Source organism: Setaria viridis, chromosome 9 (assembly GCF_005286985.2).
Source record: "Setaria viridis chromosome 9, Setaria_viridis_v4.0, whole genome shotgun sequence".
Taxonomy (NCBI): domain Eukaryota; kingdom Viridiplantae; phylum Streptophyta; class Magnoliopsida; order Poales; family Poaceae; genus Setaria; species Setaria viridis.
The window spans coordinates 19780674-19852762 of NC_048271.2; the positions used below are offsets into that span (position 1 = coordinate 19780674).

General features: G+C 44.9%; 5 protein-coding genes and 3 pseudogenes across 5 annotated transcripts; 7 read left to right on the plus strand and 1 right to left on the minus strand.

The window, feature by feature from the left end:
* The first annotated feature begins 7848 nt into the window (after positions 1-7848).
* Positions 7849-8892, plus strand: LOC117840631 (BTB/POZ and MATH domain-containing protein 2-like; annotated as a pseudogene).
* Positions 8893-12431: 3539 nt separating this feature from the next.
* LOC117837037 (BTB/POZ and MATH domain-containing protein 2) lies at positions 12432-14266 on the plus strand. The gene is made up of 2 exons (XM_034716591.2): positions 12432-12646; positions 12933-14266. Exon 2 carries the CDS (start codon positions 12940-12942, stop codon positions 14026-14028), a length of 1089 nt encoding a protein of 362 aa, XP_034572482.1. The 5' UTR covers positions 12432-12646; positions 12933-12939; the 3' UTR covers positions 14029-14266.
* Positions 14267-17920: 3654 nt separating this feature from the next.
* On the plus strand, positions 17921-19080 carry LOC117835455 (BTB/POZ and MATH domain-containing protein 2). Its single transcript, XM_034714798.2, is given in 3 exon segments — positions 17921-18364; positions 18451-18933; positions 18936-19080. Coding segments are annotated over 3 exon segments (1014 nt in total). The 3' UTR covers positions 19023-19080.
* A 1852-nt stretch (positions 19081-20932) lies between these two features.
* Positions 20933-24440, plus strand: LOC117835454 (BTB/POZ and MATH domain-containing protein 2). The gene is made up of 2 exons (XM_034714797.2): positions 20933-20975; positions 23116-24440. Exons 1-2 carry the CDS (start codon positions 20933-20935, stop codon positions 24264-24266), a joined length of 1194 nt encoding a protein of 397 aa, XP_034570688.1. The 3' UTR covers positions 24267-24440.
* Positions 24441-38195: 13755 nt separating this feature from the next.
* LOC117835453 (BTB/POZ and MATH domain-containing protein 1) lies at positions 38196-39248 on the plus strand. The gene has a single exon (XM_034714796.2). It carries the CDS (start codon positions 38196-38198, stop codon positions 39246-39248), a length of 1053 nt encoding a protein of 350 aa, XP_034570687.2.
* A 3544-nt stretch (positions 39249-42792) lies between these two features.
* Positions 42793-43876, plus strand: LOC117835452 (BTB/POZ and MATH domain-containing protein 2). The gene is given in 3 exon segments (XM_072290459.1): positions 42793-42987; positions 42990-43179; positions 43182-43876. Coding segments are annotated over 3 exon segments (1080 nt in total).
* A 23615-nt stretch (positions 43877-67491) lies between these two features.
* Positions 67492-69095, plus strand: LOC140221187 (uncharacterized; annotated as a pseudogene).
* A 2191-nt stretch (positions 69096-71286) lies between these two features.
* Positions 71287-72089, minus strand: part of LOC140221132 (protein FAR1-RELATED SEQUENCE 5-like) — a 1236-nt pseudogene continuing 433 nt past the window's right edge.

A 72089-nucleotide genomic window follows, 5' to 3' on the forward strand; every position in this document is an offset into this window, starting at 1 on the left:
TCGCAGCCCAAACCTCTTATATTGATTACTCTTTGAATTTCTCATGACTCTTTTCTTATCTTGGTCATGCTCTTTGCTTTATCCAGATGGGAAGGCAAAGGGACACTCGTGCTAGTGCAACTTAAAGGAGAACTAAGGCAAGACATGATCCTAATCCTTCTAGAGTTATGAGTGAAGAAAAAGAGGAGGAGGAGGTGTATGAGTAAGAGGAATCTGAGGAAGAAAGGTTTGTGGTTGCTCAGAGGAGGAAAGGGAAAGAAAAAGTGGTTGAAACATCCCGTAGATCCTCCCGCGGCCAAGCACCTAGTGTCATGCCATCCTTTGCAGCTCAACCTATGCTAGTCAAGAGAAATAGGGGCTTAGCTTATCAGATTTATCCTTAAACTCCAGAGCATCTCACTCTCACATTTGACCAAGAACAAAGGACACAATCTCTTTGCCTAACTCTTCGCCCTCCTTCATGCCCTATGGGATATACTCCTAGGTTGGGCAAGGACTACTACAAGATGTCCTTAGCGCTCAAAGAGGAAAGGGGGCATGATCCTTTTAGGTAGGACAAGATGGAGGGGATTGACGCATGCTTTTGGAATGAATTCCACATGAATTTTTATAGTTCCGTTGTGTTGCACAAGAAGAACAAGCCCCCATTGTTGCTATGAGGTATGTGGATTGGCCTTATTATATGAAAGATGATGATGCCACATTCAAGAGGGTGATTAGTGTAGGGAGTTTGGTCTTTATGAGCTTATGGGATTTAGATATAATTGGAATGCTAAAATACTTGGCCAATTTCATAGCTCATACTACTTCCAAGCAAGCACAAACTCTATTCATTGGACCACCATGGATGAGCATTATTGCATTGATTACATGACTTTCTCTCGCCTTTTGGGACTTGGAACAAAGGATGAGAGGCATGATCCTATACATGTTGAGTTCAAAGTCACATTCAAGGATGTTCCATTCATGTTCTACAATTCTATGGGGGCACTTGAGGGGAAGACGAATAATTTGGTGCCACAGTACTATGTGTTTAACCAATTCTTCAGGAGCACAGTTGACCCTAAGGGAGGAGATGCCACCGTGCTTCATTTCTATGCGGGCAATCTTCTTGAACCGCGTGGCTCCCAAAGGAAGACCCTTCTATATCTTTGACTACATATGGAATGAGCTTCACTGCGCCATGACAGATTCTAGGAAGAATCTTCCATATGCTCCATATATTATGTATATGATTGAGAGGGTCACAAATATCATCTTTCCAAAGGATTGTGCTCATGAGCCGCTTCATATTCGTTCTCGTGATGGTGATAGTCCCTGTCCTACAGTCACCTCTTGTCGCTTTGTTGGATCTTCTAGCCAAGCTCCATGCCATGATGATGAGCCTCATGCTTCCTCTCTTCCTAGGCAGTCCTGCAAGCCAAGAGGTTCTATGATCAAGAGGGTGCTTAAGAGCATTTTCACCATGTGCAAGCATATGGCCTAAGAGATAAATGAGAATATGCATGACATCATTGAGCTCAAGGCCTCCCAAGGCCTTCCTGTTGATTCTTATCATAAGCTGCCGGACTTTGATGATCCTTTCATCGAGTGGGATGCCTTGGATGCCATTGAAGCCAATGCTGCTGCTCCTTCTCCTACCCAACCTGCACCTGCTAGCTCTTCTCACCCTCACCGCTCCCACATGCGCTGCACCTGCTGAGGAAGAAGAAAAAGGGCAACGAGGAAGAGAATGATGACGATGATGACGAGGAGGACGACGACTACGACGACGAGGAGTAGCTGTTGTTGTTGTGATGGAGTTCGTTTCCTTTTTGGCACTTGATGCCAAAGGGGGAGTGCATATTTGGATGGGATGGATTTATCTATTAAACTTTATCTTTTATGGTGTGTAACACTATGTGAGCATGAGAACGTGTAATGGGTGTACTTTGAATGCTTAGAACTGTTTTTATTTGTCTAAGAATGATTGTGTGCTAGTGTGAAAAATTTCTGTGATGGATGTTATTTGAGTATAGGAGAATGTACGAAGATTCCGGACATTTCTCCGGAAAAGTCCGTAACCTGCGGAGAATTTTGGAGATTTCTACAGAATCTCCGAACATTCTGACATTTTTCTCTTTGATTATTTGTTGAAGTGTATATTCTATCATATGCATCAAAAAACTTGTTTCACACACTATTTGCACCCCACTATTGCTAGCGACATGTGCATCTCTCATGTTTTCACTTATAATGTGCCAAGTGATATTTAAAGATCCTTTTGGAATTCAAATTCTTGTGGCACACATTAAGGGGGAGCTGCACATGCTCTTGTTTTATCTTTTATGATGATTGATACATTTTACTCTCACTTGTAAGACTTAAACATGTTGTCATCAATCACCAAAAAGGGGGAGATTGAAGAGTATCTTGGCCCCCTACGTGGGTTTCGATGGATTAATGACGTGAGTTAAGTGTCTAATGAAATTTCAAGTGCATAAGTAGGTTTAAAGGAATAATGGACATGGAGCACTTGTGATTGACCCCTCAAAAAGGAAATGAATAGATAAAGGGCATACCATGAAGGCTAAATTTATTTTTGTTTGAATTTGAGTATAGGAATGTCGCACTATTAAGAGGGATACGTAATATGTGATCTTTACATTGAAAAATGTGTTCAAGATGACCTAACTAATCTATGAGAGGCACCTTTGCACCTGCACATCACATGGGGATACTTAGAATGGTGCTAACTTAAGTGCTTCGGATTTTTCCGGAGATTCTTCCGGAATATTCCGAAGTTTACAGAGTTTCCGGAAAGTATTCCGAAAAATTCCAGAAGTCCAGAGATTTTCGGAAATTGTTCCGGTAGAATCCAGGGGTTCCGGAGTTTTCAGAACTTTTTTTGAAAACTCCGGAACTTAACCCCCAACGGCTAGTTTCGGGGTGAAGAGGTATAAATACCCCCTCACCCCCTTCCACAGTCTCTCTCTTGACCTAACATTGACCTAAGTTGTTCAGAAACATTCAAAGCCCCTCTTTACTCCCCTCTTGGCCTTTAGGTGAAGATTTGGTGGGGGATTTAAAGAGGGATTCAAGGGAGAGCAAGAGGGAGTGCTAGTGAGCTGATTTTCCATCTCTTGAGCACCTTATTCTTCATCAAGCCAGTGATTTCGTGTTTGTTACTCTTGGAGCATCAAGCTCCTAGCCGGCTAGGCATTGCCCGTGGAGCATCCAAGGATTGTGACTGCCTACGGGAAGTTTGTATTACCCCCAACGATTGAGAAAGTGACTCTAGCTTGATCTTTGTGGTCGCTAGAGTGAGGAAAGTGGCTTAGGTGTGAAAAGCCCACCCTTCGTGGGTCCTCAACGGAGACGTAGGCTTCAAGGTGTGAAGCTGAACTCTGATAAATAAATTCTTGTGTCTTTTGTGCTTGTTGTTCTTAATTTTGTTCATATTCAAGCATAGAACATATTTCTAGAGTTTGTCCTCGATCTACTTTTCTAGCAAGTTTTCAATTGTTCTATCTTGTGTCAAAGGCTTAGAATATCCTATTGTTTAACCTATATTCAGCGATTTACATTTGAGCAAGGCTTGCATAAGTTCGTAGTTAAAAATCTTATTTCTTCGGAGGATCAGTAGATTTCTCTGGAAATTCCATAAGTTGTGGAATTTTCGCAATCTCCGAAAACTTCAGAAGTCGCTGATAAACTTGTTTGAAGTTGTAAAAAATTTTCAGGTTCGACTATTCACCCCCCGTCTAGTCAACATCCTAGATCCTTTCAATTGCTATCAGAGTTTTGGTCTCCAGGTTAAAGCTTAACCGCTTGGAGTATCGAAATTTCAACGCTGGGTGGTCAAGAGGTGCCTCAAGGAGGTGATGTCACCGATCCAAATGTCACTCTACAACCCGTGCTGCTACAAGGAGCACAAACAAGTGTTCAAGGAGGAGGTACCGGTGAAGCAAGCACAAGTGCAAGGAGACATCAAGAAAGTGAAGATTCCTCTGATGACGACTCCGAGTATGATGATGCAAGATCAAGCCGCTCCGGACGTTGTGGTTCACAAAGGGAGTTTCACCAAATCCCTTTCAATTATGGTTGCTTAAATTTTAACACCTCATTCGGGTCTATCAACTTGGGAAAGCCTCCTCATTTTTATGGGGTAAGCTATTCCAAGTGGAAACACTCGATGAGGGACTATTTGATAGCGGTCAACCCTGCACTTTAGGATAATGTTGAAGTAGGTACAACCTTTCCACGCGGAGATGCTACTCTTACACAAGACCAAGGAATTGATATTCAACGCAACTATCGAGCTTTGCATCTTATCAAGAGCTCATTGTGTGCCGCAGAATTTGATAAGATTGATGGGTTGCAATCCACCAAAAAAGTATGTGACACTCTCTTCATCAACCATCAAGGAACAAGAAGGGTTAGAGAAGGAAGGATAAGAGCCTTGGAAAGTGAACTCAACCGCTTCATCATTACGGAAAATGAGACACCACAAGAGATGTACAATAGGTTGAGCAAGATCATTAACAAGATAATATCTCTTGGAATTGATAAGTGGGGAAGAAGAGAGGTGGTTGACAAGATTCTCTCGGCTTGCATGGCTAGAGATGTTCAACTCCCTATCTTGACTAGGGAGAAGAGAGGGTTCAAGAAATTCACTTCAGCGAATGTGATTGGAAGAATTGAAGAACATCTTATCACCGTCAAGAAATCCAAGCTATCCAAAGAAATGTCCAAGATTCATGAGCATTTGATTGTATACATTATAGTCTTGTATGATGTGCAAGGGATACTTTTGAGCATTTGACTGTATACATTACAGTCTGGTATCGTGTGCAAGGGATACTTTTTGTCAGATGCTGAGGAGCACATGTAAGCTTCGTATGCTGGAAAAACTTCAGGCATCAATCTGTTGTTTGGCTTACAACTAAAGGTAGTTTATTCTCTGTTTGTTGGCATGATGATGAAGACTTAGGCATCTGTTCCCTGATTGAGCAATTGCACTTATGTTTGCAGCATGCATTTCATTTCTTTTTCTATCGGAAGCTTCTTGCATTTCTTGTTTGTGCTTTGCATTATGGGTTCTGATTGTGATAATTGGTAGGCTCTTCCCGCTCTTATTTTCATGGTTTGGTGATTTCCTTAGATTCTGGTAAGAGGGATATGAGGTTGGAACGGATGTTCTTTAGGCCTGAATCTGCTATTTTGTGATGCTGGCAGTGGCAGGTATTTAAAGTGGTCAACTTCTAGAGACCGGATGGAGAGGATCTCCAAATGATCAAGGTGTCACTGAAATCTGTGGTGAAGCCTCCAGCTTGAAAACAAACAATTAAAGTGCTTGGTAAGACCTATCCGAAACTTGGATTGGGGTGATTCATGAACATTTGCCATATAACCTATTTGAACTTATTTCTCTGCTATCAGTTCAGCTAGCTGACGAAGGTAGACAAGTTGCTGGGCTGAGAAGCTGAAATCATGTTCAGTAGTTGATGAATCATTGTTGTCAAGGTGGTGTGAGTTTTGACCCTGAATTATCAACTCATAGCTTTGGAGCTTCCTGGTTGCGCGCTGGAAGCAATTGATAGACGAATGCGCACTCTCATAATTTTTTTTGTTTTGAAATAACACTGGTCATCAATTGATAGACGAGTTGCTTGGTCATCAAGCCATTCAGGTTCGAGTGTTGTTAGGTTTGGCGTTACCTCAAATGGCATTGACATCCCTTTGAGATGTACCACTTTGTCTAATGCCATCTTTGGCATTGCGGTGAAATTTGTAATAGCTGACCGCATTTCTTCATTGCCATGTAGCTGTTTAGAGAAGTGTTTTCTGCATTACTTTGTGTTCAAGTTATTTCGTATCAATTTGTGTGAAGAACTTTCAAATTTGGTGTTGTAGTTAAGCTACAAAATTGTTGATCTAATGTCTGTAGCACATCCTATTTTCTCCCTCACATGTGCGTACATCGCATCTATCAAACTTCAATAGTCACACCATATAACTGATCCATAATTTTTTTTAAATTTATATTCTCCAATTCTCACAGCAACACACTGAGAATTCACCAAATATACCCGTTGTCACGAGTTGCCCACTTATATGCTCATATTGTCTCTACACTATATAGCTATCATTCGCACCACATTGTCATCTGGCCCCGCACCCACCTCCACTACTGGGTAACCTGGATTTGACATAGCTATGATTCGCACCACATTGTCTTCTGGCCCTGCAACTACCTCCACTACTAGGCAACCTGGATTTGACATTGGATTGGATTTGTTTGTTTGAGGTGCAACTTTTGGACCTTATAAAAAGTCAACAATATCTTTTAGAATACGTGTTTTGCTTTCTGGGTTCAAAAAGCTAAGACAAACTTAGAAAACTGAGCTTTTCAATTTTCATATAAACTTAGCTTTTCTAAGACTTCTGGCTATCCAGAAGCTGCACGAAAAATTTACTATTTATTTGAGCTTCCGGCTTTTCACACTGAGAAATCTAGTAGCTAGAATTCGACATTTGACCATCCATTATTCCTCTCAAGGAGACCCCGAGACCCTAAAATAGCTAATCGTTGCATTGCTTTCATGTTGATCACCCGTAAAAATCTTATAAAGAAAGATTTCGCAATGGACCCAGCATCCTATCCACGTTCAATTTGACATTAAACAAATAATCCTACTACGAATCCTTGTGTTTTTTGGCTTAACATTTTGCAAAAAACTAGATTCACCATCATAAACACCTGATCGACATTTCAAATGATTAGATTCAATATTTTCAAAATATAAAATATTTTAAAGGATTAGATTCAATATTTTCTAAAATACAAGCCAACATTTTGAAAAAGCATTAAGATTGTATCAATATTTCGAAATAGTGGATTCAACAATTTTCAAAAACTAAATCAAAATCTTAGAAATATTAGTTTCAACATTTGGCTCACGACGCTAGTTTCTTCTTCCTCGATGAGCAGTGCTAGCTCCACATTCTTTTCCTTCCCCAATACACCACCACATTTGCCTACTTCTTTCCCACCCGTGAGACGCTCGGTGTTATCGAAGATGCTTAGCTTGATGCCGCCCGAGATCCTTCCTCTCAGTGCCGATTTATGCTTTATAGGTGGTGGGCACGTCGCAGCATTTGTATGTGACATGTAGAACTATTGTGGGGACTGGGGAATAATCCCCGATATCGAACTTCCGTAGATGCGATGTATCTGAATACTTAAAGTTGATTATTTAAAATGCAAATAGGATAGATATTTATATCGGACATATTTTATATCAAATCCAAATTCAAGAAAGAAATTACTTTGTGTATCCGCATCCGTATGTCCGTATTTGATTCGTTTTCGTACCTACCGGCAGCAGCGACCACGCGACGCTTTGCATATTCCCAGAAATCGAAGTTATTAGGAAGAAAAAGAAAGAAGGAAGATTCGCAAAAAAAAAAAGAAAGAAAGAAAAAGAAAAGACTAAAACACCCAATCTTGCGGTCTTGCCCCGAAGGCCAATCGTTGAAAAGCCGCAAAACCCTTCCGCAGCCACCGCATCGCTTCCCTGCCCCGCGGCGCCACCCCATCTCGAGCACAGCGCTACCTCGTCCACTCTCGACTGTGGCTCCCACCACGCCGCGCTCCCGACCCATGGCCAGCGACGACAGGCACCGCTCGGTCTCCGCCTCCGCCATCGTCGCCGGCGCCGCGAGCGGCTACCACGAGCTCACGATCAAGGGCTACTCGCGCACCAAGTCCGCCCTACCCAACGGCAAGCACATCTTGTCTCGACCCTTTCGCGTCGCCGGGCACACCTGGGCTATCAGGTACTTCCCCAACGGCGACCGCCCGGAGAGTGCCGATCACATCTCTCTCTACCTCTTCCTCAAGGATCCCGTCGCCGACGGCGTCATGGTGCAGTTCGAATTCAGCTTCATCGACCAGGTCGAGAAGCAAAAGCCATCCTACATCGCCAATCGCACCGCGCGGAGGTTCTTTGTCCCAGCCACCAGTAACAATGGGGTGTGGGGATACAAGGAATTCATCAAGAGCGCGACCCTGGAACAATCGGGTCGTATCAAGGACGACTGCCTCACGGTCAGGTTCGACATTATCGTCCCCAAAGAGCTAACCACGGAGGACGCCCTGGTTCCTGGCGCCCCCTTCGTGGTGGTACCGCCAGCTGACTGGCCGCAGCACTTCCGTGGCCTCCTCCTCGGCGGAAAGGGTGCCGATGTGACGTTTCTTGTCCTGGGAGAGACGTTTGCCGGGCACCGGTGCGTGCTCGCTGCGCGCTCGCCGGTCTTTGATGCACTGCTCTTCGGCCCCATGAAAGAAGGCACCGCCACGGAGAGCTGCATACGGATTGATGATATGCTGCCTCAGGTGTTCCAGAGCTTGCTGCATTTCATTTACACGGTTACACCGACTCGTTGCCAGAGGTGAAAGGGCAAGACGAGGACAGTGCTACGATGGCTCAGCATTTGCTAGAAGCTGCAGACAGGTATGACTTGCAGAGGCTCAAGCTGATCTGTGAGGACAAGCTATGCAAGCACATTTACGTGACAACGGTAGCGACCACACTGGCGTTGGCTGAGCAACACCACTGCCAAGGGCTTAAGGAGGCATGCTTTGAGTTTCTCAAGTCTCGGGGAACGCTGGATGATGTCATGGCAACCAATGGATTCCAGCATCTGGCGAAAAGCTCTCCTTCTGCTCTGTTTCAGTTGATGTCCAAGCTTGCCAAGCGTTGAATTCTTGAAGAGCAAGTGCATTGCGTGATTCTGGGGGGTCAGTAGACCGGAATGTCAATTGCAAGTATCCTGAAAGATTAATTTTGCTATCTAATACTAGTTCTAGTAGTTTTATGCTTAGTCATGTCTGCAAAAAGGATGCGATGTACCTGTGCCTTATCTTTTTTGATCATCACATCGTTTGTGGATAGCTTTTTAATTATGATGCCAAGAACATGCATGCTAATGTGACCAGCAGTTAGTTTACTTCTAATTAAGCCTTCAAATTAACATGGAAGTTCGTTATGAATTTGTAATGCCTTCGATCACCATAGTTTTGCAATTTCGTATCAACATTTTGTTAACATGTTGGATGTGTTTATCTTCATTATAATGTTTTACTTAGGTTTAGATAGAGTATAATTAAACATTAGGGTTACTTACTCAATGAAGTTCTTCACTCGTTTGTATGACTACTATATAGAAGAATGACATTTGCTTCATGCCACCATTAAAAAGTGACAATCTCATATACATGTAAATGGAATTGCTTTGACAACCCTGGCACTTGTTTATGTGTTGATTTGCCCATTTTGTTATAGTATGCTGACAATCCTGTCACTCTGAATTCTCAATAATCTCAAGAATCAACACGTACTTGTCAAGTATATATGCTGATAATTGTCACGTGGCAATTTGAAAATGTCTTGAATTTGTGACTTGTAATCAGATTGTCAGATTTGGATTCAATTTGTCACCACATATTTTCTTTCCCAGCTAAAGCTTGGTTTTGTTTGACCTCTCTGCAAGCACCATGTGTCAATTTTTCGTGTATCTGGCCATGCAAGACGCTGCAATCAGTTTAGTATAGTATGGCATCTTGGTTCCTTCAAACATCTTAGTCGATGGTATAGTTCAAATCCTGAACTAAATAAGAAATAAAGTAAACCAAATCAAGGTAACATATATAATGATATGTCCTTGGTTCAAATGTTTCAGTTGTTGCTGCTGAATTAAAGACATGAATGAACAAGAATATGGTGCTTCAAATTCCAACAGTGTCCAGAAGGACAAATTAGGCATTCGTATGAAACTCAAGTTCTTTCTTTCCTTTTCTTTTGAAATGAAAATTGTCAGGAACTAGTTCTAGTATCCACAAAAGGATTTTGGTTTTTTGTTTGGTTGTTATGCCTTTTGTGGATAGATTTATTTATAATACATGAAATAGGCATGCTTGTGATTCAATTATAAACCACCAAATTAATGGAAAAGTTCATTGTACTAAAGCATTATTTTAATTTGTTATGTTGTGTCTGCAGAGCATTTGGATTAGTTTTTGCAAGGCATACTCAACATATTTGTTAGCTTTGTGGATGTGTTTTTGGTCAGCATAATGTTTTATGCAGGTTCATCAAAAGGTATTGTGGCTAAAGACACATTGGTAAGTCCACTGAAAAAGTACTAGCTCGCTTAACTCTCTGGTTAGACTACAATAAAGAAGACTTAACTGTCTCAACACATTCCTACATTTAAAAATATCAGTCATATACTGGTACATGCTTCGACTGTCCTGGCCCTTGCTTGTGCTTGAGATACAACTAATATTCTCATGCAAATTATTGCATAGCAGCATAATCATACTCAAGGTCCATATTTTCGAGCAAGGTGCATGTACTTGTTTTGCTATATTGGTCATGCAGATAGGCATGTGCCAAATTGAGAATGTTTTTCTTTCTCCTGACTGAACCTGAACAGAGCAATCAGATTTTGATTCAGTTCTTCACCACATATTATCTCCTCCAGCTATACTGCTGTTCAGCACTACTTCAGCTTGGTTTTGTCGACCTCATTCTAAATACCATGTATATTTTTTTCCTCTTATGGTTGGTCATTGAAGATGTCTTTAATCAGCTTAGTGAAGTGTATGTTAAATAAGCACATGGCATAATTTAAATCCTAGATTAAGACACAAACCAGATCGAGTCAGGGTAACATTTAACTATTTGCAGGAATATGAATCTGGGTAATGGAGCATCCATATGTAGCAAAGATAATCATGTTCCCTATTTTTCAAATTTATAATATCTGCATCTGTATTGTTTGCGCTGATTTTCTTGTCACTACTTCATAGTGTTGGACTAAAATGACTCTGAAAATTCTCTAATGAAGTAATTACAAGGAGTGGCATATGTAGGAGATGATATCAAGTCAATTCAACATTGTGGATTTGGTTAATGTCTCTAGCATGACTGCAACCAAGATGAAATCTCTTGATGGCTTCATTTGAACGTGACAATCTCGAGTAATTGTGACTGGAATGGCTTCAACATCAGACAAATTATTGCATGGCACTAGAAAGCTGTATTTTTTTTTTGCGAAAAGATCTCTACCTGAATTGGTTAGATGGCCTTGGTAGCACTCCTCAGGTCGTAGCTGTGGTTGGTTTGGGCCCTCCTACCTAGGGTAGTTGTAGTGGTTGCCACTCATAAGGGTTACGTTCCTGTGTAAGGGTGGGGCAGAGGTTCGGGGTTTTTTCAGCCTGCATGAGAAGGTCTTCTTCTTAGTGAAAAAATCCTGGGGGTTGTCTTACCCCGCCGGTCTATTTTTTAAAAAAATATCTCTTTTTTCAGAGGCTATCCATGGTCCATGTTTTTTTAAGGATCCACGGGTACATTGTTTTGAGTTTGCTGATAGTATAGATTGGCATGAGCCAATTTGTAAAGGTCATGAATTTATGGCTTTTGAGTCATTTTTTCAAGTTTTGACTCAATTCTTGACCACATGTTTTCTTCTCCAGCTATAGCTTTTCAGCTTGTTAAATTTTAATGTGCTGACCTCTTTGTAGAAATCGTGTATCAATTATTGTTCTTTGTATTTGGTCCGTTGCAAGATGTCATGTAATCAGTTTACTGCAGCATGCTGGCATTTAAGCACATGATATTAGTTAAATCCTTGGATAAATAAGACATAGTGAAACAAATCAGGGTACATTTAACTATTGCACGCATGAAAATGAGATAATGTAAATATGTAAGGTTTCCTTCAAAAGTTTCAATTGTCACTGCTTAACAAATTTGGACTGCTTATCACTCGATTGGGGGAGATACGTTTCCTGAGTTTCTGTTACCATGAAAGAGCAGAGCACCATCATCAGCTGCGCATCACATCATGTATGTATTGATATATAGAGAAGATAAGCACGTTCTGTACGATCCATGCCTGCCTAAGCGCAGTTTACCTTGCTGCTCATCTCTGCTTGGTCTTCAAATGAAATTTGGGAAAATTCCATGAAACAGTTGGATGGATTGGCAGGTACAAGGCTTACATTCAACTGGATCCGTCCGGCAACATGGAGTGGAAAGTGGGCAACTTGGACGCATCCCATGGTGTCTATTTTCAATTCAAAATAATACGCGTGCCGTTTCCTGAAAATGTTTTGAATGCTTCACAATAAGTCAGAAAAACTTTTTAACTAAGCTTTCAGCCAGGTGCATTCAAGTTCAATCGAGATAGAAGGACACATCGAAGCTACAAAGTTGATCATCTGAATAAATAGTCTGCATTGCTCACGCAGCAAATCGACGAAACTACAAGAACCAACTAACTAATTCACTGCACAGCCCATGCCCTAACCTACCCCAACTCAGTCAGTTTTCAGACCAAGGCCCATATAGCAAGGAAGCCCGGCCCAGAACAATCTTTGCCGAGAAAGGAAACCAATCCATCCGGCATCCGCGAACCTTTCCCCTCCGCCGCCTTTCCCCAGTCGTCTCCCACTCCACTCTGTCCCAGCGCAAAACCCACTTCGAGAGCAGCAGCAGTGATCAGGCGCCGCCGGGGAGGGGGAAGAAGCAGGGATCAGGCGGCGCCAGCACGTCGCCCTCCGGCCGACCGCGACGAGCCCCGCGTCGTATCTTCTGTAAGTAACGAGCAACCAGACGCCCTCCGCGAGGGGATTCCCCTTTCCTCATCTGTTCTTGTACGTCATCACACCATGTTCTTGCGAATTGCGATATGCGCCAAATGTTGCTAAACGAATGGATTTCGCTGCTTCGTTTACGCCCCCCCAATCCATCGGGACTCTACCTTTGCGATTATACCATGGATTCTCGTGATCTTGTCCCCAAATTCTCTGGATCGTTTTACGGCGCTGCGAGGTGGGAAAAAAGCTCAAATCTTGCGCTCCCCTGAATCCCTGATTGCAGGCTCGCAATGTCGGTCTCGGCCTCCTCCGTCGGCAGCACCGGCGGGCCCCCGCAGCCTTCCTCCCGCTCCTTCATCACCGCCGCCGCGGCCACCGGGAAGCACCAGCTCAAGATCGACAGCTACTCCCTCACCACCGCCGTGCCCCGCGGCGCCCACATCAAGTCCTCCAATTTCCAGGCGGCGGGCTTCAGCTGGTACATCAACTACTTCCCCAACGGCCGCGGCCGCCTGCTCAGCCGCGCCCGCGGCCACGTCTCGCTCCAGCTCGTCCTCGACGGCGCCGCCCCCGCCGGCGCCGTCAAGGCGCAGTTCACGCTCTCCCTGCTAAACCAATCCGGCCAGCCGGCAGAGGACACCGTGCGCAAGAGCCCCGTGCACAAGCTCGCCGGAGGGTGGTGGTTCTACAGGTTCATCAAGAAGGAGGACCTGGAGCGCTCCCACCGTGGGCTCCTCAGGGATGACAGCTTCACGCTCCAGTGCGAGGTCGTCGTCCTCGACAGGTTCCGCGCGGTGAAGACTGCCCCTTTCGTGGAGGTGCCGCCGCCCGACCTGCACCGACACCTCGGGGACCTGCTCTTGACCGGGGAGGCCTCGGACGTCACGCTCCAGGCCGGCGGGGTGAGGTTCAATGCCCACAGGTGCGTGCTCGCGGCACGGTCTCCGGTCTTCAAGGCGGAGCTCCTCGGTTCCATGAAGGAGGGTACCACCAACTGCGCCATACACATCGAGGACATGGAGCCACGGGTGTTCAAGGCCGTGCTGCACTTCGTGTACACCGACACGGTGCCGGAGGTGGACAAGAAGGAAGAAGCCGCCATGTCGCAGCATCTGCTTGAAGCGGCGGACAGGTTCAACCTCCAGAGGCTGAGGCTCTTGTGTGAAGACAAGCTGTGTGGGTGCATTGACACAAGCTCGGTGGTGACCACACTCGTGCTGGCTGAGCAGCACAGTTGTCAGGGGCTCAAGGAGAAATGCTTTGAGTTCCTCAAGTCAACTGGTCTGAATGCGGTCATGACAACCGATGGCTTCAACCATCTGGTAAGTAGCTGCCCAACCGTGCTGGAGGAGCTCATGTCCAAGCTCAGTCTCCAGTGATATGGAAGAACATAGCTTTCACTAGTGGTGGAATGGTAGCTGCAGAAGCATGTTTCAGTACCGTGCATTAACACAAAGAAAGTCTTTTGCATCTTGGTTGTCATCAAGATGAAATGTAGCTCTGTGTTTGCTCTGTTTGGTCCTTGTGTATGCAGGCATTAGTTGTGAACCTGCAATCGGTTCCAAGCAACTGATTCTGCAATACCATGACCGGATGAATCCTTGCTGTTTTTTTTTTTTTTTTGATAACGACATGAATCCTTGCTTGTTGCATGTGTGCTTTTGTAGGACGCCCAGATGCGTGCTTGCATGATTTAGGTAAGCACTCTGCTGAGCTTCACAATTTCTGTGAGCCTTGAAACAAAGTACTAGTACCTAATATTGGTTCGAGTCTTGAGAGCATGGTTGCTGCTACAGATATAGCTGATCCATTTGCAGTTGTTGCTTACTGAAAGCTGATCGATGGAGAGGATTGTTGAGAAATCCCATGCTTCTGTATTTAGTGTCATGGTGCCATATTCACTAACTTTAAACTGTATTGTTCGGGGGAAAACACTAAACTGTCATTGTCGCCTGCTGGAAATGGATGACAGGTAAGACTGAAGGCACTGTGGTTAACTTGTCTCTCGCTGATTAACGTGGCACGCAGAAAACAAGAAGTGATACCATCCCATTCCAAAACACTGGAATGGTCCCGACCTATCCCAAGTTGTCCTTGTACCAAACACATGCTAGAACTCCGCGGTTGGCTTTCAGCCTTGCAAATTTCAGGACATGAGCATGAGGCTTCAGTACTGACAGTTGAAAGTGTTCACAAAGACAGACGAATGTCTTAGCTACAAACAGTAGAGGCGAAAAAATTTACCGGACACCACGGATACACCCAATATTCAGTGAGTATTGGTCAACTATACTATTGAAATTTCGAATGTAATTTGGAGAAAACTCTGTATACATTCAAATTTGACCAAAATTTGTTCAAATCATATACCAGTAGCGACATGATTTTTATAAACAAAGGTGGGTGATAACGCTGAAAAATCACCGAGGTGTACTCTTTATTTTTTTGATGGTCAACGGAGGGGGTGAGAATCCCCCACCTGATTCATTCAACAATGGCTCCAACCGGCCCGGGTGATATATGATGTAGCCTTACATCAAGTTTTCCTAGTCTCCCTTTGGAGATTACATTGCGCTAGTGAAAACAGAACACCATGTTTGGGAGACGTCACGCGAGCTTCATGGTCCATTGAAGTTTACAACATGGTCGTCGCGACCTCCAAATTTACCAAATCAGGCCCATCACCTGAAAACCTTTGAGAGCCTGCTTTCAGTCAGGTTCATTGAAGTTTGGTCTGGTGCTGGGTGTTTAGATTGATTCCAGTTGATGAAGAAGGCCTGCGAAAGATTTCTGCTATTGTCTGACAGCAACCGGAGCGTTCTGTTTCTGCTCTCGTTATCAACACGCTGACGAAGCCTTAGCCGTCTGCCCCTCTGTTCTTCAAATGCAAATTCTATTGAGCAACTCCTCATGATTTATGACCTGCACGTCTTGATTGAGCTTTGTGCTTTCCTTTTGTTATGAGGCATGACTTTGAAGCGGGTGCATTTTACCCTTCAAGCTCCTTATTCAATCCTCATCTGGAGTTAATCACCCCCTGAGTATTGGAATTTAATGAAGATAATATTAGCTCTGCAATTGTATATTGTAGTGCGAGCATGAGTTTATTAGCCATTCAACTTCAGGTATATGTTGACAGGCAGCCATAGCTTAAGGAAGGTCAAATAGCAGATTTTAGAGTGTACTAGTTGAATGCTTGCACATTGGAATAAGATCCAAAAGTTAGAACAAGGTAATAAAGTTGGTGAAGCGTATCACAGTGTGGAAAATGGCTAAAGGTAACATTAAGAAACACCGTCCACAACAACAGGTCCTGGCGATAGAGACAAAATGTGCGAGTGTGCACATGAGACATGACCAGCAAAGCACAAGCTGTTGATGCATCATGACCGATTCCTTTTGTTTCCACTCAAGTCAGCAAAATATCAAAATCTTTGAAGTATGATCTTCATAGCCGGTTGCAGTGACAATGGCTTAAACTTTTACAATGGCAGTGACGTCTCTATAACGCCGCAACAGCTGCCCACTCCCTACACTCTCTGAGCTCTAGCCAGATTTTCTATTTGTTCATGTTCCCATTTGCAACTGCATGAGGAGATCGACAATGCATTGGTGATCGTGGTAGTTTCTTCAAAGTAAGACAGTGAAATTATTAAATAATTTGGATGGTCTATCCCTATGCATCGTTGATTGTCATGGTAAAGTTTAGCCTTATAGGAAGCTGATCCTTTTATTATTAAATAAAAAAGGAACATCTTGTCGTTCAAGAGACACTGAGATTTGAGGCAGGAAAGTGGGTGTTTGGTTGCTTTAGTCTATGGACTAAACTTTAGTCCCTACACTATTTAGTTCCATAGACTAAAGTCCATTAATACAGTTGAATAAAGATCCTTTTACCGCTACAACCCACCGCCTGGTACCCCTGTTCAGGCACCAACTTCTGTAGCTGGGCACCTGCTACACACACATACATAGTCATCATCTCCAATCCAAGCTGCCATCAAAATCAAAAGCTTCCCAGCAATAGCACTCCCTCCCGGCCTACCCTCCCCTCCTCCGCCCACATGGCGCTCGAGGCGCAGGCCTCCCCGTAGCCGCGCTGCTCCTCGCTGCGCGTGCCGGATGCGGCGGCGGATCCTCCAACGCGCGAGGCGGCAGCGGGCGACGAGTGGCCGAACCCGGAGGATCCCCTACCGGCGCCGCCGCTGCCTCGCCGAGCTCCCCTCCTGCGGACCTCTCCACGGCTGTCGTCATCGTGTCGCGGCACCACACCTCGGCTGCCAAGTACCTGCTGCCGCCCACCGCGTCCCGCACCACCAGCGCGGACCCTTTAATCCACTTTAGTCCATCCCATATGGACTAGTGGACTAAACACTTTAGTCCACATTTTAGTCCATCTGTTTTGTACTTTAGGAACTAAAAGTGCCAAAAATGAATGAACTAAACTTTAGTCCTAGGTAAACAAACAAGCTCTTAGCACAATCTCTGCATCGATAGCATTTCCTGGAACCTCTAAACCACCAACCTTTTTCGACTTTGAATTTTGTTGGCAGAATCAATGTTTCTAAGTAATATGACAAGATAGTCAATCTTGAGCTTCAACACATTGGAGGCAGTCTGAATTAGAGAGTTAAGTGGTTCTAGTGGGTGGTGCTTAATTACAACTACAGGATCAAAACTATCCACCTTCTCCAGTAGAAAATGACCACTCATCCCCAAATTTGGCTAAGCCCTACGATCTTACCACATATGAACCAACAACTTGGGCATATATACAAAATAAATCAGAAAAACAAATATTAGACATTTATGCAAAAATTGGGAATTTTCTCATTCTGGTTAACAAAGAGTCGTCAGTACTTGCAATTCGTAGAGGTGGAATGTCTACATCAGATCAAAGAACTGATATGGTGGCAGAGATGTTTACCATTGCTCAATGCTATTGCTCTGAACTGAAGCAAGAAACAGACTTCAATAAATATTTACATATATAAAACATAAGTTTGATTTATTAAAATGTTACCGACCGTAGGGCTGTGCCGAGGCCGGGCTGCATCGAGCCTAAACTACTACTCTACCCCAGCGCCAGCCAACGAGCCTCATTCAACAAATTGAGCGGGCCTGTCCATGAGCGACAAAAATGGTCACTCAAACAAAATCCCCCGAAAAGGCTGCCCCAAACCCTCCCAACGAGATCCTGTCGCCGCTGCTCCCCCTTTTCGTGCCCCGCGGCGGCTGCGCCACGCCCAACTGATCTCCTCCGAGTCGACAATGTCGAGCTCCGCCTCCACCATCGCCGCCGGCGCCACGAGCGGCTACCACGTGCTCAAGATCAAGGGCTACTCATTCATCAAGTCCGCCTTCCCCAACGGCAAGTACATCGAGTCCCGCACCTTCCGCGTGGCCGGCCACACCTGGGCCATCAACTACTACCCCAACGGCATCACCTCGGTCGCCGCCGACTACGTCCCGTTCTACCTCCGCCTCTGTCATCCCGGCGCCGCCGCCGACGTGAGGGTGAAGATGGTGTTCACCTTCATCGACGAGGTGGAGATGCAGGCACCGTCTTACGTCCGCGCGAGGACTCCGAGAAGATTCGTCGCTAACAACACTAGTTGGGGCTATGAAAAGTTCATCAAGAGGGAGAACCTGGAGCGGTCGGAGCGTTTCAAGGGCGACTGCTTCACGGTCCGGTGCGACATCATCGTCGCCCCGGCAAGATCCACGCGGCGGAGGACGACGCCGCAACCTTTCGTCGTCCCACCTCCTCCCCGGTGCCTCCGCCGCCCGACTGGCCGCAGCACTTCCGCGCCCTCCTCCAGAGCGGGCAGGGCGCCGACGTGCGGTTCCGCGTCGGGAGCAGGACGTTCCCCGCGCACCGGTGCGTCCTCGCGGCGCGGTCGCTGGTGTTCAGCGCGGAGCTCTACGGCGGGATGAAGGAGAGCGCCGCGGATCACGTCGTGGAGGTTGACGACGTCGAGGCGGACGTGTTCAGGAGCCTGCTACATTTCATATACACTGACTCGCTGCCGCCGGAGATGGAGGGTCAGGGCGAAGTGGTGGAGGACGATGCCTCCGCCTCAATGGCGCAAGATCTGCTGGTAGCCGCGGACAGGTACGGCATGGAGAGGCTCAAGGTGATCTGTGAAGAAAAGCTATGTTGTCGCATCGACACAAAGGTTGCAGGGACCATACTGGTGCTAGCTGAGCAGCACCACTGCCGTAGGTTGAAGGAGGCCTGCTTTGATTTTCTCGATACGCTGGATGCAGTCGTGGCAACTGATATGGCTTCCAGAATCTTGCCAAAAGCTTCCCCTTTGTCTTGTTCGAGTTAATTGCCAAGCTTCCCGTTGACATGAGCAAACTACGATAGTAGGCATTGCTATATATTGAACTCGAATTCTTTGTTTCTTTCTTATTTTGAAACAAGAATTATCAAACATTAGTTGTAGTCGAAGTTTCTATATCTGTAGTTCTATCCACCAGAAGGATGCAAATTTTGTTTAGAAATGTTTCTGTTTGTGGACAGATTTAATAATTAATGTGATCAGCATTCTTTTTCCACCTGATGTATGCCTCTAAATAAAATGATCTGGAAATTCTCTGTACAGCTGTACTCCATTCTTATTGTGTTGATTGTGTAGGATGCTTCCCAATGTTGCATTGGAATCAGTTTTGCAATGCCTATTGATATTGATACTAATCACACTAGCTAGTAGCTATGTGGATGTGTTTTTTATCAGTATTATGAAATGTTTCATGCTGAGTTTCATTATCCAGTGAAGAAGAGCTTGCTTAGCTTCAAATTTTGGTTATCCACTCCGTTTTCAAAGATATGATGTTTATAACAAGCTAATTAGTTCAAAAGTAAACTAATAGCTTGTCTTAAACATCATATATTTAGAAAAACAGAGGGAGAAATAATAAGAAAAACTTGAACTTTCTTGATGTCTCTATTCTCAAGAACCTAATAAGTCTCGAGAAAGTTACTGCAATCTTCTTATTCGTATCCTAATATAGCTGCATAATGTGGTAGTCAAGTCCACGTTTTTTAAGAATGTGTACATAATTGTTGGAGTATGTTAGTTATTATATATGTAGATTGGTATGTGACAACTTGAGAAGGTAATGACTCATGACTGAGCCACGCAATCAGATTCTTTTTCATTCTTCTGCATATATTACTCCCTCCGTCCCAAATTACTATTCGTTTTGGGTTTTCTATATACATCACTTTTACTATGTATTTTGACATAAGTATATATCTATATGCATATCAAAAGGTATGTATCTAGAAAAGCCAAAATGAATAGTAATTTGGGACGGAGGGAGTATCTTCTATAGTTACTTCTCTTCAACACTATTTTGTTGAGATCTTTGTAAACAACAAGTGTCATTTTTTCTCATCTTGTCGGTCACTGCATGATGTGCTGTAATCAGCTTATTGAAGTATATTTTTAATAAATAAAGGGTATAATTCAAATCCTAGATTCAGAAATACATAAGCTTACTAGCTAAGTGTAATATCTGCCTCAGTATCGTACTTCTTTTCCTTTTTGAAACATGGCACAAATGCAAACGGTCAGATACAAATATGCATAGTCACCTCTATGAATGTAGATCCTAATTAAGATTGACAAAGTCACCACAAATGCTTCACTATCGCCTGATACTCATCCTACAATAATGGAAAGAATAATTAGCTAAAAAAGTGAATGGCAACCTTAGTCCGAGAATTGAACCTAGGTGTACTGATTGCACCACAAGGAACCTAATCAACTAAGGTACGCTTATCTCAAATGTAGCTATCCACCTTGCTTATGAAAACAAATGAAGCAATCAGTGGGCAAATACTTATCACTTGACCCTCAAGTCGAATCTTAAAATTGACCGTCCACATATACCAGTGGATCTCCTCCGAATTTACACAGCTTCTGTTACCCTTACAAACTGTAGTTTCCAATGGGCTTTCATTTTGATGTGTGATCACTCGTAGCACTTGATTTTGGGCCTAGCACGCCCACTCACTTTCCGAGAAGCTTCCCTTCCAAGCTATAATCATGTTTGTGGGATCCACGGAGCGATTCCCTACTACTCTATATATCTCCCTCATTTATGCCTTTCTCATTTATCTTCCTTACAACCTTTTTCCCCACTCTCATTCCTCCCCCGATTCAGATCTGGTCGATCCCGATAGAGCATGGCCGAGGCTTCGAGAGGTGGGAAGCAGAGCCTAAGGGTGGCTTCTGGTGAAGACCATCATGTGGCCACACACATGGTGCCATGGGTGGCGCGATGCAGGAGAACTACCTGTGCACAATTGCCGGTGCATAGCTAAGTAGCGGCAGCGCTCACGAGCAGTGCAAGGCGAAGACTGAAGCTAGAAATAGGGCCCATGTCGATGATCCATAGAGGCATGACGTGGTTGAGCAACATCAGGAGGGAGACTCATCGAGCGTGGTAGCAGCTGTGGTAGGGAGCATGGCTCCCAACGCTAGCGCACTACGCAAGCCGATGCGGGCCGCACGACCTCCATTGCCAGGCAAGATTTGCTTCTTTTTTACTTATTTTTTCTATTTTGAGTTGGAAGAATCGTGTGAATTTTTTAGGAAATATTTAATATTTTTATGCAAAACTTATTCATTATTCATATAACTTTTTAGGGAAACTTTTCTGAAGGAAAAATATTCATGAAAAGTTATTATGAAGAACTTTTCAATGGAATTTTTGTTGCATAACTTTTTCAAAAATTGTTTTTGTGAAATTTCCAAAATCATGTAAGAGAATTTTTTTCTAAATTTTATTTTAAAGTGTTGTATTTTATTATAGATAATCTTCTATTGGAAAAGTTAAAGAAGAGAAAAAAATCTTATGGATGATGGGGACTAGTGAGGACCACTCTGCAGTCATTTTGCTCTTTGAGATCAGCATACGCCTGCAAATCAATGGCAGACCCCGTCTCTTAGTTAGATTGGTGTTATAGCCTGGCTCGCTGCTATCCATAGCATCTACAAGCACTAGAGATGAGGTTATCCTATCTTTAAGGTTTAGTGTGACATATCTATATAATACATAAGTCCTGGATATTATTTAAAAATACAAAAGTGGAAATATAAAGCTAATATCAGCAGTCTTTGTGGGTGTTTGATTCCCTTAAGACTGCCAGGAAAGGTTGGTCATGTGGATCTCACAAATATAGAAAATGTATAATTTAATACTTTTAAAAAAGTCTCAGATCCAAATCCAGCCGAGAACCTCTTGGAAATAGCTAGAGTATAGATATGCATGAGGGCACCAAGGTTTATAAAAGTACTACCCTCAAAAGATAGGGGATGGTTAGGTAGGATTACATTTTATGGTAGGATATTGATTATAATCTAAGACACAATCAAATCATACAACTTGTACATATTTTAGAAGTGTTTTATCTATGTGTTCCAACTTCTAGGAGTGTTTTATTTGCTGCTACACATGGTTTATTGTCCCCTATACCAAATGTGTAGCAAAGATCTTTGTAGAACAATTTCTGGAGGGACAATAAGTAATCAAAGTTTACTAGCAAATGTACACAAAATTGTGGTGACAAGAAACAAATGTAAATACGTAGTTGTTTGAAACGTATTTGGTTAATAATATCTAGCTTATTATCTTGTTGGATATGATGGGTACTTTGATTCCCTATCATTTGTACAATTACTTGGACCAAAATAGCAATATATCATTTAGGACACTAGAGATCAATGTGTCCGATAGAATCTAGATATAAATAATAAAATATTTTGTTATTGTCTCAAATCTCAATATCTTCATAATGTAGCTACTATTCTTATAGATGTCAGGTTTAAAAGCACCTAAATCTTTTGAAATATGAAAATATTTATCATTCTACCAACTACATACCTACATCGATTCTATTAGATATGACTCATGATAAATCTTAGTTGTATTGGTGCTGGTGAGATCCTAGGATGAATCGCAATATTTACCAGCCTGGTATTATCAAAAGGGGCATTGGCTTATAATAATCTTAAGATATAATCTTTAAGATATAAGTGAAAAAGGTAGAACCTTTAATATAGTATCTTAAAATATAGTGTGTTTGAATGGTATGATACAATGAGAAAAAATAGTACTTTTGAATGACTTACTAAAAGCCTTCCAATCTAGTACTAAAAATAGGGTGCATGCAGAGTTCACACTTCCCCGCGCCTACCATCTGTCTCCGATCCTCTAATCTATCTCTAATGGGATTCTTTCCCAGGCCCACATCCATGCTGCTCCTCTCGGTCCCGCGCTAGTCAGCTTCGAGCGTCTATAAAAACCCCCCAAGTGTTCCTTCTATGATCCATCACAGAGAGAGCCCGAGGAACATGTGAAACAAAGCCACAATCTCAGGACATGCATTGCTACTAGCTAGTCTTTGCCGGCTGATTAAGCAAAAGCAGTCCCATCGTGATCTTCCATAGAGAAGCTCCCTTTCAATCCATTCCCACCGCCAGCCGCTACAATGTCGGCGGAGCCGGCGTTCACCACGTCCGCCATCGTCGCCAGCACGGCGTCCGCCTCTCACGTGCTCAAGATCGACGGCTACTCGCGCACCAAGGGCCTCGCCGTCGGCGTCCACCTCCGGTCCTGCTCCTTCCACGTGGGCGGCCACTCCTGGCACCTCGCCTACCTCCCCAACGGCGACTGCGTCGAGCGCTCCGACTACATCTCCATATACCTGGTCCTCGACGGCACCGCCCCCGGCACCGCCGCCGGCGGCCCCGTGCTGGCGCAGTTCTCCATCAGCCTACTCGATCGCGCCGGCAAGCCGGCGCCAACCTACACCAGGACTGGCACGACGAACCAGTTCAGCGCCCCCGGCGCGCACTGGGGCTTCCCCGGCTTCATCCGGAGGGAGGTGCTCGAGAAGTCGAGGCACCTCAACCTCAAGGATGACAGCTTCTGCGTCCGCTGCGACGTCACCGTCGTCACCGAGTTCCGCGCCGAGGACGCCGCCACCATCGCCGCCGAAGCCGCCGCCGTCCCCGTGTTCGTCGGGGTGCCGCCGTCGGACCTATCGCGGCACCTCGGGCACCTCCTGCTCAACGAGCAGGGCGCCGATGTGCGCTTCCGCGTTGACGGCGAGGACTTCCCCGCGCACCGGTGCGTGCTCGCGGTGCGCTCACCGGTGTTCCAGGCCGAGCTCTTCGGCACCATGAAGGAAGCCTCCTCCGAGGCGCCATGCGTGGAGATACATGACATGAGGGCTGATGTGTTCAAGAACCTGCTGCACTTCATGTACACCGACTCGCTGCCGGAGCCTGAAGAGCCGCACGATGAGGAAGCCCTGATGGCTCAGCACCTACTCGTGGCTGCAGACAGGTATGACATGGAGAGGCTCAAGTTGATCTGCGAGGACACTTTGTGCAGGCACATCGAGGTGAGCAATGCAGCAACCACTCTGGCGCTTGCTGAACAGCACCGTTGCCAGGGGCTCAAGGACGCTTGCTTCCAGTTCCTCAAGACTCCTGGGGCACTAAACGCTGTCATGGCAACTGAAGACTTTGACCATCTCGCCGTCAGCTGCCCGTCCCTCATCAAGGAATTGATGTCTAAGCTTGCTGCCCGTTGATCTGGGATCGGATAAGGGGAGATTAAGGGAGTGCCAAAATGGAGATTTCAGCAATGGGAAATGCAGCTATTCACTCCCTGATCAAGTGATGGAAGGAGATGCCGCTCCGTCATATATCTTTAATTTTCTTAATCTTTAGTTATGGTATCCCTAAGTATGTAGGTTAGACTTCTGAAAGCGATAGGGGGAGAATTGCTAGGCAAAATACTTTCAGAAGTTAGTTGTAGTGTTTGCTATGTATGCTGGTAGAATTCAGAGTGTGTGTTCAATGTCAAAAAATGCAAATGTTTTTAGAGGTAAGGAGTATTAGTCCTGCCAGTTACATGTGTACTTCAATCCTCAAATGGACACACTGTATTGCAGCTTTATCTTGCTTCGTTGATGATGTACCCTAGCTAATATATGTATATATGCTCTGATCGGACCGATATTACAAAAATTAATTTGCTCTCCTTTTGGATTATGGTTGCAGGCATTGTGATTCTACAACAGTCTTGACATTGATTGTACCGTTACCCATATTGTTGATGTGCTTGCTGTTCAGGAGAACAGTTCAAATGTTGCTGGAGGTTAGGTATGGTGTTACCATGCTACAGCCTATACAAAGGCAGCTGTGAGATGCAAAATGAGCGTACAATGTGCAGCCATCATCTGGTCCCATAGTCAAGTTTACAAAATAAGCCAAAAAATATCAAAACTTTGGTAGAATGCATGTTCCCCCCATTCCCCAATTCCTGCCCAGCACCATGTTGTTCTCCATCCGGTTGTCAAGGCCCTAGCCTGTGAAAATAAGATAATAAGCGTGGATGAGAAATAAATCCCTTGTACATGACAAAGTGATGAACGTCCAATCTATCAATACTCCTATACTAAAGCTCCAAGATTTGGACCAATTCTAGGGTCTAGGTATTGTTCATGAGACCCACGGCAGGTGTGTATTCATGGGATCCACTGACAGTCGGCCCCACGGGATGTGCCTGTTGTTCAGTAAAACTTAGGATCAGATTTGCATATTATCGCAGGAGTCCATTTTGCTTATTGACATGGTTATGCATAATGCATCTCAGCATCTGCATGTCAAACGAAATTTTATACAGCAGGTGACTGGAATTGCTCCACCAATTTGTCAACTCTTCTTTCTTGAGCTATACCATGATTTTTCTTGAAAGGAAGATCTGCACCACGATTTGCCTTTAGCTACATATTGCTTATAAGTTGAGAGTTCCATTTATCGTATCCACCAGATGTACTTTTGTTTGACTTACAAATTGATTGTGATATTGATTGCAAAATTAAGAAAACAAGCAGCACCTGTGGTAATGCCCATGCGTTGTCTTTTTCCTTTTTGGGATCATTGGTCCAAGCTTTTTAATATTCTTTATCTGTTATTGTTTAGATGAGTTTGATAATTGTAACTTATGCAAAGACTGAATATATCCACCTAGCATATTGACATGGATTCAAATTTTTCTCTGCACAAATATTCAAGGTCATGTGTGTAGAGGTGCTGCAAATTTTGCTGAACTTACACAGAAAAGGCAGCAGTCGTAAGAAAGGATGGAATAGCACATCGTATTGCATCTAGCTTCCAGGAAATATCGACTGTGCGCACACTGCTGGGGAATCCGCCTTTAGTACCGGGATCCAAACCCGCTTTAGTACCGGGGTCCAAACTCCTTTAGTATCGATACCGGTTGTGCAACTAGTGTCGCTATATCGGTACTAAAGAAAGTTCTTTAGTACCGAGTCAAATAACTGGTCCTAGTATTGGTTGTGTACATCAACCGGTACTAAATTAGCTGCCAGGTTGCGCATGACCAAGGGCAATTTAGTATCAGTTGGTGTTACCAACCGGTACTAAGGCCTTTTTCTTTTCTTTTTCTAATTTCCTTTTTGTTAACGCAAAATCTGGAACTCAGGCTTCTGCTTTGAATAACACGGAGGACCTAGGAGATCTGCTTAACTCCAGTGCAGGCTCCAAATCGACTCGCGAAAGTGCAAGGCAAGGTAAATATTAAATTCCTGAGCCGATCGTGGGCGAAACCTTTCGAACTCATGGGTAAGCGTTCTTAGAATAAACATCACAACAGATAGATATTCAATGTAATCATGCGGTGTAAATAATAAAGCATTAATGGTATGTGCCATCGACTATATGAGCTGACGGGTTGAAATAAAGCATTGTAAAATAGCAGCTATAAAAGGAACCCTTACCAACCATGCGCACATCAGATCGATTAACAGATCAAGTCAATATCTTGATAAGTGTAATTGAACTTAGGCAAGGTAACACGAATAAGATGGCATTGACATCAATCTAGAGTAGAACATAGCAAACAAGAACCTGTTGCCTAGCACTTATGAGCTAATTAAGCTAATAAAACCTAATCAATGTCATGACCGTGTAATTGAATTTAGACAAGGTAACACGGTGAGAGGGCATTAACTTCAGGCCATTAACTTAACTAGACAAGCTTGCGGTAGCAAGGCCTTGTACGCGCCCCTGTGGGCTCAATTATGTCATCACACTTCTAAGAGAAACGGATAAGACCTGATTGAAGCATCGGCTCTCAACAGTAGCATGCTGGCATTAAGGGCCTAACGGTTAGCAATACGAGGGGCAAGAGTAAAGATCCAGTGGACCTAGCATATATAAAGCAATAAAAGCATGCAAGATCTAACAACCGAGACGATCAGATAACTGTGAACGTTTAAACAGGGCAAGGGAGCTGATGGAGACAACCTAATCAGATCGAAGCTGTTCGATAACTGTGAGCGCTTGATAGAACTAAGAGATCGATACGATACAACTTAATAAAACCAAACAACTCAATAACTATGAGAAACTATCGAAGACAAGCAAAATATTGGACAAAGCCTAGAAAGTTCTGCTTGCAATCTAAGATAACTCAATAACTATCCATACAACCGAATATCAGAATATAAGACTTAACTTAGAAAGTTCTGATATAAGCCATAATGATCGGGTGACGATAGTTACAAGCTCGCTTGAGATTGAAGCCGATGCAGCCGTGCGCGTAGGAAGGAACTCATCAAAACTACTACTCCTAGGATTTTGGCGGCGTGGTGTTGAAATGTTGTATTGATTGATTGATTATTGATTCTTCTTTACAAAGCTCATGAGCTTATATTTATACCCTCGAGCAAGATAAAATCCTAATCGAATACGGCATGAACTATTACAGCTATTTCTAAAAACTACTAAAGATAAATCTCCACGCTTTCCCTTATTTGGTGGAGTCGATTTTACCTCGGATTGGGCCCACCTGGTCTTCTATCGGCTTCTGAAACCCTGATGAACTGCGGTTAGTCCTGGTCTATGCAACTTCATTAGCAGACCTTTTCTGTCTCCTTCATCGGCTATCAGAACCTTATCCTCAACAGTTGACTCCGGTCAAAAATTGCGGTCAACACATGCCCTCCAATTTTGGAATATGTTATTATGTTCCAAAATTCTCTTCTCTTATCACAAGCTCTGGGCCGATATCTTTCCAAAACTAAAAAGAGTCGTTGCCGCAATCATGATCTCTCCTTTCGAATTCTATGATAGCATTCCCCATTTTTTCAGGATTCACCCTATAAAGATCATTATATAACCGCTCTAGTCCCTTTCATCTTCTTCACCAAGCCGACAGAAGCCTTTCGCCGCCGCAACCAAAAAATCGAATCTTTCCCTTCACGCGCCCGGCAATGATGCCATCACTCCATCGTCATCAAGCTCTAGCCATCAAGATACCCCAGATCAGCAATGGCAACAGTGTCTTCCATTCCACAGGTATCAAGCATCTTTACTATATTTTTTTATCTAGATCCGATCTAGTTACTATGCACCAAACCCTTGCTTCTTTTCGACCCTTGCCCCCCTTAGGAACTTAGGAACAATCTGTTGATCCCTAGAGCTGATATGCGATCAACCTACTTTCTAGGGCCCATGGATAGAGAGGATCCAATAAATTTCATCAACACCGAGACTCTAAGGGTCCCCTTTAAATAGGCCACAATGAGCTTATCCGACTGGAAAGGCACCTTCCGCTCATGGCCTTGCAAAATCCCTAGTTGGAGAAATTGGTACCTTCGTATTCTAGACGAAAAGAAAGCAAATTGGGAGGATTTCCAAATCAGCCACTGTATCACACTCTCTCTAGCTGAGATCGAAAAGAATGAGCCTTTACTAGCAACTACAGCAGATTTTTGGTTTGTTGCTATGAATGCGTTCCTATTCAATCACGGCCCAATGTCTCCGACTCTACTAGATGTGTTTATGCTGACCTGTCTTGATCTCACCAGTCCAATTGACCCCTTCAGCCTAAGGATCAAATCCTCTAACAAGATCAAATCAAAAAATATGAATGGTTGGTCTAGTTATATCTCCTCATATAACAAGGCAACTAGCATAGTCACTAATGAAGAACATGCCCTTTTTCTGAATATGTGGCTGGAAAGATTCGTGTTTTGTGGATCCACTGTCAGCCCAACAGCAAATATGCTGATCTTTGTAGAACAATTATCTCAGAGCAAAAGACTCCCCATTGGAAAATTTTTGCTTGGATTCGTATACCGCCTAATGCACCAGACATCAATCAAACTAAGAGTTGGTGGAGTTATTAGCACCGGCAGCCCATGGTGGTTCATTCAACTTTTGCTCACTGTTCATATAGCCAAAGGCTAAGGAATAAATATCTTTTCATGCACCTTTCCCAATGACTACACCGAAGAAGAAGAAGAATCCCAGCACCGATGTGAATCTTATGGAGAAGCATCATCAAGAATTATAGGCTGTTCACTATCGGCACCAGAAGCATCCCGGTTCTCTAAACTCTTTTACTATGGCTTTGGAGAAAATACCACAACCTGATGTGCATATGCAAATATTGACCAGTTCAAATTCCTGGAAGGCTCTATTTTTTCAAAGTCTTGCCCAAATGAACTGTTTAGATTGGCTTTCAAAACATATGCAGTTCCTTGTGTCCTCCCAACTGGTTTTGCCAATGGCCGATCTCATACACCTTCTTATGAGTTCTTTCATCCATCGGCCTTTGCTCGTCAACTTGGATTTGGTCAAGTCCCAATCAGTCTATTTTTTGTTGGTAAGGTGAAAGCAAGGGACATAGTCACCAACAGTTCAGAATATGAAAACTTGACTGCCCTGACTTCATTGTTGCCTTCATTTGAACTGCAAAACTAGATTGGCACTAAAGTATCATCTGAGTCCTTCAACCAATGGTGGAATGAACAAAGCAGTGGCTCATTATTGCAAGAGGCTTTTCCCTGATTATGTACCATCTGAAGTAGAGGTGACTATCCGCCCCCCCCCCCCCCGAGTATTTGATCTACCCAAGGCTCCTGTGGTAGGCAAGCGCAATCCATCATCCAAGCTACTAAGCAGGAAGAAAAGGAAGAAGACCGTTGCATCACCAACTGGATCTCCATCGGCTTCAGAGGTATAGCAAACATCTTATTCTTGTTTACTCACCTCTTCCTTTATTAACAACCTGACTCTAGTCGGCTACAACAGGCAAATTCACCACTTCCTAAAATCCAACAGCCAGCAGCCGACAGAGCTCTAGAAGAATCAGCAGCAACCCAACAAGAAACACATCTTCAGCTGAAGAAAACTGGTCTCATCGGTATAGCAATGTTAATTCTGCATATGAATTTCTCCTTGTTTTGCACTGATGGATTCTTTCAATCAGCTCTTAATGGGAACATAAGCATCATCATCAACATTGGCTCCTCCGTTGAACACGAAAAACCCAGAAGACCATCCTATGCCGAGTCGACAATAGTCGCCGATCCAAGAAATCAACTTGGTAATATCCTTGTCCATACAACCCAACGCTTCTGTGCCCACACATGTCTAGTTTGATTGAGGAAGACATTTTAACCTAAGCACCATGCTTAATTTAAAAGGCCTATGAATGTACATCCGAGAACATACATTCAAACCAGATCATACAAGCATAGAAAAAGGAAGCATGAAAGCATGATCAAGCAATATTCAAAGGGAGATAAACATGGGTATAAAACTGGTGAACCTCGGGCTACCTCTTGGAAGGGCTATGTTTAAAGTCAAAAGCAATACATACCTGAAGGTACGTACCATGGTGTTTGGGTGATGAATATTTCTGAATCACCGCCGTGGGTAACTCCTCCTTTTATTTTTATTTTATTTTCTTTTTTTTAGTGGGGCAAAAACCAACACCATCTCCAAACCAAGATAAGATTTGGCACGAGAAGAACTTTACTCGGGATACTCACATACCTCCCCCACACTTCGAGTTTGGATTGCTGGGCAACACAACTCAAGTGTGTGGAGTTCAAGCTTCCTTTCGTAATCGTTCCCTCACCAAGACATACCAAGGTGTTGTAGTTGATGTAGCTCCCATGTTCTTAGGCATCACTTGTCCATCATTCTTTTTTAATCTCCCCACCTAAAATGGTTAGTGACCAAAAATATCCGAAGGACAACTTATACTAAAGACATGCTCTTGCTTTTATTTGGAAGGGAAAATAAATGATAATCCGGGCTATCTCCCAGCAATGTTTTGTTTATGGTCACAAACTCGACCATGGGAACATCCTCTTGCATCTATCATTGGTGGAATGTTCCCCTCTCATCACCAATTGATGATGTGTCATTGAAGCTCTAGCTCCATGGTTAGCACCACAGTGCATCTAATAAATTTGCAATGCTTATGGTAAACATATGCATCTACAACCAACCTTCTAAACTTTTTGCAAGAAAGAACCTTAAGGTGGTTGTAGTCCTCATGGGTGCTCTAAGCACAAAGCATGGCTGACTCTGGAGTGTCAATTAGACAAGTACGGTTCTTGTGGTATTTCAAGAATGAAGCTCCCATGCTCATCTGGAATCCTTTCTTTCAGACTCTAGAGTCACTGCCTCATGAAATTCCATGGCTCATGGATTCTCCATCTCAAGATACTCATCGTGACAGATCAATGTTGATTCTCGATCATGGTGAAAGACAACATGATACGGGCCAGCGCGAAGAGACTCAAACTCGATCGAGGGTGATGATGATTGTTCGTCTTCACAAACGTGAAGAGTCTCTTCCAAGTCGTACTCTTTTGGGGCAAAAGGTTTTGCATCCTCAAATAAGGCTAGCTCGGATGATACGAACGGAGATACATGCATCACCTTCTCGAGCTGGTTTTGCTTAGGATGAGGATTGGCCATAGAATTTTCTAAGCAAGAGGTAGTGGTGGCAGAAGCGGTTTCCCTAAGCTTTTCACTAGGATCCCTTGAGATGCATCGAGAAGTTCTTCTAGCGGGTAGCCTAGGAGGAGATCAAAATTGATGATATAAAAGATGTGGAAGTCTAAGCATACCTCGATTTTGTCTATGATGATTGACACATCCCTTGCGATCCCCCAACATTCAAAGAAGAGTCCCGAAGGACTTTTCAAATATTTGTCGATTGGGGTTAGAGGCTTGTTACCCACAAGAGTGTCCATGAGGTACTCAGATATGATACAAGCCTTGGCAGTAGGGTCATGAAGGGCTTCTATGGTAGTTCCCCTCATAGAATAAGGGATGGTCATGGAAGATGAGCTAATCCGAAATGCTTTGGAAGTGAACCTTACCTCCTTTGACCAATCCACTATGGTTGCATGGTGGAAAACTTCATCGAGAGCCTTGTAAGGGCATAACGACACCGTAGGCTTCTTGTGCCTAAGATGATTCGAGGTATTTCTATGATTTCTAGATGGATCATCCTTGAATTGGAAAGAGAATTCTGAAGGTTGAATTTCTTCTTCCTTCGGTGTTTGTGGTTCGGGAGAGGGCTCTATGGCTGAATCTAAAGATGTGGAAGGTGAAGGATCGGATTCGGCCGCTAGAAGATCCTCATGGCTCAACTCATACTCTACTCGGAGAGGTTTAGGCTTGACTATGAAGGAGGTGTTCTTAGTGATATGACCTAAAATTTTTCTACCTTCAGGTGGGATCTTATGGAGAGACTCCCCTCCAGTGATGAAGTCGAGATAATCGGCAGAGTCCTTATCGAGACCCTTATAAAAGGTGTGAAGCAACAAGGGATCGGGTATCGATAGGGTAGGATAAGATTTCACTAATAGCAAAAGTCTAGCCCAAGTTGCGCCTATGGATTCCTTCTCATTCTGCCAAAAGAATGTTACAGAGAATCTCTTTCTAAGGTTGTCCCAGTAGCCATTCGCAGCACCTGTGGCAAACATGTACAATCACTCATCCCTCCCTTTAAGAGAGAAGGGGAACAACTTCTACCTGAGGACATCTTGTGTCATGATTTCGAAGGCAAAGCGCGAACACAGCTGCTCGAACTCATGTAGATGGTGGTTTGGGTTTTCGCTACCTAACCTAGAGAAGGAAAGTTCCTGAACCTTAGCAATTGAGTTAGGGCAAAGTTCATAGTTGGATGTAAGGATTGGTTGTGCAGAGGGTGGTGGCTCTAAGAACTCGCCCCTAGGGGCAGAGAGGCTGACTAGGTACGAAGAAAGATACAACGACCGTTCCCGACAATGGCACCAGAAATCTTATTGGGTATTTTACAATGCGAATAAATCCGTAAGCGCACGGATACCGTTGTAGCTTTCACCTCAGAGTATTCCAAGTGTATCGAATCTAAGGGAACGTGTGTGCACTAACTTCTATTCTAGTCGATCCAAGGACACACCAAGATGAGTGGCGAGGGTAGAGAGGATTCCTGAGGATAGCACTATAGATAAGTTAAAGGTTGATCTCTCGGGTCACAATACTCACTTCGGGCACTGGCTTACCCTGAATGAGTCAGGCGCCTCCAACCAACGAATCTACACTATATCCGAATGTGGAGGATTACGAAGGACCAATAGGGCTATCACCACCTACGTCCTACCTCTGCGGCCTGTGGGATATAAGACAAATGAAGGATAACCCTTAGCCTAGACACCACATCTACGCTACTGATTACTACTGCAGTCTAACTACGTTTGTGCACCATAGCAAACTACAACACTCTACAGAGTAATGAATCCGCAAGTAATATAACTGATCTCACTTATATATAAGTACTACTAGTGTATACCGTATCAAGGTATCAAGGCACACATGGGAGCATACAAGCCTATACTATGATAGCAAGGGTATATGACTAGCATACGAGCATATAAGCTAAGCATATAAACATAGCAAGGATAATATACTACTTATTCATTAGAACCAAGTATAACACTATAGGAAGGAATCATGAACACTAACTCACTTTACATAGGAGGAAGCCAGCATCCGTAGAGGTACAAGCTAGGAGAAGAGTGCCGACACCCCGACACTCCTCCTGAACACCCCTCACTCTCTCCCTATTCTAAGCACAAGCTAAGCAAGGCTTAGCCTTAGGAATGGAGTTCTAACTCTCTCTTGGATGGTGTTGTGTGTCCTCAAATGAGGCCCCCTCTACTATTTATAGAGTGGAGGTGCCTTGGGAGAGTGGAGATGCTCCAAGCATCTTAACAGAATATTCTTCCTCCAACCTCTCTCCTTGTGCCACCTAGCAGGATCCAAGTCTTTGAGGCAGTAACTCCCGGCAGAATGGTCATAACCGCCTTTAGGACATCACAAGGAGTCACCACGTAGAAGATGGGCATGAGGGGTGCCACCACTGGTTTGGCTGAACCAGGGATTCGATCGATCCCAGGGCACCGCCTTTCATCTAGGATGCTGCCTGTTGGGCCCTTGAGTCGGTGCAGTATGCATGTGCCAAATTAAGGCGGTTTACCCCCTGATGTGGGCCCATGGATCCATTTGCTCTTACCTAATTGGCTGGAGTTGTGTTTCTTTGCCTCTTGGGTGTGCTTTCTCCTCCTTTGTAAGGATAAGTCACCTGCATACAAATGTCCACCAACACTTGTGGAAATGGTTACTAATAAACCCCTACCACTAGGTTGATGCTCATCTTTCCGGTGTTTCTGCAGGAGTTGATGGTCTAGATTTGGTACTTAAGAGCCGTCAACAGCCGCCTCCCGCCACCACCCCCGATTCTTCCTCACCCTCGACCTATATTATGTACCGCATCGCAGTGTCGTCATTGCCGGTGCTGCTATTGGCCCTGTAGAGGAAGAGGGCGGCCACATAGGCTGCCACATTGTCCCCTCCCGCGGTAGCGCAGGCGAGCTCGTCGAGGCATAGCTAGGGGCTGTGGTTTTCCCCGAATACGACTTCCATCCTCGTGAGGAACCAGGCCTCCGAGTTGCCGGCTTGTGTCAAGCGAGCAAGGAGGGTGTAATAGCCATCGACGTTGTTCCACTGCATCTCCACGACAAACCGGTCTAGTGCCACGCGCCGGCCAACGGCACGGTCGCCACACACGCGCCGCATGGCTAAGCAGGTCATCCGTAGGCTACAGAGGTCCTCCATGGGCTGCTTCAAGGTCGCAGCAAGGTGGCCCACGATCTCAATGGCCATCTCGGTAGGGAGCTTCGCCAGCGATAGCGGGTGCCATCTCGCCGCAATGATTATTGCCTGCGTTGATGTCACACGATGCGGAGCGCGAGGGGGAGCCACCCGAGGGCTCGTGCGGTGGCATGGATGGTGCTGCAGTGTGTGGATGGCGGCGAGCCAGAGCGCCTGAGAGGCAAAGTGGCGCGATGTACGGTGATCAAAGGGGGTGGTGGAGGGGGCCGAGCGGGGGCTACGGTAGCAGTTCTTGAAAACCCCTCTTTTGGGAAATGGTGAGGATGACGAGAGGAGGAGTTCTTAAAATCCCTCTCTGAACTGAAATGGGAACTGGCGATGATGGCGAAGAGTTCTTGAAAACCCCTCTTGGAACTGCCGCCGACCGCCGACCTCTCCACTCACAGTTAAGGCGGCACCACATCTCAGTGAGTGTGCACGGGAACAGGAACTATCGCACCCGTGTGAGTATTTTGCTCAAAATTAATGAGTGTGTAGTTAGTCGAAAACACTTGAGTAGCACAATGGTTAATAACATCTGCCGCACCGTCTTTGGCCCGTGTTCGAACCAGTGCGGTAGCAAAATTTTTGCTCCTTTTTAGGCTCGTTTGGCAGACCAGTTATTCAATGTGGGCATGTTTCTCTTCCTAGGCCGAATCGAGCAGATCCTAGTGGCTCACTCAAACCTGGACCGGCTCCACAACAATTCCATCTCAGGCCTGACTTTGAAATAGGCCGATGCCTTATTATCTACGAGCTCCATTATCACACAATGGCCACGATGTGGATCGGGCAAGCAGGCCACGATGTCTACACATGGCTGCCATGACTACCTTCTGCACCCACTGCACGTTCACATGGACCGCGGGACCCACCCAACGGCACCAGCATTTACATGTGGTAGCCACGTTAGTCTGCTGGGCCACGCTCGTACACGTGGACGGCCATCTTCCACCTCTCTAATGGACCCCGCGTTGACATATTTGACCCACGCCCCTGACACATGGATCGTTAGGTCCTAGTCACCACACGTGGTTGCCAGGTAGACATGTTGGACCAGCCAACCGGGACCTACAATTACACGTGTTAGCCACGTCGGCCTACTAGGCCCGCACTCGTACATGTGGATGGCTAGGTCCACCACTCTAGTGGACCCCACATTGACATATTTGACCCATGGCCCTAACATGTGGACCGGCAGGTCCTCATCACTACACGTGGTAGCCACGTAGACACGTTGGACCCTCTAGTAGCACAAGTGGACCTATAGGTCCCAACGCTACATGTGGCCTACCGGTTCTATGATGAGTTGCTGGCGTTACAGATACGAGATGTTGGTGGTGTACCATTTTGTGATGATATGACATGTTGTTCTATGACATGCGTTTTTTTTCATAATTCCATAGCGATCGAGGGCTCCCACCGATGATCTATGATGAACCTGAAATTTTCATCATAGATGTGGCATGTTCAATGATGAAGTTTTAGAATGAAAACGTCATGGAAGCTACTATTTCTAGTAGTGAGAGCCTGAGTGGGAGGTGATCGTCAGTTTACAGCATAGGAGAAAACAACATGTGGTACAAAACTGACGCAAAATGCAAAAAGCAAAAAGCAAAATTATTTTAATGGTGGTAGTCACTACGGGACACATGTTACATGCCGAGTGCCAGGGGCACTCAGCAAAACACAAAAACCTCTCGGCAAAAGGTTTGCCGAGTGTTACACTCGGCATCTGGCACTCGGTAAAACTTCACTCGGCAAAAGTTACTTTGTCGAGAGTTTTTTGTTGGGCACTCGGCAAAGCTTTGCTGAGTGCCCAAAAAACACTCGGCAAGCAATTTTTGAAAAAGGTAAAAAAAAACATCGTGCTCCGCCGCCGCCACCACCTCCTGCTCCGCCGCCGCAGCCAACACCGCTCCACCGGACGCTGCGCCGCGCCGCTGCAGGTGAGCCTCGCCGCTCTAGCCCACATGGCCAGGGAAGCTAACTTCCTCCAGGCCATGCCATGCTCTCACCGGGGAAGCTGCCCTGCCTAGGCAGCGCGCGGGACGGGGAAGCTGGCCTGCCCTCTGTTGCTTCACCGGACACCACGAAGTACGCCGCCGCTCCTGGGGCAACCGCGTCCCGCCATTGCAGGCGCCACCGGAGCTCCCTCCCCTCGAGCCGCCGCTGCCGCCACGCCACCAACGCCACCTCCTCCGCCAACGCCACCTCCACCAAGGCCACCTCCGCCGGCCACCTCCACCAACGCCATGCCCGCCACCACCTCCACCAACGCCCGCCGCCGGGGAAGGAGGGGGCGCCGGATCTAGCGAGGGGGCGGCGAATTCGGCAAGGGGGCAGCGGATTCGGCGATGGAAGAGAGGGCCGGGAGCGGAGGAGACGGGCGGCGGCCGGAGGTAGGAGGGAGGCGGTGCTGGCGAAGGAGGGAGGCGGAGGAGGGAGATGGGGGCAAGAGGCCGGAGAGGGCGAGAGAGGAGCGCAGGGTTCGCTAGCGAGGGAGAGAGGAGAAGGGGGCGAGAGAGTGCGGAGCGGGTGGGGAACGGGAGGGGGCTGGGTGCGCGTGATTTTAGGGGTGAAGGGAGTGGGATTTTTTTCGGTTTTTAATGTTTGCCGAGTGCTGGCTTTTTTACCCTCGGCAAACCCCTTCTTTAGTGAGTGTAATCTTTTGACACTCCGCAAACCCCTTCTTTGCCGAGTGTTTTCAGCTTGACACTCGGTAAAGAGCTTGTTTGCCGAGTGTTCGAAAAAAAACACTAAGCAAATTTGAGATTTCCGTAGTGAGTTGGCGCCATACAAGAAAGCTGCACAAAGCAGGAAATCATCGGAAGAGGAAAACTCGCACTGCTTATGCTATCAGTTCCCAAAAAGGAAGCGGCTATACGATTGGTTATTTTACAGCCGGCTGTAAAAGCCGTGTCCATTAATAAAAGTAATAAACTGTACAACCAATTCTAAGGTGCCCAAGAGTGATTTTATGTTTGATGAAATTTGAACTAGTTGTCCATGTTTTTGTCAGATTATTATAGGAACTTTTAGATTTTTTTTCAGAATGTCAGGAGGGTTTTAGGTATATTTTATGAAAAATTTTAGAGTGCTTGAAAAAAAAAGAACCGTCCATCTGGTGAAATCGAACGGTGGAAAAAAATATATCGTGAAGTAAAGCACAAGAAGTATAAATTTGGTGGGATAAAAAATAATGAGAAATTTTAATTATGTATAAATCTATTTAACTTTTATAGTAAAATAAAGAAAGGAAAGTAACTTCAAGACGATTCACGACGAAGATACAAAACCCAAACTAACCACCGCAAACGTAAAACTGGTGGGTTGGCATACAGATGTGCGTAATACAATCGAAACTGTACGTCAAGTCATCGTCAACATAAACTAGCACGGTCTTCTATTCCGGGCAAAAACCAAAAAGTGCATAATTAACTACCGACGTCTTTCTCCCTCCCGGCCCGGATCATATCGTTTCCATGCCGGCGACGACCATGGCCACCGAGCCCTCCGGCTCCTCCTCATCCATCGTCGCGTCCATGGTGACCGGGCACCACCTGCTCCATATTGACGGTTACTCGCACACAAAGGAGCTCGCACCCAACGGCAGGTGCATCAGATCTCGCTCCTTCCGGGCGGCTGGCCACTCGTGGCACATCGGGTACTACCCTAACGGCCTGCTCAGAAGCTGCGCCGACCACATCGCCGTCTACCTCTACCATGAGCGCCACGCCGGCGAGCCCGCCGTCAAGGCGCGCGCAAAGTTAAGCCTCCTGGACCAGGCCGGCGAACCGGTGTTGTCGCGTACCCGGACCATGCCCTCGAACGATTTCCCCGTCTGGGGCTTCTACAACTTCGTCAGGAGGGCGGCGCTGGAGGCGTCGCCGCACCTCCTCAAGGACGACGGTTTCACCATCAGGTGCGACATCTTCGTCTACACCGAGGACGCGGTCGCCGCGACGCCGCCGTCGGACCTGCCCCGGCACCTCGGCGGCCTCTTTGCGTCGGGGGACGGCGCGGACGTGGCGTTCAGGGTCGCCGGCGAGACGTTCCGTGCGCACAGGTGCGTGCTCGCGGCGCGGTCGCCGGTGTTCAAGGCGGAGCTCCTTGGCACGATGAGGGAAGGCGACCGCGACCCCGCGGCCGTCGTGGAGGTGGACGACATGGACGCCGAGGCCTTCCGGGTCCTGCTCGAGTTCGCGTACACTGACGCGCTGCCGGAGACGATGAGCCCGGAGGAGGAGGCCGCGATGTGCCAGCACCTGCTCGTCGCGGCGGACAGGTACGACATGGAGAGGCTGAAGATGATCTGCGAGGCGAGGCTGCGCAAGCACATCGACGCTGGATCGGCGGCGACCATCCTGGCGTTGGCCGAGCTGCACGGTTGCCCTGGGCTCAAGGATGCTTGCTTCCGGTTCCTTGAGACTCCCAGGGCGATGGCTGCCGTGGCAGAAGCAGAAGGCTTTGAGCATCTGTCGCGAATCTGCCCCTCGACCTTGAAGGAGCTTGTCTTTAGGATCATCGACCGTTGAATTGATCAGGGGGGACACAAGTTTCTGACTGTGTTTATATTTTGCGTTTCGGTGCTGATGCTGATTGCTGCCAGACTAGGCTGCTTCCAGATGATATAGCACAGTAGCACCACTAGAGTACTGGTTCTTTATACAGATTTCACAATGAATTTGTTTTGTTATGTCAGGCGAAGCCAACTCTAGTTAACCGAGTGTACAAAGAAGGGGAGGGGGGGGGGGGGGATATAAGATTCAAAACCCGGTTACAAACTGGGTGACAACTTATTTATATATAAGTTTTAGTTAAGTTGATATCTAATTGTTCATGAAGTTGGGTTCAAACTCCATGAACAAATAAGTGGAAACTTCATTAAGACTTGGGTGACAACATAATCGTGAAGATTGAGTGTCAACTTCGATGGAAATTAAAATAGATAGCTAGCTAGCATCTTTATGGATCTTATATACTTATTTACATATGAGTCAACTCAGTGGCAGCTTCATCTTGTCAAGCTCTAGGTTGCAACCAAGGTTAGACCAGCAAAATTGTAACCAGGCCTGGACATTATCATTACACACACAACCAATACAAGAAAAATTGCGTACCGGAGGTAGAGTATTACTCCTCATTATACTGAAAGCCTAAACTTGTATAAACATGTATGTCATGTGTTTTGTCTATGATCCAGTTCATAGTCGAGGTCTGTTGATATTCCCAAACCACTGATGATATCACAATCATGAACACTAGGATATGTGTAAAACTAACCTCCTTAGCTATGTCAATCCGCATGATCCGCAACACACGACATTCCATTGAAGACGTGTATATGAGACAGCCGCCAGGTTTTGAGGATGCAAAGTGTCCTGATTTTGTGTGCAGACTAGACAAGGCGTTATATGGCTTGAAACAAGCTCCTCGAGCCTGGTATGCTCGGCTCAGTTCAAAATTGTGTGATCTTGAGTTTAAGGCTTCAAAATCAGATACTTCGCTATTTATCTAGTCAAAAGGAGGTGTCACAATCTTCATGCTTATATATGTGGATGATATCATTGTAGCTCATCATCTGAGGCTGTGGCAGCATTACTAAAGGATTTGAAAGAGGAGTTTGCCCTTAAAGATCTCGGAAGTCTAAACTATTTTCTTGGTATAGAAGTTCAGCCGATGCAAGAAGGTATTCAATTGTGTCAAGAAAAATATGCAAGAGATATTTTGACGAGAGTTGGTATGTTGAATTGCAAAGAATCACCAACTCCCTTGTCCTCAGCTGAAAGGATGTCAAGGGAAGATGGAGAACTTCTGTTGCCTGGTGACTCAACTCGATACCGAAGCATAGTAGGGGCGTTGCAATATTTGACTTTGACTCGGCCAGATATAGCATTTGTTGTAAACAAAGTTTGTCAGTTCCTGCATGCGCCAACAACAACTCATTGGAGTACAGCAAAGAGGATCTTAAGATATGTTAAAGGAACGATCAGTATGGGATTGAGTATTAAAGCATCAGACTCAGTTATGGTTAGAGCATTCTCTGATGCAGACTGGGCAGGATGCGTTGATGATCGTCGGTCGACAGGAGGGTTTGCTGTCTTTTTTGGGCCGAACCTGATTTCTTGGAGTGCCAGGAAACAGCCTACGGTGTCAAGATCTAGTACAGAAGCTGAGTACAAATCTCTTGCTAATGCTACTGCTGAATTAATTTGGGTAGAGACGTTGCTAAGAGAATTGGGAGTAAAATATCAAATTCCTCATCTATGGTGTGATAACCTTGGAGCAACATATCTCTCAGCAAATCCAGTGTTTTATGCAAGAGCTAAGCACATTGAGATTGATTTTCACTTTGTGCAAGAAAGGGTTACAAAGAAACAGTTGGAGATTCGGTTTATACCCTCAGTAGATCAACTAGCAGATGGTTTTACAAAAGCGCTTGCTACACAGAAATTTGAGATGTTCAGACACAATCTTAACATGGTTAAGAAACCGGGTTAAAATTGAGAGAGGCTGTTAAGCAAAACGTGTTGGTACAGGACTACTCAGGCGTAACGCACGGCAACCTGGTTGAGGTATGACGCAAGGCAAGGATAAGGTGCACGAGTCTATCCAACTTCGAGAGATAGAGTCCTAGAATATTGTAACATCCTTGTAACAGATAGATAGAGATAGGATGGTTTAACCGTATGCTAAAAAGACAAGCTGTAATCTATCTCATGTATTTGTGACAGCCTCCAGCACTATATAAACACGGAACCGTGGGATGCGAGTTTGCTAACCACGTTTACCAAATTGTTCTACATATTTTTCATCATGGACACTAGGATATGTGTAAAACTAACCTCCTAAGCTATGTCAATCCGCATGATCCGTAACACACGACATTCCACGAAATTGGGTTTGCATTTGGCTCATGTCATGACAAACCTCCGTCTCGCTGAATAGATGATGTGACCCGTGATGCTTGTCAATCAGCGTTGAGTTCTTCATTTATAGTTTCTGTTGAATGGATCCTAAAGCATATCAACTTTGAAAATCATTCAAATAGGGAAGCAGATTTTGATACTACTATTCACAGAATATTGATCACACGATTTCATTTTTTTTTTGTTCTCCACTTTTTGCATTGAGTGGACCACCTTCTTTCCTAAGCGCTGGTACCTTTGGTACCTTTTGTAGGTAAGGTAAATTAATCCTCCACTCAACCCTCCCAAGTGTTCCTTTGTATGTTTTCCAGTATAAGAAAAATAATTGATTCGATAGAGAAATTAAGCTCCATGTAGTAAAAAAAAATGTTCCACACGTGATAGCTTGAGTGGAAGCGTGGGCGGAGCAAGACGTACAACACTAGGACGATAACGAGGAACAAGGCAGCATTAGAGTAACAGCATGGAGCAAGGAAGGATTAAAAGTTTGCTCACACCCTTTTTATTTTTACAATGTTCTAGTACAAACTATTGTTTGAAACGTACAAAATAATTGTTAAAGGTATGGGTCAAAGCAGAATATTAGGCTGAATCGGGAACTCCTATAAGAAGGTAGGTAAGCAACTCATTTCATATTAAATCCATGTACAATATTTTTTTTAATATCCATCAATATTTGTTGACATTTATCAATATTTTTTTAAAAAAAATCTGATTTAATTGTTATCAACATTTCTTGACATTAACCACATTTTTTTATATATACCAACATTTTTCTTTAATTTTTTTACATTCACCAAATTATTACTTCACAATACAAATTTTTTGACGTAAAAAATATTGAGATAATTTATCTAAAATGTTGAGATAGTTTGTTGGAATAGTTTGTTGGACGTTGTGGGTCAGTTACAGATGTTTAGCGGATATGATTTTCCGGCTGAAACTGTCGTTTAATGGGCCGCGTTGTACTTTTTAACCCACCTGAAGATCGCCGGGCTACATCCGCTGGACTTGGCCCGTCCGGAAGCCTCGCCGCATCTCGCGCTTTCTTCGTCTTTGAAGGAATGCTGGCCTGCGCCGCCTTTGCTGAAGCTGCCCCAAAAATCCCCAAACGACCAAGAGCACCGAAGGCCTCCAAACCCTCGCCGTCATGCCGCCGCCTCCCGGATTGGACGCTGGCGACGGCGTCACTCTTCCCTCTCGCTCGGCCATCATTGGCGGCACGGCGGCTGGCTACCACCTGCTCGACATCGAGGGGTACTCGCACACCAAGGACCTCCCCACCGGCCAGTGCATCAGGTCTCGCCCTTTCACTGTCGGCGCGGGGGGTTCCTCCTGGCGGATCCTCTACTACGGTACTACCCGAACGGCGACCAATCTGATGCCGCGGAGTTCATATCCGTCTTCCTCGAATTTGACCAGGGCATCGCCGAGTCCGTGGAGGCGCAAGTCAAGTTCAGCCTGCTCGATCAGACCGGGGAGCCGGTGCCGTCGCACAGCCAGATGACAACCACGCGCAAGTTCTGCACGGTCGACGGTAGAGGTCATGGCTCGAGGAGTCAGGCCATCTCAAGGATGACCGCTTCACCATCAGGTGCGACGTCTTCGTCCCCAAGGAGCTCCGCACGGAGCACAGGCCTGTGGACCTCGTCGCGGTGCCGCCGTATGACCTCCACCTGCATCTTGAGCGTCTCCAGGCGGCCAAAACTGGGGCCGATGTCACGTTCGAGGTCGGTGGCGAGACGCTCCGGGCGCACAGATGCATTCTTGCAGCCAGGTCGACAGTGTTTGAGGCAGAGCTCTCCGGCCAGATGAAGGAGAGCGCGGACGCCACCGTCATACGCGTGGATGACATGGATGCCGGAGTGTTCAGAGCCTTACTTTGTTTCATCTACACGGACGGACTACCGGATTGTCCACCTATGGAAAAGGCTGCGATGTCTCAGCATTTGCTTGTTGCGGCTGACAGGTATAACCTGGAGAGGCTGAAGCTGATTTGTGAAGATAACATGTGCGCGCACATCGGTATGGGCTCTGTGGCGTCCATCTTGGTGTTGGCTGAGCAGCACCACTGCCATGGGCTCAAGGAGGCATGTTTCCAATTCCTCTCCTCACCATTGACTCTGAATGCCGTTATGGCAACTGATGACTTTGAGCATTTAACTAGAAACTGCCCTGCTGTGTTGAAGGAGCTGATGTCCAATATTGCGGCTCGGGTGCCTCTTGGATACTAAGAATCAAGGCGCAAAGACATTGTGTGTTAATAGGTATATTTTTGTCAGGATGACATGCCACGGATGTCTGAAATTGCTGCTCGCCTGTCCATTAATTGATTGCAAAGAAGCAAGATGAGGGGCCATTGGGTTTCAATGGGGATTTTTGGTCAGGATGATAAGAGCTGCAGCCTAGTACTAGTAGTTCTATGTATAGCCTTATCCTAAAAAGGGAGGCCACACACCTCTATCTTCATTTTGTTTGATCATCATATCCTGTATGGGTTATTAACTGTGGAACCATGCTATCTATTTTCTATAATCAAGAATTGTGAACAATTGTGACAATGTGATAATAGTCCAGTTAATTTTAAACCCCCGCATCAATATGAAAGCCTTCTTTCATACATACCCAAAGGTATTGTAGTGCTGATGCATACGTGCATTTTGTATGTTATTGACCTAGGAGCATGCTGTTTCAACTATCAAGTATATATGGTGCTTGGATATACTATTATATCCATTGACTTCGACAAACCTTTACTAGCCATGCCTGTTTGATGTAAACAAATATTTATAAGTTGTGGTGACCACATTTAGAAGTAATTAAAACAGGAGTTAATTTGGATTTTTCATTTTTATGATTGCTCAATAATTCTTACACTTGGAATGGATTGTCATTTTTTGGTCGTTTATCAGTTTATTAGTTTAGCTTACTCTTGATCTATTAAGTCCAAGAAACCATTTCTTATGCTATCCTCTTACTAAGTTTATGTTATTGACCTATGAATAGATTGAGTCTGTCGTAAGTAGTGGCAGTCCATCTAGCAAGTTAACACTTAACAAGAGTTTATTTGACAAGGGCACAATTGGATAGTACAATTAAACATCACCTTTTTCTGCCATATTACGAACAAATTAGCATTTTCATCATGAAACTAATTTTATGTAAAATTTATTTGGCCAAACTGGTGCTAAATCGCTTGCCTATTGTTCTTTAACTCGTGTTTGTTCTGAACTGAAAAATGGCCATTGTTGTTTCACGAAATGAAACTTTATGATGCTGTCATTCTCAAGAGATATCAAATCAATTCTGTTTGATGTGTAATGGGTGTGTACTTGTGCGTTGTTTTTTCATTCAAAATATGCCTTTGCTCAGTTCAGCAGGATAGGCAGGAACCTGAAAGTAAGACTCGCCTCTGGGTGCTAATTTGTTTTCTTGTATATTCTTCTGGAAGATATCTCTTAAAATAGGTAAATGAGTTTATCAGCCCCAGTAGCGGTTATGACTAGTCCATGGCTTAAACCGACTGAGTAGCATGATGCACTGGTAGAGAATTGGCCTTTAGTCCCGGTTGGTAGGGTGCATATCTCTCGGATATCCATCCGGGATAAACCAACCGGGACAAAAGGGGGGGTCTTTAGTCCCGGGTCTTTTAACCGGGAGTAAAGGACCCCCTTTAGTCCCGGTTGGTGTCACCAACCGGGACTAAAGGGGGTCCCTTTACCCCCTTTAGTCCCGGCTCGATTCCAACCGGGACTAAATGGCGCTTGCATGGCACTGCCGTGACGCCTGAATTTTTCATGCATGCATCACGTATACGTATAGTAGTACCGCGACCCTTTTAATTTGTTAACCTTGTAGTTGAGATTTTTTTAGAACGAAATCAACTAGTATTTAAACGAATGGGATTTGTAATTATACAATTACTATATATATACACAATCCTTATACACAATTCATATACACAATTCAACTAGCTTAGTACAAATCGATCATAATTAGCGCGTATTATATATACAAATAAATCAAAGTATCTTCCTACGATCTTCCCGTCGTGGTGTTGCTGATCGGAGTGTCTAATTGTCGTCCATCGTAATAAAATTCTCCTCTTGGATTTACCACCTCGTCCATTATGAATCCAATGAGACCTTCACATATTGCCGCTACTCTTTCTTCCTTCAAGAGTCCTTGTTGAATATTTAACATCTATAATTTGGAAATTTGTGAATGTTACATGAACAAATACATATAAGGAGCTAGAAAATAATTAACTAGTAATATATTTATTTTACGTACTTTAAAGTTGTGCGGCGTCATCTTCGGTCCCTTGGGTCCCAAAAAACTGTGCATATGCTCACAGATGTAGTAGCCACATAGATTATTCCCGGGTTCCTGTCTTAAGCACTTCAGTGCGGAAAAAAATAAGTTATGAAATATTCGTGTTATACAATGTAATAAATGTGCAGACTTCATACGTACCGGGAAGTCTGTGTTCCATGTAAGATTTTCTTTGAATGGACCTTTGTGTGTCCTTATGAATTGTTTCCATGCGCTGCGGATTAGAATAATGAATGACATAGTGTAACAGGGATAAAATTTAGGAAATAAATTTTTGCATAGAGATAAAGGTCCAGAATTATTACAAGCCTAGCATGTCTTGCAATTCTTGGTAGTCCACCGGATCTTTCCTTAACGAATCAAAGACAGTGACGTGGCTTCTTTCAGGCTCAATTATAATAAGTATCCAGTGGAAGCTGCGTGCGTAAAATGTTCATGCATATTAGAGCTAACTAACATGTAGAGATAAGGAAAAAGACATCGAAAGTAGACGGTATACACACACTTACTTGAAGTTGTATGGAAGTAGTATGAAATCTTTGAATGTTTGTTTGTGTAGGAAATTGTATATTTCCGCAAAGGTTTTTTCCGGCGCTAATTGTATCTGTTGTTGGTTAACTACAGATGGATCCATGAAGCCTACATGTAGGTACACCTCTCGGCGGCATGTCTGAATTAGCATCCTACATGAAATGGAAGATGAAGTTAGTACGGTGACGCACGCCAAAATTTACATGTAGAGATAATAAACGGATACTTACAGAATCCAAGCGCTGATCAGAGAGACGTCCAGGGCATCATGATGGTACACTTCGTATATATCCTTGAAGTCTAGCCACAGCACTTTCTCCCCTTCACCGTGAAAATCTATCGGTTTTACCTTCATGCCGATCATCTCCCTCGAGTTGGCGGATGCCATCATGTACCATTGATGGAATTCGTACATCTTTGTTGATAGCTTCCGTACCATTGAAGGCTTTACTAGAGGTTTGCCTAGCTCATAAGTCCACTTCGGCTCAGGGGGCGGTGCAGTTGGCGTCTCGACTTGCCCTATGCATTCATCAAGTCCCAGACCTGTTTCTTCCATGAACTTCAATATATTTGCTTGTTGATCCAAGGGCATTGCTTTTACCCGTTGAGCATCTTTTTTTTGATAAATGGCTGAGGTCGGGGACTGGACCGCTGGAGGATGATTTTCCTTTCCTTTTATCCTTTTCATCAGCCTTTACTAGAGCCCGTTCATAGTTTGACAAGAGTGGTATCCTTTTCTTGGCTCCTTCCTCCATCCTGATAAAAAAGTTTAAATCTCGCCGACTTACTGGCGGTGGCTCCATCTCCCTTGCCTTTTTTAATTCGGCTTGTTTCTTGAACCACTCACTGGCCTCTCGTTGGATTTCTGCCCACTGTTCTTCATGAGACATTGCCTCAAAGCGTTCCTTGCGAGCCACTTCAGGGTCGACCTTTGTTTTCTTCTTTCTCTGTCTTTGCTTGGGAGGCGGTGCTCGTGACTTCTTGAGTGGTGCTGCAGGTTCCTTCGAGGGGGCCGCTCTTGGTGCCGGCGACGGTGATCGGGATGTTGTTATTGTCGTCGTCGCTCCCAGCACCAGGATGTGGTGGAGATGGAGACCTTGATATAGATGGAAGAGACGGTCCTGGAGCAGGAGATGCCAGTCTCGAGGTATGAGGAGAAGGTCGCTGCTGGGGATCTACGGGGAGCAGTCTTGAGGTCTGAGGAGATGCCTCCGTGCGGGGAATAATGATGTAGCGTTTCTTCCATAGAATGATCCCATGAAGTGCATCTGCCAATGTCTTTTCCCCGTCGCCTCCCGGGAAGTCGAGCTCTAGACCTTCATACTGGGGATGAACTATTTGCTCGACGCAGACGCTGGCGTAGGCTGTTGGAATGTCCATGCCATGACTGCTCTGCCCTGCCAGGGTTGGTAACGCGCTCCCGTACGCTACCTGTACATATAGCAGAAGTAAACAAGTTGAACTCCGATCTCGAGGCCTGGATCAATTGACAAGATTGCATAAATATTATGTATAAGTATACCTTAATAGTGAGGTTGCCGACCGGTGCATGCAGCTCACATGAGGTCCGTTGCATGATGGCATCCACGGGGAACCGTTGCTCCTCCACGGGTAACCTAGGCGTCTGTGCATCGGGGACCCCTGTAGAAGCACAACTGCTCCCGAGGCGTTGAGAAGGGCTGGCGGTGTGAGGATTCGGCATTGCTCCAGATTGCGCCAACTCCACAACTGCGTCGGCCACCCGCCGATTGATTTCATCCATCATTCTTTGTTCTAGCATCTGCCGCCAGCTCTCCTCCATCTGTTCCTTTCTTCGCTTCCGGCTTCTGTAAGAGGCGCTGTCGTCTCGGAAAGCGAACTTCCACGGAACCACCCCGAACCCCCGGCAACGTCCTGGGTGCTCTGGATTACCGAGGGCCAATGTGAGCTCATCATTTTCTCGGTCCACCCTCAACCTCCCAGCCTTGGAATCTTCAATGTTCTTCATGAGATGTTCGGCCTTCTCACGTATTGTGTCATTGAAAATCAGCGTCCCATCCTCTTGGCTTAGGGAGCCTCCATGAGCGTAGTACCAGTTCTTTGATCGTTCGGGCCATTCAATAGTTGCAGGTATGATTCCCCGTTCGATCAGATCTTGTTCCATCTTCCTCCACTTGGGAATTGCTGAGCCATACCCACCTCGCCCCAAATGATGGTGGTAGCCCTTCTGACTAGCATTTGCTGTGTTGGTCGTGATCTTTTTCACACCTTCTTCACTCCTCTTGTATTCAACAAATGCATCCCAGTGGTCCCTCAACTTTGGCCACGCGTTGAAGTCTGGAGTTTTGCCCTTCTTGATGTAGTGGGTGTCCAGCATCTTCTTGAATGTCTGGAATTGAGTAGCCATCTTCTTAAGCGTCCACGCTTTGACATCCTTCTTGCTATATCCTTCGGGGAATGTGAAATGTCTCTTCACGTCTTCCCACAGCATATTCTTTTCTGTCTCTGGAAGGGCGTACGGATTATCGCTTCTACCCTTCCATTCTCTGATGCTGATAGGCACGTTGTCCCGGACGATTGCCCCGATTTGACTCACGTACTTCTTTGCTACTTTCTCGGGAGCAACCGGCCTGCCCTCTTCTGTAACTTCGGTGATGACAAGCCTCCCTTCCATCACCTTTGTACGACCTCGGGTCTTCTGCCCTTGTGTCGATCCGGAGGGCTAACAGTTCAAGATTCGTTAATTAGTACGTAGTAGTAGCGGTGGCGTGAAACAATACAAGAATGGTTGTATATACCTCGCCGGAACCTTCCGCCACGGCAAGTTGTTGCTGCGGCTGTTGCTCTTCATTCCCATCGGCGGACATGTTGAGGAACATGTCCGCCTGGGTGCCCTCTTCATCCGTGTGTGATAGTGGAACGTTGTCACCACTACCATCACCAGCGATTATCTGCTCCATGATATACCTTGCGGTCTCATCGTCTGCCATTTCAACTATTGATGGAAACATACATGGAATCATACATGACAGTCATAGAAATCGTCTTAATACAAATTTGTACAAAGTCCTACAAAGTCCGGAATCATACATGTATATAATGAAAGCATAAAATAACATGAATCGTACAAAGTCCGGAATATTTATACAAATTTCTATGAATTTTGACGAAATTCTACAAATTTCTATGAATTTCTACGAATTTCTACGAATTTTGACAAATTTCTACGAATTTGTATGAATTTCTACGAATTTGTATGAATTTCTATGAATTTGTACGAATTTCTACGAATTTGTACGAATTTCTACGAATTTCTACGAATTTCTATGAATTTCTACAAATTTCTACGAATTTCTATGAATTTCTACAAATTTCTACGAATTTCTATGAATTTCTACAAATTTCTACGAATTTCTACGAATTTTGACGAATTTCTACGAATTTTGACGAATTTCTACGAATTTGTAACAATATCCACATGCGGTGCCTAGGTTGTGACGGCGGCGATCAGGGCGGCGGAGGCGGGACGGCGGCGGTCAGGGCGGCGGTACGGCGGAGGCGGGAACGGTTCACCGGAACCACGGGCGGTGCCTACTAGGTTGTGATGGGCGGCGGGACGGCGGCGATCACGGCGGCTACTCGGCGGCGATCACGGCGGCTACAAGGCGGCGATCACGGTGGCTACTCGGCGGGACGGCGGCGATCACGGCGGCTACTCGGCGATCTCTGTATCAACTCTAACTTAACAAACTAACTAGAAATCTAACTTAACAAACTAACTAGAAATCTAAAAATCTAACTTAACAAAATTAGAAATCTAAAAATCTAACTTAACAAAATTACAATTCTATCTAAAAATAGAACTTAATTTTCTAATTAACTTAAAAAGAAAACCCTCTCCCGGCGCTGCCGGCCAGCGCGGCAGACCTCTCGCGCGCGGGGTGGCGGTCGGGGCGGCGGGACGGCGGCGGCCGGGTCGGCGGGACAGCCGCGGCCGGGGCGGCGGCACGGCGGGACGGCGGCGGCCGGGCGGCGCGCGGGACGACGGCGGCCGGGGCGGCGACGAGGACGAAGACGACGACGGCGGGACGACGGCGGCCGAGGCGAAGACGACGACGGCGGCGTAGGCGGGACGGCGACGAGACGGCGACGAGGGGCGACGAGGGGCGACGAGGATGGAGCCGGCGACGAGGATGTGGAGCGCTCCGGTGGCCGGAGGCGACGAGGTGGTCGGGGGCCGGGCGCGTCGACGGACGAGGAGGGGATCGAGGCGGGCCGGCCGGGGGACGACGACGGCGCAATGGGGGACGTCGACGGCGCAATGGGGGACGACGACGGCGGCGGCCGGCGAGGGAGGCGGACGGGCGGCGACGGCGGAGAACGCGCGGGACTTGCGAAATTTTGGCTAAGTGTGTAACTGGCGGGGGGTAGAAGGGAGTACAGTGCCTTTTAACCCCCCCCTTTTATCCCGGTTCGTAATGGGACCCGGGACAAAAGAGCCTTTTGTCCCGGGTCCCGTCACCAACCGGGATAAAAGGGGGGGGGGGCCTTTTATCCCGGTTGGTGACGGGACCCGGGATAAAAGGGTGCCCCGCCAGGTGGGGCTTGGAGCGCACCCTTTTATCCCGGGTCCCGTCACCAACCGGGATAAAAGGGGGGGGCCTTTTATTCCGGTTGCAATTGGCAACCGGGATAAAAGGGTACGTTCGGGCGGGAGACGAAACGTACCCTTTTATCCCGGTTGCCGTTAGCAACCGGGATAAAAGGGGGGCCTTTTGTCCCGGTTGCTGTTAGCACCCGAGACAAAAGGTCTTTTTTCCTATTTTTCTTCTCCCGCCTGTTTTTTGGAAATGGATTTTATTTACCTTTTCACTGCATTTCAGGATGAAAAACAAAACCTTCACAGATTTTGTACATGCAAAAATATATTTAATTAACGAGTAAATTCACAATAAGTATGAAGTAATCATTAATTCTATACCAACTCATGTAGCGTGTAAAATATTTATTTTACTGCATTGCTGTGATCAAGAAATTATTCAATTAAATTATTTGAATGCGCAGAAAAATCCATGTTAGTATGTGGTTAACAATGTTCATGTATATCTAAAAAATCTTCACCTAACAAATTTAATAACACATGAAATCATACATAGGGTAAATTACAAATTGTATCAATTAATACACAAAGGTCATGTACATTTAACGCATTACAATACAACGTTGTAAAATTTCTTCTTCACGAAAGTTCCTTGATCATGATCGCGGCGTAAGTACAGAGCCTCTTCTTTGGATAGCAGGATGCTTGGATCAACTTCAACGGCGAATGGAGGCATGCCATCAAACTGATCATAATCATCTGATTGGTCTGTTTTATCCTCGACTCCCACGATTTTTCTTTTACCTGGAAGAACTATGTGGCACTTTGGCTCCCATGTCTCTTCTGGATTCCTCTTGGGTTTGCTGCACATGTCCTTCACATAGAACACCTGATGCACATCATTGGCAAGTACGAATGGGTCATCACTGTATCCAGTCTTGCTCAGATCTACTATTGTCATTCCGTACTGATCTTTGGTGACGGCAGTTAGCTTCACCCAATTGCAAAGAAATAGAGGGATGTACAGCGGTCCGTATTCGAGTTCCCATATCTCCTGTATGAAACCATAAAACGACTCCTTGCTATTATTTCTGTCCATGGCATCTATGCGGACACCACTATTCTGGTTCGTGCTTTTCTGGTCCTGGGCTCTCGTGTAAAATGTGTAACCATTTATCTCATAGCCTTGGAATTTGACGATTGTGGTAGCAGGTCCCCTGGCTAACCAGGCAAGCTGTGGGTGAATCTCAGAGTTACCCATAAGTTGTTGGCGCAACCAGGAGGGAAAAGTTTCCATGTGATGACGGGTAAGCCAAGCATCGGATTTGGTCGGGTTTTTGGTGTTGGAGGTATGCCCTAGAGGCAATCATAGAGATGATGATATTCCATTTGTATCCATGATTTGTATATTGTGTTCATTGAATATCCATTAAAGGCTACTTGAATTGATTTGCAATTATGTGAATTGTATGTGAAACTCTTTACTTGTATGGTTATTCTAAAGTTGTCCCTAGTCGGAGTTCATGTGAGGACACACATGAATATTAGACTAGCACATGTATTAGTTGATGACTATGTTTCACAAGTCATGGACATGGAGATGTTGAACTAATAATGTGGACACATGTGGAGACATGTGTTAGGACTGACCCAACACGAGAAGTAGTTCTCTCTTTAAACAACATATACGCTTTGTCCTTAGACCTGAGATTGTCGCATGTATTCTAGATGTGGATTGACCTACTTAGGGGCTATCAAACGCTACGCCGTAACAGGGTAGTTATAAAGGTAGCTTTCGGGTTTGTCAAGAAGCATGCTATGAGACATGGTCAATCAAGATGGGATTTGCCCCTCTCTGATTGAGAGTGATATCTCTGGGCCCCTCGAGTGATCGGATCAGAAAATGCATGGCCATGCTACGTACGGTTAAGAGTTAACCTACAAAGGGATTCCGAATCACAGGATCGAGAAAGAGCGGTCGGCTTGAAGCTAGACCAAATATCGTGAGGCAAAGGGAATAGCATGTATATTATGTTGTGATGGTTCGTCTGATATGATCTTCGTATGCGTATAGGAGTTGGCACGTCTTGCTAGAGGCCGCTACCGACTATTGGGCCGAGTAGGAGTACTCGGGCCATGTCTATACGTATCCGAACCCATAGGGTCACACACTTAAGGGGCTGGAAGCCCAATTCGGATCTGATCCGAGTTGGATTAGGTTTAGGAGTACTAATGGGCCTCGGATCCAGAGGCCCATCAGGAACCCCTATAAATAGAGGGGTGGGGGCGCCCTAGGGTTGTACACCTTTTGGCTGAACAGACTTGCCGCGCCTCCCACGCCCTCGCCTGTTGCAACTCGCGGATCTAGCAATCCGGCTTGCGACGCTTCCTCCCTGCACGTGTGGATACCTTGGAGGTGTTGCGCCTGCAGCACTTGGACGAGCCGCCGACGAGCCGCGACGAGCCGACGACGAGCCACGGTACCGGAGGCGATCTTGCTGTGCACGTGGACGAGCTGCTGAGGAGCTGCTGGACGTGATCGACTACGTACGACTACGTTGATCGACTACGTACGACTACGTTGATCGACTACGTACGACTACGTGATCGTCTTCACTGCATCGACGCAAATCTACATCTTCCGCACCAGTAGTGCGTCGAGTGGTAATCCCGTGATCCTTATACGGCAGTTCTTTCTGGTTATACGCGGTAGAAAATTTTTTGATTTGCGCTAGCGTAGCCTACCTCGTATCCCAACAGTGGTATCAAGAGCCTTAGCTGCTTAGTTTTGGATTCGGGATGTGTGCATATGGAGATATGCGAGTTCTCTGTTTGATCTATGTCCTGATTTCGTGCCCTTGCTGCAATGGTAGTGTAACGACATACTCCTACCGGTCGGTTTCCGCCATCGGAGTTAAGTGATACACGTAAATCCAGTTGCAGTGAGGGAAGATCAATATGATTGGTCGAATCGAGATCCAGGGTCATACGCCAGGCGCATTAGATGTGCTATAGTAGATGGGATCTACTGCCGGGGTCGGGATTTTGCCGTATGCGCATGCTTCGGTAAATCAGCCGTAACTTTTCGGTACGATCTCGGATCGGGGCGATTTCTATACGAAAATTGATCTACAGAAAAAGTTACACATGAAATTCAACGGCTTCGCCGTTTTCGGCGAAATTAGATTTCCCAAATTCGGCTTGGAAGATGGAGTTTCGGGCCTCCCAAGTTTGGAACGTTAGGACGCCTAACTCTGTTTTGCAGGATGTATGCATGTATCTTGTGATCAGTATGGCCCCCTTGTGTATGTGATGCATGTGTGTAACTCATTCGTGACCTGCGTGTCACGCGTACGGCAACACGGCAGGAGCCATATGTGTTGTCACTTTATTGTATTTAATGGTCTGCGTACCAATCTGTGATGATCCAAGCAACTATGTAATCTTCCTTCATTACTAGATTCTTTACTAGCTATTAGGTGTAATAGCATGCTCTAGTTCTTGGAGGACTCATCACCAGGAGGATGGCGCACATGGAACATGGAGATGGAGATCACCATGGTGAACAGGTTCTATGGAGATGGAGATCACCATATGAAAACGGGCCATACTGTGTCACAACTATGTGAATGCTATTCTGTTTATGTTTTACTTTTTGCATGCTGTGATGTTAGAAGTAGAACGATCCCTCGCAAATTTCAAGTTAGTATGCCCTCCCAACTAAAACTTGCACCGTCCCATGTCTTGTACAATTAGTGGTGGGTCTATGAAATTAGGGTGCCACTAGTTTTCCTTGACTAGATGGGTTTGTGTCGGACACTTACACGCATAAGGGTTGGTTTGCTTAACGAGGTTATCTTAACGGTTAAGGATCTTGGGGCATAAAGGTTGGGCGCCGAGACATAGAGATGTCACCCAACAACAGGAGTCATATGTGATATGATTAGCAAAAGTTGCTTACCGATCTACCTCGTTTGCTAGCGGTGATGCTAAAGCTCACTAGTAGACTTGTTAGTTGTGGATCGTGAATCACTAAGTTTCAATAGAGGGATATTGATTTTAGTGGGAGTAGATTCTGTTAAAATAGTTTAATGTAATTTGCTCTATCATGGATACGTTTGTCTTAGTGTATTTTGCATTACTTTTGTTGTAGATTAAATGGCACCTAGCAACACCACCGCATCGTTTGCTTTGCGTTCGGTCCTTGAGAAGGACAAGTTGAATGGAACAAACTACTCGGATTGGATCCGTAACCTGAGAATTGTTCTCAGGGCTGAGAAAAAGGAAGATGTTCTAGACACCCCACTACCACCAGTACCTGCTGATGATGCATCTGCTGCCGTTAAGGCTGCTTACAAGAAGGCATTTGATGCTAATCTTGAGGTAAGCTGCCTTATGCTTGCTTGCATGGAACCCGAGCTGCAGATGCAGTTCGAAACAAATCATGAGGCTTACGATATGATCGTGGCGCTCAAGGACATGTTCCAGACACAGGCTAGGACCAAAAGATTCAATGTGTCCAAAGCCTTTCTGGAGTGCAAGTTAGCAGAAGGCGCAGCAGTAGGACCACATGTAATCAAGATGGTTGGTTACACTCAGCGATTGGAGAAGCTGGGCTTCCCAATGGGCAAAGAGTTGGCCACTGACTTCATTCTCTCATCTCTTCCGCCTAGCTATGGGAACTTCATCTCGAACTACCATATGCATGGGACGGAGAAGGGTCTGAATGAGCTGTGTGGTATGCTCAAGACAGCAGAGGTAGACATTAAGAAAAGCGCTAGTACCAGCCATGTGATGGCTGTACAGAACAAGCCTACCTTCAAGAAGAAGGGCAATTCTTGGAAGAAGAAGGGTAAGGCTGGAGTGTCCAAGCCAAACCCAGCGCCCAAGGCTAAAGCTGGACCTGCTCCAGATAAAGAGTGCTTTTACTGTCATGAACTTGGTCACTGGAAGAGAAACTGCAAGCAGTACCTAGCTTCGTTGAAGAACGGCGGAAGTAAGAGTACTTCTACCTCAGGTACGCTTGTTGTTAATGTTATAGACAACATATTTCTCGCTGATACAGTTATTAATTCTTGGGTATTTGATACCGGATCGGTTGCTCATATTTGCAATTCGATGCAGGGAATGATAAGAAGTAGAAGCGTGGAAAGAGGAGAAGTTGATTTCCGCGTGGGCAATAATGCAAGAGTTGCTGCTTTGACCGTCGGGACGATGCAACTCCACCTCCCGTCAGGATTTATTATGGAGTTGAATAATTGTTATTTTGTTCCTAGTTTAAGTCGAAACATTTTGTCTCCTTCATGTTTGATGAGGGATGGTTATTCATTTGCGAGTGAAAACAATGGTTGTGTGATCTCTAAGAATAATATGTTTATGGCTTTTGCACCCATTGTGAATGGATTATTTGTTTTAAATCTTGATGGTTCACCTGTCTGTAATGTAAGTGCTAAAAGGCCTCGGCCTAATGATTTGAGTCCTACCTACTTGTGGCATTGTCGTTTGGGTCATATAAGTGAAAAACGCATGAAGAAGCTCCATTCTGATGGACTTCTAACTTCGTTTGATTTTGAATCATACGAGACATGTGAGGCTTGCTTGCTAGGCAAGATGACCAAGACGCCTTTCACAGGATTTCCTGAGAGAGCAGTAGACTTGTTGGAACTCGTACATAGTGATGTATGCGGACCAATGAGCACGACGGCTAGAGGAGGATTCCAATACTTCATAACTTTTACTGATGATTTTAGTAGATATGGCTATGTCTACTTAATGAGGCACAAGTCTGAAACCTTTGAAAAGTTCAAGGAATTTCAGAATGAAGTTGAAAATCAGCGTGGCAAGAAAATTAAGGCCTTACGATCTGATCGTGGAGGCGAGTATTTGAGCCACGAGTTTAGCAATCATCTAAAGAGTTGCGGAATTGTTCCACAACTTACGCCGCCTGGAACACCTCAGAGAAACGGTGTGTCCGAGCGACGTAATCGAACTTTGTTAGACATGATTCGATCAATGATGAGCCAGTCGGACCTACCGTTGTCATTTTGGGGATACGCTCTAGAAACAGCAGCTTTCACACTAAATAGGGTACCATCTAAATCCGTAGTTAAGACACCATATGAGATATGGACTGGAAAGGTTCCTAGTCTGTCTTTTCTAAAGATTTGGGGATGTGAAGTGTTTGTCAAGCGACTTCAGTCGGACAAGATCACACCCAAGTCGGATAAGTGCATTTTCGTGGGATATCCAAAGGAAACTTTGGGATATTATTTCTACAACCGATCAGAAGGCAAAGTGTTTGTCGCTCGGAACGGGGTTTTCCTAGAGAAAGAGTTTCTCAAAGGAGAAAAGAGTGGAAAGACAGTGCATCTTGAAGAAGTTCAAGATGAGCCAATCGGGCAAGAATCAATGAGTGATGCTAACGTAGCAGAACAAGTTGAGATACCCATGGCAAGAGAAGCACCGCCACAACCACGAAGGTCAGCAAGGCTCCGCGAAATGCGGGAAATATTATTGTTGGACAATGATGAGCCTGCGACATATGCAGAAGCAATGATGGACCCAGACTCCGAAAAATGGCAGAGTGCCATGCAATCCGAAATAGAGTCCATGGGAGACAATCAAGTTTGGAACTTGGTTGACCCGCCTGATGGTGTTAAAGCCATAGAGTGCAAGTGGATCTATAAGAAGAAAAAGGACATGGATGGAAATGTTCACATCTATAAAGCACGACTTGTCGCAAAAGGTTTTCGACAAGTTCAAGGAGTTGACTACGACGAGACCTTCTCGCCCGTAGTGATGCTTAAGTCCATTCGGATTATTCTAGCTATAGCTGCGTATTTCGATTATGAGATATGGCAGATGGATGTCAAGACAGCTTTCCTGAATGGAAACCTAGCTGAGGACGTGTATATGATGCAGCCCGAGGGTTTTGTCGATCCGAAAAATGCTGGAAAGGTATGCAAGCTTCAGAGATCCATTTATGGATTGAAGCAAGCATCTAGGAGTTGGAACATTCGTTTTGATGAAGTGGTCAAAGGGTTTGACTTCACCAAGAACGAAGAAGAGTCTTGTGTTTACAAGAAGGTTAGTGGGAGCTCTGTAGTATTTCTAATCTTATATGTGGATGACATATTACTGATTGGAAATAACATTCCTATGCTTGAGTCCGTAAAGACTTCACTGAAAAATAGTTTTTCGATGAAGGACTTAGGGGAAGCGGCATATATTCTGGGCATTAAGATCTATAGAGATAGATCGAGAAGGCTTATAGGTTTGAGCCAAGATACTTATATTGACAAAGTGTTGAAAAGGTTCAACATGGAAGAGGCAAAGAAAGGGTTCTTGCCTATGTCACATGGCATACATCTCAGCAAGACTCAGTGTCCTTCGACTGCTGATGAGCGGGATCGCATGAGTAGAGTGCCATATGCCTCGGCTATTGGATCTATCATGTATGCAATGATAAGTACTCGCCCAGATGTTTCATATGCGCTAAGTATGACAAGTAGACACCAATCTGATCCAGGTGAAAGTCACTGGACAGCGGTGAAAAACATTCTTAAGTACTTGAGAAGGACTAAAGATATGTTCCTCGTCTATGGAGGTCAGGAGGAGCTCGTTGTAACAGGTTACACCGATGCTAGTTTCCAAACCGACAGAGATGATTCAAAGTCACAATCAGGATTTGTGTTCACGCTAAATGGTGGTGCTGTTAGTTGGAAGAGTTCCAAGCAGGAGACGGTGGCCGATTCTACGACAGAAGCCGAGTACATCGCGGCTTCGGAAGCCGCGAAGGAAGGTGTTTGGATAAGGAATTTCCTCATTGAGCTTGGTGTGTTCCCGAATGCGTCCAGCCCATTGAATCTCTACTGTGATAATAATGGGGCAATTGCGCAAGCAAAGGAGCCAAGGAACCACCAGAAGAACAAACACGTAATGCGGCGATTTCATCTCATTCGAGACTTCGTTAACCGGGGTGAGATCAAGATATGCAAAATACACACGGATCTGAACATTTCTGATCCGTTGACAAAACCACTCCCGCAGGCTAAGCATGATGCGCATGTAAGAGCTATGGGTATTAGGTACCTTCTAGATTGACTCTAGTGCAAGTGGGAGACTGTTGGAGGTATGCCCTAGAGGCAATCATAGAGATGATGATATTCCATTTGTATCCATGATTTGTATATTGTGTTCATTGAATATCCATTAAAGGCTACTTGAATTGATTTGCAATTATGTGAATTGTATGTGAAACTCTTTACTTGTATGGTTATTCTAAAGTTGTCCCTAGTCGGAGTTCATGTGAGGACACACATGAATATTAGACTAGCACATGTATTAGTTGATGACTATGTTTCACAAGTCATGGACATGGAGATGTTGAACTAATAATGTGGACACATGTGGAGACATGTGTTAGGACTGACCCAACACGAGAAGTAGTTCTCTCTTTAAACAACATATACGCTTTGTCCTTAGACCTGAGATTGTCGCATGTATTCTAGATGTGGATTGACCTACTTAGGGGCTATCAAACGCTACGTCGTAACAGGGTAGTTATAAAGGTAGCTTTCGGGTTTGTCAAGAAGCATGCTATGAGACATGGTCAATCAAGATGGGATTTGCCCCTCTCTGATTGAGAGTGATATCTCTGGGCCCCTCGAGTGATCGGATCAGAAAATGCATGGCCATGCTACGTACGGTTAAGAGTTAACCTACAAAGGGATTCCGAATCACAGGATCGAGAAAGAGCGGTCGGCTTGAAGCTAGACCAAATATCGTGAGGCAAAGGGAATAGCATGTATATTATGTTGTGATGGTTCGTCTGATATGATCTTCGTATGCGTATAGGAGTTGGCACGTCTTGCTAGAGGCCGCTACCGACTATTGGGCCGAGTAGGAGTACTCGGGCCATGTCTATACGTATCCGAACCCATAGGGTCACACACTTAAGGGGCTGGAAGCCCAATTCGGATCTGATCCGAGTTGGATTAGGTTTAGGAGTACTAATGGGCCTCGGATCCAGAGGCCCATCAGGAACCCCTATAAATAGAGGGGTGGGGGCGCCCTAGGGTTGTACACCTTTTGGCTGAACAGACTTGCCGCGCCTCCCACGCCCTCGCCTGTTGCAACTCGCGGATCTAGCAATCCGGCTTGCGACGCTTCCTCCCTGCACGTGTGGATACCTTGGAGGTGTTGCGCCTGCAGCACTTGGACGAGCCGCCGACGAGCCGCGACGAGCCGACGACGAGCCACGGTACCGGAGGCGATCTTGCTGTGCACGTGGACGAGCTGCTGAGGAGCTGCTGGACATGATCGACTACGTACGACTACGTTGATCGACTACGTACGACTACGTTGATCGACTACGTACGACTACGTGATCGTCTTCACTGCATCGACGCAAATCTACATCTTCCGCACCAGTAGTGCGTCGAGTGGTAATCCCGTGATCCTTATACGGCAGTTCTTTCTGGTTATACGCGGTAGAAAATTTTTTGATTTGCGCTAGCGTAGCCTACCTCGTATCCCAACATTTGGAAGCTACCATTTGCCTGTGCTGCTCGATATACGGAGACACAAAGGATGACTGTTGTAGAACAGTGTAGTGTGCCTTGTCGAACAAATCAGTATCATTGCTCAAACTTGATTACCTTCCAAGGGTGCCAATCCTCGGAGCCTCCCCTCGTGGCGTGAAGTTGGAACCCCAATCGAGTCAATTGAATCAATAAAATCAACACAAAACTCGATCACCTCCTCTGTTCCATATCCCCTGGCGATGCTTCCTTCTGGACGGGCACGATTACGAACATAGTTTTTTAGGACTGCCATGAACCTCTCGAAAGGCCACATATTGTGCAGGTATACAGGTCCGAGAATACCAATCTCTTTTACTAGGTGAACCAGTAAGTGCGTCATAATATTGAAGAACGATAGTGGAAATAACAACTCAAAACTGACAAGACATTGCACCACATCGTTCTGTAGCTTTGATAGCTTGGATGGATCGATTGCCTTCTGCGAAATCGCATTGAGAAACGCGCATAGCTTTACGAGCGGCAACCGGACATTTTCTGGTAGAACACCCCTCAGTGCAACCGGAAGCAACTGGGTCATCAACATGTGGCAGTCATGAGCCTTGAGATTTGTAAACTTCTTTTGTTTCATATTTATTATTCCCTTTATATTCGAGGAGTACCCAGACGGGACCTTCATACTATTCAAGCATTCAAACATGTTATCCTTCTCCTCCTTGCTGAGAGTGTAACTGGCAGGACGTAAGTATTGCTGTCCATTATCTCTCTTTTCCGGATGTAGGTCATCTCGTTGCCCCATGGCTTTCAGGTCCTGTCGTGCTTCCAATGTATCTTTTGAGGTTCCATAAACAACCATGAAGCCTAGCACGTTCACGCAAAGATTCTTCGTCAGGTGCATCACGTCTATTGCGTTGCGAACCTCTAGGATTTCCCAATAAGGTAGCTCCCAAAATATTGACTTTTTCTTCCGCATGGGTGCATGTCCGTTATCGTCGTTCGGAACAGGTTGGCTATCAAGTCCCTTTCCGAAGACTACATATACATCCTTCATCATCTCGAACACACGCTTTCCATTACGGTGTGCAGGTTTTTTACGATGGTCTGGCGTCCCTTTGAAATGCATCCCGCTCTTTCTCAGCTGGTGGTGAGCAGGGAGAAATCGACGATGACCCATATAGACGACCTTCTTACAGTGCTTCAAGTACATGCTGTCTGTGTCGTCTAAACAGTGGGTGCATGCCCGATATCCCTTATTTGTCTGTCCTGAAAGGTTACTCAATGCAGGCCAATCGTTGATGGTTACGAACAACAGTGCTCGTAGATTAAAGATCTCTTGTCTATCCTCATCCCACACACGTACACCTTCTTCCTTCCAGAGCTGTAAAAGGTCATCAACCAACGGCCTTAGGTACACGTCAATGTCGTTGCCGGGTTGTTTTGGGCCTTGGATAAGCGTCGGCATCATAATGAACTTCCGCTTCATGCACAGCCAAGGAGGAAGGTTGAACATACAAAGGGTCACAGGCCAAGTACTATGACCACTACTCAACTCACCGAATGGATTTAATCCATCAGTGCTTAAACCAAACCTTATGTTCCTTGCTTCACTTTCAAAGTCTGGGAATGTTCTATCAATTGATCTCCACTGTGCCCCATCTGCGGGGTGTCTCAGCATCTCATCTTCCTTACGGTCTTCTTTGTGCCATCGCATCAACTTAGCATTCGCCTTGTTCTTGAACAAGCGCTTCAAGCGTGGTATTATAGGGAAATACCACATCACCTTCGCGGGAACTCTCTTCTTGGGAGACTGCCCCTCGACATCACCAGGATCATCTCGCCTGATCTTATACCGCAGGGCTTCGCAGACGGGACAAGCATCCAATTTCTCGTATTCATCACCACGATAGAGGATACAGTCATTAGGGCATGCGTGTATCTTCTGAACATCCAATCCGAGAGGGCAAATAATCTGTTTAGCTTCATATGTTGTGGACGGTAATTCATTATTCTCGGGGAGAATCTTCTTGACAATGTTCAACATCCCCTGAAATGCCTTATCGGACACACCATTTTTTGCCTTCCATTGCACAAATTCTAGTGTCGTACCTAGTTTTTTATGGCCCTGCTGGCAACCTGGGTACAACAATTTTTGGTGATCATCTATCATGCGCTGCAACTTTGCTGCTTCCTTCTCAGTTTCGCAATCTCTGTATGCATCTCGTATCACCTGACCAAGGTCATCAGTAGGGTCATTTTCTGCAAACTCATCTTCATCAGCCTCGCCCATTGTAGTACCTGCAAAAGCTTGGCCTGCAACCCAGTCCGGAATGGTGTCATCTTCCTCCTCCTCCTCGTCATCTTCCATTACAACCCCTAGTTCACCGTGCTTGGTCCAAACCAAATAGTTAGGCATGAAACCGTATTTAAACAAGTGGCTGTGAATAGTCCCCCAGGAATCCTTTGAATACTCCTTCCTGTTATTGCATTGGAAGCATGGACAACATACGAACCCATTCTCTGGCTTGTTCGCTTTTGCCACTTCGAGAAAATAATGCAAGCCATCAATAAACACCTTGCTCCGCCTGTCTGCATTATACATCCATTGCCGGTCCATCTGCATCGTATTACGCATGAAAATGGATTACACTTGACAATGGATTATGCATGAAAATCGATTAAAGATCCAAACAACATGGTACAATACAACAACATGAAGATCCAAATACACATATTTAAATTAAAGTCTCAAACAACATTATACAATACAACAAGCCATCCACTGGTTATTATCAAGGAGAGGACTTTAAGCATCCTTGGACGGTGAAGACGAAGGTTCCGCTGACCCAACCTCATCCTTAGGTTTATTTGTGCCCCCTGAAACGGTAGTACTAAGTGGACGTGAAACACCCGGGACTGAGGGTGGAGCATAACGACCACCAAAAGGAGGTTCCTGACCCGCGGCAACAGCTTCTTCATGATGTTGCTGCAAATAACGAAGCATTGCTTTTTCCAGCGCGCTCTTTTTCTTCGGCTTATGCTGAGGGCCAACTATGATTGGAACCTTGCCATAATAGGAACCACGATCGCCCCCACCATCGCCACTTCCTCCAGTACCAGAAGCCATCTATGTACAAAAATTCTTTCCTTACCACTACAGAAGTTGTTGAACTTGAAGACCGTGTTCATTTCGCAAGGATGTCCTCAGCTGGGCGGCACCGCACTTCGTCATGAAAGAGGTTAGATGCTACGGAAAAGGGGACACGGTCACGATGTCCGTATCCACTCTTTCTCGTAGAATCGAACCTCCTTCTTGACATACGTTGCTACTCGGCGGAGAACATTGTCGCAGAAATGAACACGGTATGCAAGTTCAACAAGTAGCAGAAGTCATCTATGTACAAAAATTCTTTCATTACCACTACAGAAGTTGTTGAACTTGAAGACCGTGTTCATTTCGCGAGGATGTCCTCAGCTGGGCGGCACCGCACTTCGTCATGAAAGAGGTTAGATGCTACGGAAAAGGGGACACGGTCATGATGTCCGTATCCACTCTTTCTCGTAGAATCGAACCTCCTTCTTGACATACGTTGCTGCTCGGCGGAGAACATTCTCGCCGAAATGAACACGGTATGCAAGTTCAACAAGTATATGGATTTAAAAAACCATATTGAATTTGATAAGATAAACCGTCTAGACAAGGTAGCATCATTTTTAAACCACTGAAATAATGCATACTATATATGACACATCAATCTCCCTCACATTCTAGCTCAAAATACCTCTCCATTTTTCTACTTCATCATCACATTGTAGCAAATAATCTTTCCATCTCCAAAGCATAAATCAAAGCATAACACGAGGATGAAGTAGCAAACCTTCGCAACACTTGTGTTGGCTGAGTCAAATTCCCACGAAAATGAGGGAAAAAACTTCGGGCAGCACCTCCCTTGCTTTGGCACCACCGGAGAGTAGGTGAAGCTCAGCTCTCTATCAATGTGCTGGACTAGCTCGGGCTGGAGGAAGAAGAAAGTCTCTGTCTCGGGATATAGTGGGGGATGAGTTTTTATCCCGGTTAAAAACTCCAACCGAGACAAAAGGAAACACCTTTTGTCCCGGTTGGAAGGTTAGTCCCGGTTGGATCCTCCAACCGGGATAAAAGGGTTCACCTTTTATCCCGGGATAAAAGGGTTCACCTTTTATCCCGGTTGGAGGCACCAACCGGGACTAACCTTTTTATCCAACCGGGATAAAAGGGTCCGGCCACCGACGCCCCCCAGCTAGCCGTTGCAACCGGGACTAAAGGGGGGCCTTTAGTCCCGGTTGCAATTACCAACCGGGACTAATGCTCCCTTCCAAATTTCCGCACCCCGGCGCACCCCCTTTTGTCCCGGGCCACTTTTAAACCGGGATAAAAGGGGGCGGATCGAAAGTCAGTTCTCTACTAGTGATGGCACCTGCTTGGTGAGGAAATTCCTGAAGCCTTTGGTTGCTGAGCATTTGATTAGAAATCCAATTTCTTATTTCTTTTACAGTTTAAATTATTATTCCATCTCCTGGTGAAAACACAAACATGGATCTCTGCTGATCACTGGGCTTCTAGAATAGCTTGCTTTTTTTTCTTGGCGGCGCGATGAAGATAGTTGGATGGCATCCCCATCTGCTGGTCAAGTTTAAATTCAGCAAGATCATGCAGGCACCTGCGGGGTGTCTGATGTTGGCCTGTTAGTGGTCTATGCTTTGCAGAAAATGGTTCCTGAAATTTGTGACGGCTATTACACTGCAAACAAGCCAATGATCTCTCTGCTAGGTGATTTTGTCTACTTATGGTGTGGGCTTGTTGATGCTCGGGCCTTATCCGTTCTTATTATGCTATATATGAACTCTTCATGCTAAGATTGGGCAGTTGCATGAACTCATCATGCCAAGATTGGGAAGATATGCAACGACGAATATATGTAAGGTCCGATGATGATATTCTATCGCATTACCAGATATGCTCTTCACCGTATAGCTATCCATTATCACAATAAACAGCATGCTGGTACTAACTTTGCATTGAAGATGTATTGAGTTCTTCTCAGTCATTTATAGAAATGGTGGATTTGTGCAGGTGAGTTAAGCATCTTATAATGAATAATCCCTTCTCATCCTGATTTATCTAAAGCTTTCTCTGGAAAATATATTCATTCTAGGTCAGTGTTTTTAAAGGTCCATGGTTCCCAAGAATCCACAATTCATCCTTGTCATTTGATGAGTTGACAGGATCAAGTTATGGACTGATTGATCATGTTGATAGCAACTTGACGGGAGCCAGTTTCACAAGGTCATGATTGTCGGTATCTTCCTCTGATTAACTTGTTCTTTTTACCTGTGTCCTGAATAGGTACATGGAACAGTTTAATGTTCTCGCCAAAGACCCAAGATCTTATTGTTCCGAACTTCCGATATTATGGGGGCAACCCCATTTTTATTATTGCAACATTTTACCGTCCCTTATCTGCATCAATATCTCAGTGACACATGATACCCACTCGTGTTAGTGGCATTGGCCACTATTGAAGAACTCACCTTCCATCCGTTCCCTTTTGTCCCGGTTTAAAGTTAGCCCGTGACTAAAGGTGGCGCGTCATGGTAGGCCAGATTTGGGGGGAGCTTTAGTCCCGATTGGTATTTACAACCGGGATTAAAGCCCCCCACTTTAGTCCCGGTTATAACGGCTAGATTTTCCCTACTGACGGTGGGCCCCTTTTGTCCCGGTTGGAATTTCCAACCGGGACAATATCTCCTCCTCTATAAAAACACAAGACAAAGATCTCTTCTTCCTCCTCCAGCCCGAGCCACTCCACTCCACTCCACCAGAAAGCTTCATCCTCCTCTCTCCATGGCGACGAAGCAAGCCTAGGGAAGGTGCTATCCGAATTTTTTTCCTTATTTTCGTGGGAATTTCACTCATCCAAAGTATCGTGAAAGTTAGGTAATTCATTCTCCTTTCATTTATTGTTGTTATACTTTGTTTTATGCTTTAGAGAGGGAGAAAAATGAGTTGGTTAGAATGAGGAAGAATGGAGAGGATTTTTATTTATACATATTTTTGAGCTAGAGTGTGATGGATAGCTTGCTTGTTATATACGATTCGTATTAGTTAAAACAACTTGATGTGTGGGAGAATGTGAGGGGGAATGGAGAGGATTTTGAGCAATGGATGCAAATGGACCGGCAATGGATGTACCACCTCTGTTCCTTCAATCCTGGTTAACAGAACGTGCTTACGCTATGTTGGACCATTATTTTAGGATAATTGGTTACGTAAAGTCCACTATGGACTGTCTGTAATCTTTAGTGCATATGTATCTTTATTATCTTGCATATGTATCTTTATTATCTTGTTATAAGTGTAATCTCTATATGTATCTTTAGTGATTATTATAAATGTGGAATGGTGTAATTTTCATGTGAATTGTTTCAATTCATTATGAAGGTTTATTGGTGTAAATTATGAATATTAATCAAGTTCTTCATCTAATATGAAGACCTATGTCCATTTCTCGCATAATACGATGCAGATGGACCGACAATGGATGTATAACGCGGACAAACGGACTAAGAAGTTTGTCGATGGCTTGCATTATTTTCTCGAAGTGGTCAAAGCGAACAAGCCAGAGAACGAGTTCATATGTTGTCTATTCTTCCAATGCAGTAACAGGAAGGACTATTCACAGGCTTCCTGTGGGAATAGAGAACTATTCCCAGCCACTTGTTTAGATACGGTTTTGTGCCTAACTATTTGGTTTGGACCAACCATGGCGAAAGAGAGGTTATAATGGAAGACGACAAAGAAGAGGGCAATTGTAACAACATTTCGGACTAAGTTGCAGGCCAAGCTTTTGCAGATATTACAATGGGCGAGGCTGATGAAGATGAGTTTGCAGAAGACGGCCCTACTGATGACCTTGGTCAGGTGCTACGGGATGCACACAGAGATTGCGAAACTGTGAAGGAATCAGAAAAGTTACAGTGCATGATTAATGATCATAAAAACTTGTTGTACCTAGATTGCAAGTAGGGGCATAAAAAATTAGGTATCACACTAAAATTTGGAAGGCTAAAAATGGTGTGTTCGATAAGGCATTACAGGGGATGTTGAACATTGTCAAAAAGATTCTTCCTGAGAATAATGAATTTTCATCCACAACTTATGAAGCTAAACAGATTGTTTGCCCTCTGGGATTGGAGGTTCAGAAGATACACGCATGCCCTAATGACTGTATCCTCTATCATGGTGATGAATACGAGAAATTGGATGCTTGTCCCGTGTGCGGAGCGCTGTGGTATAAGATCAAGCGAGATGATCCTGGTGATATTGAGGGGCAGCCTCCCAAGAAGAGAGTTCCCGTGAAGGTGATGTGGTATTTCCCTGTAATACCACGCTTAAGGCATTTGTTCAAAAACAAGACGAATGCTAAGTTGATGCGATGGCACAAAGAAGAACGTAAGCAAGATGAGATGCTGAGACACCCCGCGGATGGGGCTCAGTGGAGATCAATTGATAGAGCATTCCCAGACTTTGAAAGTGATGCAAGGAACATAAGGTTTGGTTTAAGTACTGATGGATTCAATCCATTTGGTGAGTTGAGTAGTGGTCATAGTACTTAGCCTGTGACCCTTTTTATGTTCAACCTTTCTCCTTGGATGTGCATGAAGCGGAAGTTCATTATGATGCCGGTGCTTATCCAAGGACCAAAACAACCCGGTAATGACATTGACGTGTACCTAAGACTGTTGGTTGATGAACTTTTACTGCTCTGGAAGGAAGAAGGTGTACGTGTGCGGGATGAGGATAAACAAGAGAGCTTTAATCTACGAGCATTGTTGTTCGTAATCATTAATGATTGACCTACATTGAGTAACCTTTTGGGATAAACAAACAAGGGATATTGGGCCTGCACACACTGTTTAGACAACACAGATAGCATGTATTGGAAGCATTTTAAGAAGGTCGTCTATATGGACCATCGTCGATTTTTCCCTACTAACCACCCGCTGAGAAAGAGAGGGATGCATTTGAAAGGTGCGCCAGACCATCATAAAAAACCTGCTCACCATAATGGAAAGCGTGTCTTTGAGATGATAAAGGATGTAAGGATAGTCTTTGGAAAAGATCTTCGTAGCGAACCTATTCTGAACGATGATAATGGACATGCACCCATGTGGAAGAAGAAGTCAATATTTTGGAAGCTATCGTATTGGAAAATCCTAGAGGTCCGCAACGCAATAGACGTGATGCACGTGATAAAGAATCTTTGCGTGAACGTGCTAGGCTTCATGGGTGTTTATGGGAACTTAAAAGATACATTGGAAGCACGACAGGACCTGAAACATATGGGGCAATGAGATAACCTACATCCGGAAAAGAGAGATAACGGATAGCACTACTTACGTCCTACCAGTTACACTCTCAGCAAGGAAGAGAAGGATAGCATGTTTGAATACTTGAATAGTATCAAGGTCCTGTCTGGGTACTCCTCGAATATAAAAGGAATAATAAATATGAAAGAAAAGAAGTTCACAAATCCCAAGGCTCGTGACTGCCATATGTTGATGACCCAGTTGCTTCCGGTTGCACTGAGGGTTATTCTACCAGAGAATGTCCGATTGCCGCTCATTAAGCTATGCACATTTTTCAATGCAATTTCGCAGAAGGAAATCGATCCAACCAAGCTAGTAAAACTACAGCACGATGTGGTGCAATGTCTTGTCAGCTTTGAGTTGGTATTTCCACCATCCTTCTTCAATATTATGATGCACCTCCTGGTTCACCTAGTAAAAGAGCTTACTATTCTCGGTCCAGTATTTCTGCAGAATATGTGGCCTTTTGAGAGGTTAATGTCAGTTTAAGAAAATATGTTCATAATCGTGCCCGTCCACAAGAAAGCATCACCAAGAGATATGGAATAGAGGAGGTCATTGAGTTTTGTATTGGTTTTATTGACTCAATTTAATTTATTGGGGTTCCAACTTCACATCATGAGGGGAGGATGCGGAGAACGGACACCCTTGGAAGGAAATCAAGTTTGAGTAATGATACTGATTTGTTGACAAGGCACACTACACTGTTCTGCAACAATCATTCTTTGTGGCTCCATATATCGAGCAACACAAAAACAGATGCGGGATCAGCTAGAGAAAATATTGGTGAAACTATACAATTTCTTGGACAAACAAAATTACAAGGAATACATACTAGTGCCATACAACTATGAAGTGTGTGTATACCTTCTATTTTCATCTTCTTTTTCCTTACCTGATTAATGTTAGTTAGCTCTAATATAAACATTTACGTACGCAGTTTCCATTGGATCCTCCTAATAATTGAGCCTGATAGAAGCCACATCATTGTCTTTGATTCGTTGAGATAAAAACCGATGGACTACCAAGACATTCAAGACATGCTAAACTTGTAATAATTCTGGACCTTTATCTCTATGCAAAAGTTTGTTTCCTAAATTTTCACCTAACACTATATTATTCATTAATTTAATCCGCAGTGCATGGAGACAATTCCTCAAGAAACACAAAGGTCCATTAAAAAAAATTTATATGGAACACAGACTTCCTGGTACGTATGAAGTTTGCACATTTTGTACATTTTATTGCACAAATATTTCATAACTTTTTTTCCCACTGAAGTGCTTAAGACAGGAACCCAGGAATAATCTATGTGGCTACTACATCTGTGAGCACATGCATAGTTTTGTGGGATCTAAGGGCAAGATGATGCCGCATAACTATAAAGTACGTAAAATGAAACTATTAATAGTTAATTATTTTCTAGCTTCTAATATAATTGTTCGTGTAACATTCACATATTTCTAAATTATAGATGTATAATATTCAACTAAAACTCTTGGAGAAGGAAAGAATAGGGGCAATATGTGAAGGCCTCATGGGATTCCTGGTGGACGAGGTGGTAAATCCACAAGGAGAATTTTATTACGATAGATGAAAATTAGACGCACCAAGCAACACCTTGACGGGAAGATCCTAGGAATGACTGGGACAAATTTTTGTATATATATATACTAATTTTATAAATATTATAGTTTGATTTGTATAATATGCTAAGATTTGTATAGGACGTAGAATGGTATATATATAGTAATTGTATAAATATTAGTTTGATTTATATAAATACTAGTTTAATTTCATTATAAAAAACAAGTCTTAACTACTAAAGGGTAACTAAAGGGGTACATGATGCATGAAATTATAGGCGCCATGCCGGCGCCTGCACGGCGTGCGCCATGCCCCCTTTAGTCCCGGTTGGTCTGTCCCGCACCTGACGTGGTAGCTCCTGTATCCTGGACTAAAGGAGTTCTTTAGTCCCGAATCATTCTTTTCGTCTCGAAAACTATATCCTGGATAGTTTTTAGACAGATTTGGCCACTACCCACCGGGATCGGGACTAAAGGCGAGGTTTCCAGTAGTGGGCGAATAAGGGATTGGGGAATGCAATCAAAGCAAAGGGAGTAGGATATGCGCCTTGTATACTGATGTGCTTGTGGAAAAATAAAAACCAAAGGCTACAAAGGGGGGAGGGGGACTGCATACATTCTGATGATGCATGGCACCAAAATGGGAGAGAACAGCAGCACTGAGTCTAGGAGAGTGCTGACACTGACACGAGTTTTGTACTTCGCATTCCTATAGAAAAGACGTCTAGCATATAGCACTCAGCCCACTTATGTTTCAATAAGTAAATGCTGTCCAGCCAAGTCGATTTGCTAACTTTTTCTCTCATAGCATCAAACGCTACTTCAAATTCTTCCTTTTCTTCATACTGATACATGCAAGAACTGAAGTCTAATAGGATACTTGTCTCCTCTTCATTCTCGGTCTCTTCTTCGTTCTCATACTCTTTTTCGTTATGAGAACACAAGTGCTTCAGTGCATTCTGTGATATATGCCGAGTACATAGACCATGTCATGCAGTAGTGAAGACCTCAGACACAGCCTTTCCCATTGCAATATCCTGATCAGTAAAAATTGTTTGAGGTTGCTTGTTGTTATGTGTTGACAAAAATGCATTGAATAACCACTTGAATGACTCAAATGTCTCATCATACATCAAAGCTGCTCCAAATACCACGGTCTCTCTAAAGTGGTTGAAACCCACAAACACACCAAACGGTCTATATTCTTTATTGGTTCCAAAGGTAGTGTCAGATGTGATGACATCGCCAAAGTGAGCATAGTCGACACTCATCTTTGCATCAGCCCAAAATACGTTTGCTATCTGTTCTTCACAATCCAATTGTATGGCATGATGAAATGAAGGATTCTCCACGACTTTATCTTGAAAGTACTTTAGCAAACTTCCAGCCTCACCATACAACATCTCTCTTTGGCGTTTAGTTCGCAAATAATTCTTATGATCACGATGGGTGTACCCAAGGTTAGCTG

Bases quoted from the DNA above. Each gene is read 5' to 3' on its own strand.
- LOC117837037 (XM_034716591.2), top strand. From the start codon at position 12,940: ATGTCGGTCTCGGCCTCCTCCGTCGGCAGCACCGGCGGGCCCCCGCAG.
- LOC117835454 (XM_034714797.2), top strand. From the start codon at position 20,933: ATGGGTGGCGCGATGCAGGAGAACTACCTGTGCACAATTGCCG. The intron at 20,976-23,115 runs GTGCATAGCTAA...GATCTTCCATAG, and splicing joins CTACCTGTGCACAATTGCCG to AGAAGCTCCCTTTCAATCCA.
- LOC117835453 (XM_034714796.2), top strand. From the start codon at position 38,196: ATGCCGGCGACGACCATGGCCACCGAGCCCTCCGGCTCCTCCTCATCC.